At 34.4% G+C, this 72,089-nt stretch overlaps 1 protein-coding gene and 3 non-coding genes across 4 annotated transcripts; 1 reads left to right on the forward strand and 3 right to left on the reverse strand.

Moving 5' to 3' along the window:
- Positions 1–8,752: 8,752 nt before the first annotated feature.
- Positions 8,753–13,419, forward strand: LOC121227867 (LOB domain-containing protein 4). The gene is made up of 2 exons (XM_041110766.1): positions 8,753–9,220; positions 12,822–13,419. The coding sequence occupies exons 1-2, from the start codon at positions 9,044–9,046 to the stop codon at positions 13,170–13,172; spliced, it is 528 nt and encodes a 175-aa protein (XP_040966700.1). The 5' UTR covers positions 8,753–9,043; the 3' UTR covers positions 13,173–13,419.
- An 18,136-nt stretch (positions 13,420–31,555) lies between these two features.
- Positions 31,556–31,662, reverse strand: LOC121207551 (small nucleolar RNA R71). The gene has a single exon (XR_005902627.1). It is a non-coding gene; the product is annotated as a small nucleolar RNA R71 (small nucleolar RNA).
- An 8,070-nt stretch (positions 31,663–39,732) lies between these two features.
- On the reverse strand, positions 39,733–39,838 carry LOC121208317 (small nucleolar RNA R71). The gene has a single exon (XR_005903273.1). It is a non-coding gene; the product is annotated as a small nucleolar RNA R71 (small nucleolar RNA).
- Positions 39,839–55,454: 15,616 nt separating this feature from the next.
- Positions 55,455–55,561, reverse strand: LOC121206698 (small nucleolar RNA R71). The gene has a single exon (XR_005901846.1). It is a non-coding gene; the product is annotated as a small nucleolar RNA R71 (small nucleolar RNA).
- Between the last annotated feature and the right edge of the window lie 16,528 nt (positions 55,562–72,089).

A 72,089-nucleotide genomic window follows, 5' to 3' on the forward strand; every position in this document is an offset into this window, starting at 1 on the left:
TTTCTTTTACCAAAAAGAAGAAAAGAAAGAGAAAAAAGATAGGGAAAAAAATAATAATCAGATAAAGGTGAACATGAAAAAAGAAAATAGGAAAATAATAATAATAATAATAATAATAAAACTAAATAATTATTTTTAAACTTAAAGCAAATATACTATTTCACAATAGAAAATATTTCACCCAAAATGCACACATAATGACTTGAACCCAGAACCCAGAGGTACACTAACTCTCATTCAACCACCAAACTAGCAGGCTCATTCTAAAACTAAAACGCAGAAACTATCCCGAGTGCGCAACCTATTCACTAACCCTTACTAAGAATCTCAAACTTCTAACCCCAAAAACTGAGGTGTTACAGGTAGATTCAGTGTTAAAAACACTTCCGCCAGATTGGAAGAACTCAAGCCTACGAAAGACCCTCCCACTGCTACGAAGTACCCTATGTTGTTGATCGTTTGTAGGTCTACTATTAGGAGTTGGTTCTAGAACCGTTCCATTAAGTTTTTGTATCTTTCCCAAAAGTTTCTTGAATACTTCTTTACTCTAGGGTTTGAAGTCATTCATGTAACTTTCTTTAAGGAAAGTAGCATGATTTGACACCATAATAGTTTGCTCTTTCAGGTTATAAAACAAACCACCATCTATTTGCCTCAGATATCCTACAAATATACACAATTCTGTATGTGAATCCAACTTCCTCGCATCTTTGTCCAATACGTAGGTTGGGCATCCCCAAATCCTTAAATGTTTTAGACTTGGCTTCCTGCCATGCCACAATTCGTATAGAGTTTTCGATGCTGCCTTAGTTAGCACATCATTCAAAATATAGGAAGTTATTTGTATCGCATGTAAAAATTGGGTGATAAATGTGAGAAATTGTGAAATATATGGGTTGTGTTCTCGAAAATTCAGTATATCTTCACATCTTGGATTTCATTATCTCGATTTTCTTATCATTCTTATTGTTTAATTTATTAAACATGGCTCATCTATAAAGGATATTCATTGATCGAAAATAATTATATTTATTACGATTATAATCTCTAGTTTGATCATGAGAGCATGGTGATACTAATCTTAAGTTTTTCTAGTTTTCGTGAAAGGGGTTGACATCGGCAAAAGTATAGACGATGGAACCTCAAGCTCAAATTTGTATAATGGTTTTCTTTTCTCAAGTAAGCTTGATTAAGGTCAATGAGTTAAAGCGGGATATTATGTTTCATTGAGCTAATGCAGTTTGTAAAGATCTTTTACTAGCATGTTGAGGGAATTATGAAAGATTGTATGTTTGAGTTGTTCTAACAAAGAGGTTACTTTGAAATATTATTATTTGATAGTTGAGATCGACTCAATTGTTTTAATTAGAGCGGGTTATTCAGTTGAAAAGTATTTTGAGTTATATGCATTTAAGTTTATCCTCAAGTATGGAAATAATTTTGTGCATCCACGGGTAAATAGACGGACAGCCTGAAGGAAGAATTCATGTTCTAGAAAACATGATACAAAAATATATCTATTAGATTTGTTCTAATCGAAAGACGTTATTATGAGTTAAAGTTGTTTTGATTGATAAAGTTATCGCGCTTGTGAAGTTTGAATGTTCTAATACTTGTTAACAAAGTTTTAAACAGTTGAAAGCATTCTTAACCGAAGCACTAGTTCTGGTGGCTTCGAATAACTTAACATTGAACATATCATGTCTAACAATGTTCGGTTCCTTCTCTCTGCCACGTCATTCTATTATAGAGTGCCCGGTGTAGTTAGCTTGGATAGAATCTCATTCTCTATGAAGTACCCTAAGAACTCATCAGATAAATATTCCCCACCTCGATTTAACCAAAGTGTCTTTATCAGTAAACCTAGTTGTTCCATGTCGAGACGATTTTGACAACTATTCTTTAAGAATTTATCCTTCAATGCTTTTCGTTGCTTATTTGAAAAAGTCTCATTCTTAAAGGTTTACTTTTTCTCTTTCGAAAGACAAGATTGAATTGTGCCAATGCTCAACGATATATTAATGGTTTTCCACTCTTTCCCTTATATATCTTATGGTTGATCTTCCTCAATGGTGATGTTTAGTCCCTCATGAAATGATGCGTCTAACACCTCATGTTGCCACATATCAAAATGAACAGTTCTATCAAATAACTCCACTAAAAATTTTTCATTTGACATTATTATCTTCATTAGTATAGATGAAAAGGATGACACTGGTCCAGGCTTTAATGTCATTTTAACAACAAAATGATGTGTTTATCAAAATCTTCAAAAAAAAATTTAGGAAATGGCCAAACTCTAACATTGAAATTTTGAAAAGTTCAAAGTCTCTTGCTTTCTAATATTGAAAATTTGAAAAGTGTCTGAATTTTTTTTTCTAAAGTGCGTTTTATTATAAAGGAACCCTAATAGAATACATAAAAAATATCAATCCAAAAATAAAAATAAAAATAAAAATAAAAAAGAATGCCACCCACGATAGGTACCTAATAAGACACTAGCAATACAATACATGCATATCAGATCCTAAGCAACACACTACAATGATAGATGATGCATTACCAAAACTAATAGAAAACTTTTATCATCTCCATTTTTCCTTAGCACTTTAACCTTTGCTAAGTTATTTGCCTTAGTGTTCATAGCTCTTAGAATATGCCGAATCATCCACACACCGGCAGAGCCGAGACCTGCAACCTCTGTAATCTTGAATTGCGCTAAAGTCCCTAGCTCTCTAGCACTGAAGTTTTGAAAAGTGTTGAAATCTCTGCCTTTAGAACACTAAAATTTTAAAGATACTGGAGTCTCTGAATCAGTAACATTGAACTTTTGAAATGGTAGAAACCTTCGATGCCACAAATCTAAAAAAATTGGAGTCTAACATCGTAAATCCTAGGCTTTGATAACAATGTTAGGGAAATTGGGCTCCCCCCCCCCAAATGAAACTTTAATACACTGAAGTCATAATCAAGCTACTGTTCCCTCCAATGAAACTTTAATACCGAACACTAAAGTCATAATAAAACTACCAAGCACAATGAATAAATTCGACAAATAACTGTTGAACTAAAAATAAATTAAGGAAAGAACACATCAAAATTTACGAGGTTCGATAATTCACCTACTCCTCAGGCACTGCTATAGAAAGATGACTTCACTATCTCCAAAGAAGATTTAAACTACTTGAAAATCCTAATTAGATGATTTCCCAAACTTATTGGGATGAAAATAAAGGATTAGACCTCGCCTTTATAATGTGGTTAAAACCCTTTACTTTAAATAAACAAGTAATGTGAAATTAAAAATCTGCACATCTTACAAATAACTAATGTTGGATGTAAAATAAAAATTAGTATTTAATACACAATGGTAGAATTTCTAACTTCACTAACTGTGTTAAAAAATTGGTTTTCGAAATATCAATTAACAACACATAATGATTTGCTAAACTTGATTTTGAAGTTAAAAAAATATATCCCCAATTTATTAAAAAAATAATCCTAAAATAAAACCATAATTTTTTTTATACGCTGAAACTTGGAAAGAGGATGAGTTTTGGTTCATCTCAACCTTAAACTTGAAACATTTACAAATTATTTTCCTGTCATATTAAAATAGAATTTGAAAAGTCATCTAATAATTAGATTTTGGTGTAATTATTTATAGTGTAACATATTTGGACAACCACTATAATTGGTGAGTCTCACCAAATTTAGTGTAATTACACTTTTCAATTCTTAGGAGAGGGAAGAGCATAGGTAATTACACCCAAATCCTACTTTAGAAATTATTTTTATACAAGTAATAAAAATTATATTATAAGCACTGATATGTGTGACAAAAAATTTCTTACATTATAAAAATAATGTGTATTTTATAAAGTTATAATAAAAATTATATATTTAAATCCTAAAAAAAATTTAAAATTATGATGAAGAGGTTTATTATAGAAAAAATAATTTACATATTATAAAAGTGTTATAATATATTTATTTATAAAAAGTTAAGGCTAAGAAGTATAGACATAATTTATTTATGTGTTCATGTTATATATTATAAAAATAATATACTTATTCATTAAAAATTGTTATAGTTTTTTCGTATCATATCATATTTGTACAGGCCCAATTATGCCTAGCCCAAACTAAAAGACCAAACCTAATACAAACCCTAAAGCCCAAATCCTAGCCCCTTGCAGAGAAGAGAAAACAGCAGCAGCCCTCAAGCCTCAGCAGCACACTCGGCCAACCAATGGCCGCCTCGCGCACCACCACCGGCATATGCTCCCTCCATGCGTCTGACACGCCCATACCCTGCAAACACAAACAACAAAAACAGCAGTCACAACAGAGGAATAAGAGCATTTTTTATTGTTATTGTAATCGGTTATAAAACCGAATGGAGAAATTTTGAAAAAAAACGGATTGTATTTTGAAAAGGGGGGTTTTTATTTTTTTACAAAAAGAAAGATTGTAACACAGTTATTAGAAATCAAAACGCACACAAGCGAATCTAAGAACGATTGGAAACTAAAAGGTGTTCTTGGTTCTTTTTTATTTTTATTTAGTTTTTTCTTTTGTATTTTCTTTTATTTCTTTCTTTCCCTTCGTGAATCTGTTTAAGCAAAAACTAAAAGGAAGGAAAATGGCTCACCTGAATCCCTTTGAGCTCGCTCGGAGTGATTTCTCCGTCGTTGTAATCGAGTTCGGCAAAGGGACAAAGAACTCTTTTTTTCCTCGTTCTTTGGTTGCTGAAAGTTTAGCCTTCAAAAGAGGCTTTGAAGACAGAGCGTAAAAGCTCATTCTCCGCAACACCGGTCACCGGCCATGGCAGCGTGCAGGTGAGCAGGGAATGGCCTTGTCGGCTGAAAAGAAGGAGAAGAGATAGAGGAGTCTGAAACTATTAGGTTTTTAGAAAAAAAAAATAAAAAAGGAAATAAAGGCTAAGATGGTTTCAAAATAAAAGTTTGATTTAAATAATAAAACTAAAACAACACCGTTTGGGTAAAAGTAAAGGGTCCATGCGCCTAAAATGGATAATTTGTGTGGCTATTCTCTTCCACTTTTTTGCGTTTTCATTTTAATCCCATTTTCCTTTTTATTTTTCTTCAAATTCTCCTCTTTAATTTTATTTCATTTTTAATTTAACCCAGGGCCTTGCTAGCCAAAACACAACGCATAAGGACTAGGGATATTATCTCATTTAGTCCCTGCTACTTTCAGCGCACCACAATTTGGTCCTTTAATTTTATTTTATTTCTATTTTTACCCCAAAACCCCATTTGACTTTCAAATTAGTCCATTTTTGTTAGTTTACTCACTCACTCATTCATCTATTTATTTGTTTATAAATATATTTTTCCATTATTCTTCTGTTTTACTTGTTCATTTATTTATTGGTAAATATTATTCGTTTACATTATTGGAATCATTAATTCATAATTCTTTTATTTCTCTCCAATTTTATTTACTTTTGTTGTTGTTATTTTGTTATCTTTTATTATTTTATTATTTATTCATCTATCATTCATTTTTTATATATATTTTCTTTCATTAATTACTCATTTTATTTATTATCATCATCATCATTATTATTGATATTATTATTATTATTATTATTATTGTTGTTGTTACTTTTTGTCACTATTGTCATTATTATATTATTACTATTATTATTATACTTATATTCATGTTTATTCTATTTTTTCTAACATTATTACTGTTTCTCTGATCTTATTTATTTATTTATGTTCCTATTATATTTCCATTCATGATACTTCTATTTATATTTATATAGTAATATTACGTTTATTTTTCATATATACATATTTTATTCTTGCTATTATCAATTCATTTATTTATATCTTTTACATAGTTTTTTAAACTTTAGATTTTTTTACTTATATTATTTATGTCAAAACTCTTTTATGTATATTTTTATTCTAAAGTTATCTTTCCACATATGTTGTGTATTTTAAACTACCATACGTATTATTATCTTGCGATTTTTTATATATCTTTTAGTTTAAGTTATTTTATACATAACACGTATTTTAAAATTCCGTATGCATTATTTTATACTATCTTATACATCAATCGTTTTAAATTCCTTTCATTGTTACTTATTTTGAACTTTCTGTACATTGCTTACTCTAAAATATTTTATATACTCATTATCTTACATACATATCTATATACATATTTCGTGATAAAATCGTTTTAATATATATTATTGATTTCACGTTATCTTATATATACGATTTGTCCTTTTTTCTTTTAAACCAATTTACATATATGTATGTACATATATACATTTCCATTCAAATCTATTATGTATATATTTAAAAGAAATTTTTTTATATATTTTTATTATTTAAAACTTTTTCATATATCATTATCCCTTTCATATATTATTTATATTAGGCCTTTTATTGTATATATCTTCTATTTAAAGTTTCATATGCATTACTTAGTTTAAATTATTTTGTATGTTATGCACTTGAAAATTCATTTACATCATTATTTTTATAAAGGAAAACTACTTTATACATTTCTTAACTCCAAATTCCATTTTTGAAATCGGTTAAATCTCAACTCATTATGCTTGGATTTCAAATGATTATACTTTTGTTACATCTGGTCTTATTTGTCCGTTTGTCATACCCTTACATGTTTTATGTTCTAAATTCAATACTTTGCATTTTATATTCATTTATTCGTTTACCATGTTATGTTATTTATCTATTCATTATTCATGTTATTTATATATTATTTCTATTTCGAAATATACATGCTTTATACTATATACGTTTAGCCTGCTCACCTATTCATTGAGTGGTCTATATGTTTCATACATTGATTCGTAAAGCTTTGTCATTCTAATCATGTCCAAACATTTTAACATTATGACCTTTTTATGGTACATTTTTGTTTCATCATTTTAATTATTCATCGTGATTTGTTTCTAAACGTACCTCTTAAATACTTCACTAAAGTTTTTAGATACAAATTTAAAACAAAAGAAAATCTTGAAAATACGACAATGTTTCGCGTTTTGGAACACCGAAGAATTGTGCCCTAACTTACGGGGTTTCGATTCTCTCGTTGATTCTAAATAGCCAAATATCCTTTCGAGTTTTAAGAACACATGAAATTTCAATTAAAATTAAAGATAAACTTGCGCTCGGAAGTTCAAGGTATCGCGTCCTAACTTACGGGATGTGATTCTCTGATGTCTCGAGACGAGGAAATCTTTAGCAATCGTTTTGATCCAATTCAAGCACTCTTAAACTCGACATTCATAAAAAGGGATCGTATTTCGAAATTTATTTTAAAACTTTTCAATTTACGATATTAAGACATTAATTAATCAATTAGGTACCAATTTTGGGCGTTACGAGGGTGCTAATCCTTCCTCGTACGTAACCGACTCCCGAACCCGTTTTCTCAAATTTCATAGACCAAAATGTCATTTTAGTAAACTAAAATGTTTTATTAAAACAAGGGTGATCCGATCACATCCAATAAAGATCGGTAGCGACTCCCGTTTTAATTTTCACTTTCAAAATCAAAGTCGATCCCCGTTTTAAAAAAATGGTTACGACAATATTTATAAAAAATAACTTTCTAAAGTTATGATAAAAATTTATATTATTTATAAGAAATGTTATGAAAGTTTTGGAAAATTTATAAAACTTTTTTTTATAAAGGTTATATATTATGAATTTTATATTATTTTTTACTTAATTTACGTATTATAAAAAGGGATATAACCCAGCATAAGTCTTTCTTTAAATTAAGTTTATTTAAGTTATTATAATTAAAGCTAAATGTTATTTGAACTGTGAGCCGAAATATTATAAGGTCGATGCTAGTTATGCAAATAGAAAAGATTTTCTTTTACCATATTGTAGGGTATGATACCATTTGAGAGAATAATGTTAGATACAAGCACCACAAACAGCTAGCGAACTCTTTAATATGAGATATTCAATACTTTAAATGTGATTGAGAAAACATTATATTTCTCATATTAACAACATTATCTTAGTATAGCATATAAAAAGGTTAGATCGTACCAAAATGTTGTATATTTTATAACTTCAATCATAGGTGAAATTGAGATGATTCATACTTCAAAGAGTACATAGAAAAAGGAAATCTTGATAATCTTAACGATGCATATTCAAATTCAGATGGTGATAAGTAGCATATGTTAAATATTAAAGAGGAAATAATCTAACACAACAAATAGATAAATAGTATATTTATTATCAACTACTTTTTTATACTAACATAATACAAATGACAATTTGATTTTAATTTGTGTTGTTTGTTTAGATATTATTTTTGTCAAGTTAATATTTTTTTATATTTTATAAATATAAATTATGTAACTATATAATTACAATTTATACTATTAATCATAATATTAAAGTTTACGATATAATTATATTTTATCAACAAAACACATTTATATATATATATTATAATTACAAGGATGGATTTAATTGGCCTGTGTTTTCCCAATTTAGGGTAGCGTATTAGCAAACAAATTATTTACAACTTCGAACATTTTTCTAAAGAGAAAAAAAAAAGAAGACAATGTATCTCATTAAGGTGGACCTAAAGATCTTATCAAAAACGATGTTTTTGTCTAACAAAATCTAGGGCTTTGCTTTTTTGGCCCCCCACCAGATTTGCTGTCACATAAGAATCTCTCTATATAACACCCAACCCCTTCAACTTTCAAGCCCCCTCCCCTCACCTTCCCATTTCTTTTCTTAGCCTTAATATCTTTAATTTTCATAAAGAAATTATTTCTTCTCTTTTACTATAAATTAATTCTTGTTCCATCTCACTTCATTAACTTTGGGTCATCAATAATTAATCGAAACCATTACCAGAAATAATAATAACAAATAATAATAAATATCTAAACTTCTCTTATTATTGATTGAGCTAAAAAAAAACAAGCTGTCTCATTACTGTGGAAAACTTCTAGGGTTACTTTGTTGTTGGCTTGCCCGAAAGAAGAAGAGGAATGAAGGAAAATGGTAGAAAGCACGGCGCCTTATCGCCATGCGCGGCGTGCAAGTTACTTAGAAGGAGATGTGCGCCGGACTGTGTTTTTGCTCCGTATTTTCCAGCTGATGAGCCTCAAAAGTTTGCTAGTGTCCATAAGGTGTTTGGTGCTAGCAATGTTAACAAGATGTTACAGGTTCATTACTTTCTCCATGCACTCTCTCTCTCTCTCTCTCTCTCTCTCTCTCTCTCTCTCTCTCTCTCGCTCTCTCTCTTTTCTGGCAAATAATTTGGGAATTTTCTATTTATTTAAATAAATTTTGTAGTATATGTTCTTCCAATGATTTCTTGGAAAATTAAAACCTTTGGGAATTAAGATATAAAGAGTCTAACCACATTTTAACTCGATTGGTTTATGAAGTCATTCTTAAGAGGTAATATTTAATAGGTTTAAGATTCAAATCCTCACATTCCCCAACTATGACTGACCAACTTGTAAAAAGAAAAAGAAAATCATTAGGTCAAGTATATAAAGTAGAGGGAATTTTGTTCTTGAGGGCGTGTTTTAGGGTTTTTGCATAAGATTGCAAGCATGCATAAGCATCATAGTAGGGGGAAAAAAAGGGTTTATCTTTTTTCTTATTTGCCAGGCAAAGGGCTTCTCTGTTGTTATTAGTAGGCCAAAAAGATTGTGAAAAAGAACGGGAAAGCAAAGAAGAAAGCAAAAGCATCTTCATCATCTTTCCAAAAAGAAATTAATTAAGCATTATTTATGTGGTCCATGGCTTCATGCTATGCTGCAAAAAAATATATATATGCTTAATGAAGAAGGAAATTTTTTTTAATGAAGATAACAGGGTAAAGTCTTTAATTCATCTTATACTTGTTCTAATTATGTCTTGAAAAATCTATATGTTTCATACTTTCGATATCCTTTTTCATAATGAATTTTAGAAACAAAAATTCAACACTAGGCAGAACTTTTCCTTTTTCCTTTCTTGGTATCATTTAATGTTCTGTTATTCAAATTTTCAAGTACTCAATGGTATCTTTTTCCCTTTTTTTTTTCTCAATTAAACTAATCAAGAAAGAACAGTATAGAAAAGCCTGAAAACACAATGATATATTTTAAATATAAGCAATATATTTAATTAATATTGAACAAATACCCGTACAATAATAACATTAATTGAGTGATCTCTGAAAAACTACGTGTTACATTTGTTCATCAATAGCATTAAGCACAGTGTTTAGAAGAAACCATAAATCATTATAATGGAAATTCTTACACTTAGTTTATCATTATAATTTGTCTTGTGTTTTGTTGACATGATAGATGAGTGTGTTAAGTTTCCTGTCATAAACTTTTTTTTCCTTTTTCATTTTTTTGCTCATCCATTCATGTCATAACTTAGTGTCTGTAATACGACAGTGTTTAAAGAATATTTTTACATATAATCTTCAGATATCAAATAACTAAAAAAAATTAAAAAAACTTTTATGTTAACATGCTTTTTAAAGTTAAAACAGTATTTCCACCCCATGAATTGAGTATATAATTTTATTGTGTACAACATTTTTGTCATATATCATATCCTATCTAATTCTAAATAATACCCTAAAGCTCACTAGAAAAATTCATAATAAGATACAAATATAAAAGGAGAAAATTTTATGTTCCCTGTCCTTTTTTCAACTTTTATTTTTCTCTAAGGGTGGTTATTTATAGTTGATCAGCTTTTAACGGTTGACTGTTATTCTTATATTCTTCCACTAAATTAATGCTTTATCAAAGGATTCCTTGGCAAAAAATAAATAAAGGGAATAATTACTTTAATATATATAGTTATAACTTTGCCTTTAGCTTTTTAAATTTCTTGCTATTAAGAAACTTTTAAATTTATCACAAAACCTATATAAAAATATTTCAAAAAATTTTATACTAAAAATAAGGTTTTGGTTGAAATGATTGGGTTAAAAATTTAATTTTTTTAAGTTCAAATTTTATTATTCTATTATTTTATTTTTAAAAATGGAAAGATAAAAAACAAAAATCTTCATATTAATATATTTTATTTTGTATATATAATACATGTTAATAATTTTTCAATTGAGTTAATGTCTGATTGATTTGTGATATATAGATGGATAAATTAATTGAATTCTTTTTGGTAAAGAAGTTGTTATTATTATTATTAAGTCTAGATGAACGGTTTAATTACATTGATAGTGATAGGTTTGAAATTAGGTCGTAGAAGGACGTACTATTTGATGAAAGCAAATAAATTCTGAAATTTACTATTCTCCTTTTAGATCAATATTTAATTGAGCCATCATCTTATTGAACAATATGATGCGTGAAGGTGACATTTGTATTATATAATAAAAATATTATGCATTTACATATCTTTCAATCCAGATCACAATTTAATAGAAATGACACTAAGATGGTATTATGTATATGTGTATATATATATATATTCTTTTTGAATTGTCAAAAGATTAAAATTTATCACCAAAACTAGAAATCCACCACTATATTGAAATATCAGTTGACAATTGTGTTTTTCTTTTAGTTTTTAACACACATAGAATCTTTTTTTTTGGTAGATATATACAACCAATTTTAGATCATTAATTATATAGAAGGCTTATTTACTTCATTTAGAAGATAATTAATATAAATAATATCCTCTATTTTCAAGGCTTCCTCTTATATATATATTAGATTATGTTAGTGGAGGTAAGTGAAAATATTTATAAAAAATAAAATAAATTTTAATATTTGATTCACTTATAATACTAATTCAATTAATAAAAATGGAATATACACATATTAGAAGAAATAACAAAATTTACTTAAAAAATGAAAGAAGGGTTATAAATTAAGAAGACAAAGCAAGATGTGATTTGTAATTATGAAACATATTCCCGGGTCAAGGAATTTTATAATCCTATCATCTCCCTATTAAACAAAATATATGTTTGACACATTGAAAATATATAAATTTATATGTTGTATATATAGTATCATTTATTTAAAGATATAACTATTTGTATTTGTTTTTAAATTTTTAAATTAATTGAATTATAAAATAGAAGAGGGATTATAATAATTTAAATTCTGGTTGCTAGAATGATAGGATTTAGCTATTACGATATATAATCAATAAAGTCATAATTGTAATGGTAGCGTTGTTACCAAATACTGATCTTATATTTAATGTATTCACATTATATAACTTTAGCCACTTAAATAAATGGAAGTGCATTAAATACAAACTAAAAGATTATATATGTATGTTTAGCATACAAAAAAGACAGACAAATTTAATGGAAATTAATTTTCTACAAGTGTTTTCTTGTATCTTCTTTAAACCAAGTAAAAAATGAAAATAGGAAGACTCTTGCTAGATAAACAGAACTACGTAAGCATCTAATGTTAAAAAGTAGCAATTTAGAGACGGAAGCACTATAGTTACTCTATTTCTTTACAATTTTACCATAGCCAGCAAGAATTCTTGTATGCTATTATCAAATAAGTAACTTTTGGACCACCAAAAAGAAGGCAAACGTGCCACCCAATATCGTTCTCTTTATAAAGGTTCATGTATGCCGACTTAGTTTATTATTATTTCTTTTGAAAATCATGCAATGCAAATTCCATGAAAAAAGAGACTGACCCAAAGTGGGAAATCCACTCAAGATCCAATAATAGAAAGAAAAAGAGGCTGTAATGATGATTGAAAATGATAGATTTCGTTAAAAAAAAAAAGCTAAATAATTTGGTTTTATAGGAATTACCAGAGCACCAACGAAGTGATGCAGTGAGTTCAATGGTGTACGAAGCCAACGCCAGGGTTCGTGACCCTGTGTACGGATGTGTAGGAGCCATTTCATCGTTGCAACGACAGATCGATTCTCTGCAAAACCAATTGGCACTTGCTCAAGCCGAGGTGGTTCACATGAGGATGCGCCAATTCGGTTCGACCTCATCGAACCCGGGCACCAACTCGGCTGATGAGAACATTGCATCAGTTGCAGATGCCCCTTCCAAGTTCATGCCGTCTCATCATCAGTCCAAGTCCTTTTTTTGCGTGGACATGGTTGATCAGCCTAATATTGCTGAGTCTTTATGGTCATACTAGCTTTTGGATTATGCTTACTTGCACGTTATGCTGTTATGGCTGCTTTGCCTCTTTTTACTACTTTTTTCTCACATATATATACTCCTACAGTTTCTACCTGACCCAGGTGGATTTGATTAATCATTATGACCATTAAAATATTGTAAATATACAATTAGGACTTTATTTATATTATCACTAGCTAGCTTGTGTATTTCCTCGTTGTACAATTTCATTAATATATATCTTATAGTTTGCTTGTCGGTAATTATTCCACAAAATAAGTACTAATCTAGAATATATATATATAATTGTGATAAATAAAATTTTACATATTTCATCTATTATGATTATATTTTATTTATTTAATCTTTTTTTTACTAAATCTATAGCTTTATCAATTATCGGAATAAAGCCTTCCACAATCATCTCAAAAATAAAAAAAATAAACATGTAAACACCACATTTAATTTCATAGAAAATTTATTATTTGATACGGTGGAATTTTTATAAGCAAATTTAAAAAAAATCATCATATATTTTATTTATTTAGTTTTTATTTTTTAAAATATCAATTAAAAACTTTTAGCAGTTTCTTAAATCTATTTAAGGAATTAAAAAACATCATAGTCAATGTATTAAATAATAATTTTCGCAAATTATCCAAACTATATATAATTTAGAGTTCAGGAATAATAATTCATTGGATTATTATTTGATATAATTACAAATAAGTTTAAGAAACAATCATGCGTATTATTTATTTAATTTTTATTTTAAAAAAATCAATTAAAGGCGCTTATTAATTTCTTAAGTTCGCTTGTGGACCCAACTAACGTGTTTATTAAATTCAATGGGCCTAAGTCATTTAGTTAGTAGATCAGACAACATTTTATTATCTGTATAATCTTGGGCTTTTCAAGCTTTTCCGAAATCCCACTAACTAATCCATCTCACAATCCAAATGTGTGAAAAAGAGAACCACCGTAATTTTCACCAACAATGGAAAATAAAAGGCAATAGTGAGGCAGAAATTTCCAGATTGCCACCGTAATTTTGCTTTCTAATTTTATTTTATTTTTCAATAAAAGTAGGCAAAGCCTAATTTCTAAGAGTACATGATCTTGACCATGAAATGCCAATCATATCAGCTACTAAATGTTGTTGTAAACTTGTTGGAAATTGGTCCAACGCATGAAAGCCAAGAGGCATATCTGTAGTTAGGGGTGAGCAAAATCCGATTCGATTTGAGAAACTCGATAAAAAATTTAAATTTTGAATTAAATAGTTCGAGTTATTTGAATTAATCAAGTTATTCGGATTAACTCGAATAAAAAATTAAGTTTTTCTATTTAACTGGAATATGAATTACACAATTCGAATTATCCGAAAATCTGAATAAGAAAAGACAAAACTATGTCGTTTTGATAAATGTTTACTTTTTTAAAAGTTAAAATTCAAAATAATTAAGTTAAAAGGCAAAACTACATCGTTTTGATAAATGTTTACCCATTAAGTTAAAAGGCAAAATCATTATATTGTTCATGTAGTTAAATAACCTTCTACTTCGTCTACTAGTTAAATAATCGGTCCAACTAAACGTAACATTAAGTATAAATAATAGGATTCGTTAATTCGACTCGATTTGACTCAAAATTTTTTAACTCGATTCGATTGGATTAAAAAAAAATTCAAATTGAGTTTGGTTTCTAAAATAGGATTTGTCAACTTAACTAACTCAAAAAAAATTTTACTCAATTCGACTCTACTCGATAAAATACTCACCCCTATCTATAGCTAACTTTGCAAGATGATTAGCACAAAAATTGGCTTCTCTATACTTATGTTCAACAATACCAATCCAATCTCTACTAATCAGCCAACAATTTGAGTTGATTAATGGTGAGACTGATCCTAAATTTTTTTTATCCTTGATTAGTTGAACTGCAACTTGACTATCCATTCCAAAACAACATTTTGAAAGTCAGCATTCCACCCGTTCTACGTTCCCATTGTTAGGAGTTTAAGTGTATTTCAAACAATACTATAGTCCCAAATATTTAAAGAAACCCCTTCAAAAGTTGTTTACATATGTTAAGTAATGAGCTTGCTTAAACTGATGTTAACTGATAGGTTGTTAGTTGTTAGACTGTTGTAGTTAGTTGTTAGTCAAGTCTGATAGTTTGTTAATTTTGTTAATAGTTGTAACTAAGTTCTTTTCAGTTGACAATCAGTTAGTCAATTGTTAGTGTTGAAACCTTAGCTGTTTCATTAACTATTTGCGCATAAATACAAGGCTTGGTCCTTATGGATTATTAGAGTCTGTTAAATAAAATAAGTAGACTATTTTTGTTTCTTTTTTCTTTTCATTTCTGGTTTTTGTTTCACTTCTTTCGTTGGTTAGATTGCTTCTAACATGGTACCAGAGCTATTTTTTTTTTGTTATGCAATGTGTTAATTGTTGCTTGGAAGGGTTGCTATAAAGAGTAATAGTTGCAGGTTCAAGTGTTGGTCTTCATGGCTCCAGAGGAAGTCTCAAGAAATGGTGGCAGTCAATATCAGTCTTCAAATGTTGATGAGCAGGTGTATTCTCCTCATTCAAAACCACAGTCAAGTTCTTATGTAGCTGGTAAGAGAATTCAACAGTTTCTAAAGCATAACATCATTAAACTTAGTGAAAACAATTTTCTTTTATGGAAACATCATATAATGTTGATTCTTGAGAAATATAACTTGCAAGGGTATATTTTGGGGACCATTAGTGTTCCTTCTCAGTTTATGGTTTATAAAAATGGCAAGTTAGTAGATAATCCTGATTTTCTAGAGCATAGACAGTAAGATAAGCTATTGGCATCATGGCTCTTGTCGGCTGTGTGTGATGAGGTGCTTGTCTACCTACCTAGTGCCAAAACTAAATTTTATGTGTAGGTTACTATTAAAAAGTAGTTTGGCACTAAGTCTAACATTAAGCTCTCGAGCTTAAGGTATATAGTCTATTCTCATAAAAAGGGACAGTTGGCTATTAAAGAATATTTATCCAATATTAAAGGCATGTGTGATGTTCTAACTGTAGTTGGCAGTGTGGTGTCTAAACAATAGCATATCAGTATCAATCTTGTAGGGCTCTCAATCAAGTATGACTCAGTTCGAGAAGTGGCCTTAGCTACAAATGTCTCTCTTGATCTTCTTGCTGAGATGCTAGTTGATTATGAAGCCAGATAGCTAGAATTTAGGTCTAACATTCCAATGCAAGTGAATATGATCCATCAATAGAAGAATGATGGTGAAAGTCAATATAAGAATTCTTCATCCAATGCTGGATATGTTGGATCCGAAGCCCTGAGTGTAGTATATTTCATTTGTAAACTTGTAATTTTTTTCAAATAGATTGATTAATATAACAATTCATAGATTACATTAATATACTTTGTATGATTTTTCTCATGTGGTTTTTGCATACAAAGCAAAATAGAAGCAAATATTGGCTCACTAGCTATATAATGTTTGAACTAATACTAAGTGGTATTACATAGTCGGATCGTAATACAAAAAAATAGCTTATATTAGTAAATAAACCTAAACATGTCATTAGTCTAATAGAAAACGAGAAAATCGATCGAAAGACTAATATGTGATCTATCAAGTCTGATTCAAGAGATGTCTTGTCTTGGGCATTAAAGAGGATGGCACCTAGAAGATAGAGACATAGATGTGACTGACTAGAGTGACAGTACATCGAATTGGACCCAAGAAGAATAAATCTTGAATCAGTTAGTGGATTATTCACTTGTAATGTTAAAAGTATAGCATACCTTAATCCTAAGTGGAAGACGAACTATGTATGCATAACTCCTATACTTTCATATAATTAAAATTTTGAGTTCAAATAGATAAAGAACCGAAATGTAACAGCCCATGTTTAGTGAAATCAGACCAGTGATTTTGAAACCACAAATCTAACGTCAAAATATTTATTTTATTAATATTTTAAGGTCTACAGCATGTTAGTAGTATCGTATGAAAATTTCATTAAGAAATTTTATCGTTTTCATGCTTAATTTGATAAAAATGACTAAATTGCATAAGGTGTAAATTTTGAGTTCTATAAGTAAAAGGTATCAAATTACTATGAAATTGGAATATGAGTGGCCTTAAATGGTAATTAGACCATTAAGATTAATAGTGGACAAAGATAGACATCTTTTTAATGGTTTTAAATGTTATTACTTAAGGTTAATTTAGTAATTAATGAAACAACTTAAAATAAAAATGAATAAAAGAAAGATATCATCTTTCTTTCTTCTTCTCCAACTGAAAATGCTAAGGTAAGACACCATTTTTGAGCATTCAACATTCGGCCAACCTTGGTGTGTGCATGTAAGTGCATTTTTGTCATGTTTTTAATGATTTTTATGTTTTTGGAATCGTTGTAGCTTAATCTAGCTAGCCCGGGGACTAATTTGCAAAAATTTTTAAAGTCTAAGGTTTTACCATGAATGTATATTAGTTTTTTTATGTTTGATGGATAAAAATGAATGTTTGATGATAGTTAACCAACTTTTGCAAAGGAAATTTTGATAAATTTATCAATTAGGGATCAAATTGAAAAATAGAAAATATTCATGGTGAAATTGTGAAATAAATGGAATGTAGGGCTTTCTAGGGGCCTAAGTAAAATTCAGCTATAGTGGATTGGTACCAAATTGCATGAATTTCATTTTATAAGCTTAAGGACTAAATTGTAATGAATTCTAAAATTATAAGGGTAAAAGAGTAATTTTTTCCAAATATGATTTTTTTGGATTGAATTAAATAGAATAAACTTTGAATGTGTTAAATTTGATTATTTAGATCAAGAAAAGCAAAGTACGGATTTAGATCGGGGAAAGGAAAAAGTGTTAGATTAATCAACCGTATTTCTTCGTTTACGATCAAGGTAAGTTCGTACATTTAATTAAAGTTGTATTATACTCAATTTACATGTTTTTATGTTATATTATGGTATTACGTTTCTACAAAAAAATCCAATGAATTTTCGACGACTTTCGGATCCCATTTAAACCTTAGGAATATATAGGATATAAATAACATGTCATTAGGGGTTACTGTGTTTCGGGTGCTGGTCTTGTCGTCCTACCGGTGGCTGAGTTTTTGGCATGTGTTGTGATTACTTGACAACTAGTGTGAGCAACATCACGTAGCTACATCTTGACTAATAACTTGTGTGAGTAGACCCACTTATGGCTTTAGAGAGAGCATTTATATGAGCTAAGAGAAAGTAATGGCTTCGACCATATTTTAGCACATAGTGTGCGAGATTCCCGCATATTCGATATTATTCTAGTGGTTCAATAGGTATACAAAATGGAAAAATTGACAGATATTTTGATAAGTAATGCTATGAAAGAATGAAACATATATGAAATGATGATGCTTTAAATATTATTAGCCATATTCATGAAATTATGAATGCTTATAAGTTATGTGCATAAAAGCTATTATGTTTTGCAATGAGTTGCTAAGTTATGTGATTATCTAACTTGAAAGGTTGTTGTTGCTTAGGCTTGTGTCAAGCTACATTGGATTATTTCATAAATTGCTTTTAAGCTTATATATATTGAAATGGTAAGCTTTGTTTTTGAATTACGAACTTACTAAGCATTATATGCTTACTTTATGTTATTTCACTTATGTTTTTAGATAATCAGAAGCTCGTTCGATTTGAAAGCTTGTCAAAGATCTATCACACTATCCATTGGCTATATTGATAGATTTTGATGATTTTGAGTCATGGTTATAATGGCATGTATAGGTGTCTTTGTTTGATGAAATTAGCCATTATGTTTGGCTTGTATATATGTTATTTTGGTTAATGATATAGTTGATATGATATCATGTATATATTTGGTATTTAAAGTGGTTGTCATTTTTTCATCTAAGTACATAGTGATGGTAGTTGAATGGATGAACATTAAGGTATGCTATGAGATGTTGTTTTGATATGATATAGATAGTGCCTTGAAGAGTTAATGGTTAGTTTTGGTAGCCTTGAATGTATATTGGCATTTGATATACTTATTAAGATTAATGGTATATGTGGAAATGTTCATAATGGTATTTGTTGTGCTTGTATTTGGTATATGAACATTATGAAAAATGTGGCATTGAAGTGTTCAAATGGTTGTTTGTATCATGAATGAATTTGGTAGGTGTTTAGTCAAGTTTGATTGTTAAGATTGAGGTGCCATATTGGCATATTGGTTGAATGGTTAGTTTCTATAATGTTTAAACATGTATATGCATATATTAGGTCAGTTTTGAGTGTATGATTACAGGTGCAAGTGGGTTGTGCAAGTGGCTAGATTTTGGGTGAGAAAAGTGTCTTGGAAATGACCTATTTTTCATCCACACGGCCAGGCGACACGGCCATGTGTCCTCTATAACTTTAAAAGGGTTGCAAGCTAGACTGTTACACGGCCTAGCACACGGGTATGTAGTTTGGCTGTGTGACCCAAGTCAAAGAGTTACACGGGCACAGATAGGGGCTAAGACACAGCCGTGTGTCCCTACTTCGAATGTCCACACGGTCTAAGACACGGGCGTGTCTCTTAGTTGTGTAACCCCTGCAGTTTGAAAAATTTTATCTTTTTCTAAAAAATTCCATAAGTTTCTGATTCAGTCCTAATTAGTTTCTAATGTCTTTTTAGGGCCTCGAGGGCTCATAAAAGGGACTGTATGTATGATTTTGGATGATATTGTTATGATTTATGTTGTGATTTGTTTGTGGTAATAAAATGTTCGTTGTATGGTGTTGTCTTCTGATAATACTCTGTAGCCCTAATTCGACTACGGATACGGGCTACGGGTGCTACACGAAAGCTGGTGCATTAGGTATACAACTTCTGCAATATGTAGCATCATTCACAATAGTGGAATTGATAGATCAAGATATCGATAAATGATATCCTTTCATTGGCATTACATGGTTGATGAAAGTAAACATGGCCATGGGTCGTTTGTCTTTGTGATGAATGACTTGATTATTATTTGATAGTAATTGGCTCTTCGTGAAGAAAGATGTAATGGTTACCATGGGATAAAGTATGATCATATTAAGAGAACGAATTTATCCTAAAAAGATTAAGGATATCCTATTAAGGTAACACACTTATGACAAGGTCATTGGACGAGTACTGACCAAGTTGCTTTCGTAACGGCATGTTGTTGAGGAATAACTTCATGACTAAATGAGTTTATAATTAATATGTGAAAAGCTAGAACTTAATTATAAATCATTTGATCTCTAATTGCATATGTCCAATCGGTCCCTTTACTAGCTCGTTGAAATAAGAAATAAATTGCATGTTGAATCAAATAAACAGAAATGGTAAAAATGGAGAAATGAGAAACATTTGGAAATGAATGTGGTTTTCTCCAAAATGAAAATTACCTGAAAATGAATTTATGGTTTTCGAATTAAATGAAGTTCAAAAATGGAAATAAATCATTTGGTCATAGTGAATCCGTTGAATGTAGAAATATTAAATATATTCTCATAGATTCTTTTACAGTAAAGTCGTCATGATTTTAACGGAATTAGAATTGAGTTGAGAAAATTATTTAATGGAGAAATTAATTAACTTAAATTTATTTAAAGATGTTTCTTTTGGAAAAGAGAAAAAAAAATATTAGGTTAGATCGAATTATTAAAGTACTGGGTTAAAATTCTAAGAAGTATTTATAGTTGGAACAAATATGGGAAAGGCCCAAAAACCCCTCATGTTTAAAGAGAGAGACGGTAAACCCTAGTATAATTAAGTAGGGTTGTCGCTTCTTATACTCCTAGTTAGACTAAGAGTTTATTTTTCTATTTGAAATAGAGTACTATAATTCAACTAGGGTTTCACATCTTCTTCCTATATATAGATGGCACTGGTAGAGCTAAAGGAAAGACTTTTGAGATATTGTTGTTCTACCCCCCAAAATAGTGAGTTTTATTTTTTAAATATAAATTTTATTTTCCAGAAAACTATTTCCGGTTTTGTGTTTAATTTGAATCATTCAAACCCACACTCAAAGTAGTTTGTGGTACAAGAATAGCGAACAAGGTTGTTCGATTGAAAGCCAGGAACGACAAGGATTCGTCTAGCTAAAAACACAAGTGCAATTTCGGTAAAGGGTTTATTGATATAAATATTACAAACCGACTCGATTTTCAAAATTTTTATTTTTTTTTGTGCACGAAAATCATTTTCAAACTGAATTATTTCTAACAGATTATAGTAGAAGTTATAATCAAGGGCATAAACAACAGTTTAGAGGAGGTTTTCAAGATGGAAAGGGTTCCTATCATGGTAGATGTCATGGGGGTTGTTTCTCTCACAATCGATTTCAATGCCAATTATGTGGCAGAATTGGCCATGTTGTCCAAAAATGTTATTATCAGTTTGATCAATCTTTTTCTGGAGTGGCTGATATGGACCAAAGGCAGCAAATGACTGTGAACTATCATCAGTTTACTGATCAAGGTCAGCCAAGACAATTTCCTCACCATCAATGTTGTGCTCAAAGTCTGCAAGGCAATGGTCCTTTTCTAGTAAATGATGGTCTTTTTCCTATTGAAGTTGATAAATGTGTATATACAAAGTTTGCAAATAGTGGTTGTGTGATTGTAAGTTAATATGTTGATGATATATTGATTTTTAGTACTAATTATGAGTTAGTACTCAAGACAAAGAGATATCTTGCTTCTAAATTTGACATGAAAGTTATGGGGGAAGCAAATGTTATATTGAGTGTTATGATCACAAGGAAAGGTAATAGCTTGATATCTTAAGAGCATTATGTTGTGGAACTTCTAAAGAAGTTTGCACATTTTGTTGTCAAACCAGTGAGTATTCCTTACAATGATAGCACTCAATTGAAGAAAAATAGAGGTGAGTCCATTGCTTAGATAGAGTATGCATAGTTTATTGAGAGACTAATACATTTAATGAATTTTAAATAACCAGATATAACGTATGTTATATGTCTACTAAGAAGTAACATTCATAACCCAAGTCATGAACATTGGGTTGCAATAATCAGATTTATGAAATATTTGAAAGGTATCATTAATTATGATATTTTATTTAATAGATTTCTTATTGTATTAAAAGGATATACTAGTGCTAATTGGATCTCAAATTCCGATGAGACAAAATCCACTAGTGGTTACATATTCACCCTTAATGGTTGTGCTATATCATGGAGATAAACAAAACAAACTATTTATAGCAAAATCTACCATGAAGTTAGAGTTTATTGATCTGAAGTTAGCTGGTAATGAGGCTAAGTGGTTGAAAAACTTCTTAGCATATATTCCATTAGGCATAAAGCCAACAGCTTTGATAACAAGATAAATTCGTATTTTTAATATTATTTTTTGCTAATTATCAAATAAAATGCTATTAAATTTGGATTTTTCTTATCAGGAATGAAGTTGGTGTGCTAAATTCAATCTCTTACAAAAAAGGGGCTAAATTGGAACAAAAAGCAAAGAGAAGAGCTTAATTGAAAGATTGAATATTCAAAGATGATTGAAAAAGATTGAAGGGTTGAAGATTTTTTTTAAAAATTGGCTGGATAAAGATTGAAGGATTTTTTTATATTGTTACAACTCTGTAATTAGTTTAAATTCTAGTTTAAATTTGATTTTTAAATTTAGAATTATTTAGTGATAGTATTTAGAATTATTTAGTGATAATATTTAAGAAAAATATTGTTAAAATTTAGCACTAAAAGTGTGTAGATACCTAGTAGCTACAACTAATAGAACACACTTTTTTACCTTGGCATTTAATTTTTTTTTCTCCCCTTCCCTGCGCGATCTTCATCTTGCTATTACTATTCTGTTTCATTTTATTTTTACTTTCAATCTTTTGGTTTATTTTCCTTCGAAGGCCCTTCCCTTTTCCATCACCCACAATTCCACAAATCTATTTCCAAAGTATGATTTTTTCCATGATTAACTAAACCCTTTTAGCTTTAGCCTGAAAATTACTCCAACAAAACAATTGTGAGATTCGAACCTGCTCAAAAGACCTCTCAACGCAGTATTTTCTATCTCTCTGATATATGAGATAGTACAAATTCGTCCCTTAAAATTGATTCAGCTTCAATTCAAAAAGTGCACGTTGGGTTGGAGTTGTTTGGCATACAGTTGGGAAGACGAATCGGCCGTGCTGTGTTCGAATTCCCACGAATAAATTTGTCTAAGTGGGAAAAGCCAGTTAGATTTCGTTAAAGGAGATAGAGATCCGATTTAAACGACCCACATGGTTGAGGCCGTTGATTCAAGTTTGGCTTTTCAGATTGCAAGGCTGTTGAAATCTTAAATTGCGAAAACGTGTATCACAATTAGAAATTTGGCAAGAATCGGTTTGCAGGTCGTACCAGGATTGACTACATAAGCAAAAGTTGGTGATCAGGACGTTCTTGGTCGCTATAAGTGATAAATCGTAATTTGTACATATTTTTATCCCATGCTTAGCATATTTTTGGATGAATTATCCTTGGAATTGGTGAATTCGGTGCTCCTAATCCTTTAATTTCATGTTTTATACTTAGGAGAGCATAGGAGAGTAAAAAAGAGCGAGAAACGGGCCAAAAATGGAGAAAATGGGTCAACGTGGGAAATCAACATGGCCTGGACTTCCTCACACTGGTAGTTCACATGCCCGTGTCCATTCAACAGACTCGAACACAGTTTGAAGCAATCGCAAACGGGTGTGTCACACGGTCGTGTCCCTGTTGAGCCCAAGTTTAGTCCTATTCGGAAAAGGCCACTCTTGAGGGTTTTGAAACATTCTAAAGCCTATATAAACACCCCAGGAGATGCCTGAAAGACACACAGGGAGTAGGAGGCAAGGAATTACTCGAAGAAAGCCGATTGAGCTATCTCAGAAGTCAGATTCACCTTCAAGACTGAAGATCTCCCTTCAATTCCTTTCAAGAGTTCTTGGGTTTTCTTTATGTTTTGTCATCATTATTCTTTTGAGATGTTTTCTTTCATAAATATGAACTAAACCCCCTGAATACCTAAGAGGAATAAAACCTAAGACGGATCTTGTTATTATTATTTGAATTATATGATAAATAATTGACTTGTTCTTAATTATGAGTTCTTAATTCTTGCTTTATTATTTCAGGATATTGATTCAAGTATTGATGTGCTTATTCAGAGGAGTAAAAGTCCTTGTCTAAGAGTAGATCTAACATAATTAAGCGGAGTTGATTGCACACCTAGAGATAAGGTGACATAATTTTGTCGGATTAGGGTGAAACCTAATAAGGGAATCCATCGATATAGTTAATGCAACACTAGGGGTTTTAATTAGGAAGAGATTTCAATTAATCAACCTAGGGTTAGATGTTGTTAGTCTCGAGAGAGATAATAATATAACTTAGGGATTTCTACGGATCAAGTCAAGTGAATAAATCGTCTAATTTAGAGTCAATAACAGGTGAAGTCTAGGTGGATTTTTCCCTTAGGTATTGTCCAAATCATTCAGTTTTCCCAAAAGTTATTTCCCTAATTTACTTTCTGTACAATATTAGTTTAGTAATTAGTTTAGATAAAACAAACTCCTTTATTTTTAGGCTAGATAATAAAAAGAAAGTAAATACTAGTACTTTTAGTTCCTTTGGGTTCGACATCCCGCTCTTGCCATAAGCTATACTACTGTTCGATAAGGTGCGCTTGCCTTTGTCGTGATAATAGTTAGTTTCCAAGAACAAACATTCATAAATTATAAAACTTATCACGATTCACATCACATCAATAAGAAACTTATTGCTTGGAAGGGAAAATCTATTTCAAAGATCGATTCAAGATTGGAGTACACCGAGACTAAGGCTAAGCTTAAAAAATATTTAATTTATCCATTTATTTTATTTTTTTAAATTTATTTTTACATTTTTGAATCTGTTTTTATTTTATTTTATTTTTTGTATTTCCTTATTTTATTTTCTTAATCAATTTAACCCCCCACTTTTATTTTTATTTTCAGTATTTCCACGCACAAGTCGTGGGCACGACTGTGACCGCGATAGTGATTCTGGTCACGGGAAAAGGCAAAATTAGATAGCCAATCCCTTTAGATTTGATCCTACTACTGTATACTACCATTTACTGTTATTTTTTTATAGGAAATTATATTTGGTGGTTTCGACACCTATCAAAATTTGGCGCCGTTGTCGGGGATTTGTGAAAATTTTTAATTTTAGTTTGTTTTCTTTATGACCAGGTTAGATTAGGGACTCTAGCATTTGAATCGGATATAGAAAAGTTGGCTTGTACACTTTGAGGAGAAGCTATTTGGTGCAGTAAACAACCACAACCCGATTTTGAATAAGGATCTTACACGGAAGATATCTACTCATCCGAAGATTCAGACGAAATGAGAATCCACAGACTCATCTGAAAGAGTTTTACATGGTTTGTCTGAGCATAAAACCAAAAGGAGTAACTAAGGATCAAATAAAACAACGAGCTTTTCCTTTTTCATTAGCTGACTTTGCTAGAGAATGGTTGTTTTATTTACCTCCAGAATCTGTTAATATTTGGACTGATATGTCTCGATTGTTTCTTAACAAGTTTTTCCCAGTAGCTCGAGCAGCCGAATTAAGGAGGAGTATAGTCGGAATACAACAAAAAGAAGCATAATCACTCTATGAATATTGGGAGCGATACAAGAAGTTGTGCATAAGTTGCCCATAATATGGTCTGTCTGAACAGTCGCTTCTACAGTATTTCTACAAGGGTTACTCCCAATGGAAATGAAGATGATTGATGTTGCTAGTGGAGGGGCTCTTGTGAACATAACTCCCCAAAGAGCTAGGGAATTAATTTTGACCATGGCTGCAAATTCTCAGCAGTATCGATCACCTATGGAACCTACGAGAAGGGTTCATGAGCTATGTACTCCTTCCATAGTAAATAAGATTGATGAACTTAATAATGTAGTTAAAAATATCTTTGTAGGATAGACGAACCTAGCTTGGTTGTGTGGGATTTGTGCTAAGCCTAATCATCCTACCGACTCGTGCCCGATTTTACTTGAGGACAAAGCTGCACAAGTAGATGTCGTTGGGAACTTTCCAAGGCCACATCAAAGGTGCTATGATCCATATTCGAACACGTACAATGCAGGGTGGAGGGATCACCCAAATCTAAGCTATGGATCTAACCATCGATACAATCAACCATATCAACCAAGGCCACCACCGCCTCAACAATATTAACCTCCAAAGTTATCTCTCAAAACCATAGTAGAAAGGCTAGCTGTTAGCACTGAAAAGTTCTAACAAAAGACTGAAGCGCATCTCTAGGAAATGGATCAACAAATAAGTAAGTTAGCTTTTATGGTTAGCCGTTTGGAGAACCAAGGAAAATTACCATCTCTAACTGAGCCAAATCCATGCCCAAATACATGTGTTGTGACCGTAAAGAATGGGAAAGAGTCAGAACTAGTGTCTGGCACGAGTCGTGACCACAATGTTGAACAGGAAGCCAAACCAGCAACTCCTACTGAACCGGCACCTCATAGACCATTTGTTGTACCTCTTCCATACCCTGTAAGGCTAGCCCAAGTTAAAAAGGAATGAGAGGAAAAAGAAGTCTTGAGATATTTCAAAAGGTAGAAATTAATATTCTTTTACTTGATGCTATTAAACAGGTTCCACGCTATGCAAAATTTTTAAAAGAACCGTGTACCGGAAAAAAGAAGCTTCAAGGAAATAAATGGGTGAATGTGGGAGAAAATGTTATTGCAGTGCTACAAAAGAAAATCCTACTGAAGTATAACGACCAAGGTATGTTTTCTATATCCTACAAAATAGGTAATATTGCCATAAATAAAACCATGTGTGATTTAGGAGCATCTATTAATGTAATGCCTTTATCTATTTTTAAATTGCTAAACACAGGTCCTTTGAAAGAAACAGGGGTGATTATTCAATTTCCAGACAGGTTATGTATATATCTAGAAGGGGTACTAGAAGATGTCCTCGTAAAGGTAAATGAACTAATTTTTCCTGTAGACTTTTACATCATCGATATGGAGGACGACTACTCAAAAAATGCTTCTAATATTTTACTCGAGAGACCATTCTTAAGTACCGCCCATACAAAGATTGATGTTCATAGTGGAACCCTCTCTATGGAATTCGGCAATGAGGTAGTAAAATTTAATGCTATGAGGCAATGGGCCAACCCAACATAATGCCGAATATTTCTAGTGTTGATATTATTAAACCACTAACGAAATTTCATTTTAAGTATCATGAAAGGGATGAATTACAAGCTGTACTTTCCAAAAGTTTAAACTTCAATACGATGGATAAATTGGAGGAGATAATGACGTTCAAAGAACCAATTTGGGAAACCCTTGTTCTATTGGAGACTCATCAATTCCTTAGAAGCCAAGGAAAGTATTTTGATTTTTCTCTTTCTAAAACTAAACTGTTGCCTTCTATTTTGTAGGTCCCTGAGATAGAGTTTAAACCATTGCCGGAACACTTAAAGTATGCCTATCTAGGTAATGGAAACACTTTACTAGTAATAGTTTCCAATAAACTTGCGGGATTGATCAAATGTTAGAACGTTTAGCGGGAAAAACTCACTATTGTTGTCTTGATGGTTATTTAGGTTTTCTCCAAATTCTAGTGGCACCGAAGGACCAAGAGAAAACAACATTTACATGTCCCTTTGGCATATTCACTTACAGACGAATGTCATTTGGACTTTGCAATACACCAACCACATTCCAGAGGTGTATCGTAAGTATATTTTTTGACTATGTCAAGAAAATAATTGAGGTATTTATGGATGATTTTATAGCTTATGGTAATTCTTTCAATGAATGTCTGTCAAACCTCGTTAAAATTTTGGAGATATGCCTAGAATTTAATTTAATTATTAATTATGAAAAATGTCATTTTATGGTAAATAAGGGATTGATTTTAGGGCATATTATTTGGGCTGAAGGGATCATGGTTGATAAGGCCAAAGCTGATGTTATCTACTCACTTCCATACCTCACAACTATAAGGGAAATTCGTTCTTTTCTTGGTCATATAGGTTTTTACAGGAGCTTTATTATGGACTTTTCTAGGATTTCACGACCACTCTGCAATCTCTTGCAAAAAGATAAAGAGTTCAAATTTGATCAAGTGTGCAAAGATACGTTTAACACTCTCAAACAAAAGCTTGTTTTAGCTCCTATAGTACAACCGCCAAATTGGGACTACCGTTTCTAGCTCATGTGCGATGCAAGCGACTAAAGTGTAGAAGCTGTCCTTGGGCAAAGAATTGGAAAGAGACCTCATGTTATATCCTACGCCTCTAAAACACTAGATGTTGCCCAGAGTAATTACTCAACTATTGAAAAAGAATTATTTGCTATTGTTTTTGCTTTGGAAAAATTTTGCTCGTATTTATTAGGCACTAAATTTATTGTTTTTTTTTACCATTTAGCGTTGAAACATTTGATCGGGAAAAAAGAGGGAAAACCTAGGTTAATTTGATGGATTCTTCTCTTACAAGAATTCAATCTCGAGATGAAGGACAAGAAAGGAAGTGAGAACTTAGTAGCTGATCATTTGAGTAGGATTCCCTTTTCAAACAATGACACACTTCTTAAAGGTGACTTCCCAGATGAAAATCTTCTGTCAGCTCAAACAGTTTACCCATGGTTTGCAGATATGGTAAATTACCTCCTCATAGGTATTGTATCTTCCAACTTATCACGTTTTGAAAAGGAAGAGCTCAAAAAAGACTCACGATATTGTATTTAGGATGACTCATACCTATGGAAACACTGTTCTGATCAGGTAATTGGACGATGTGTCGTAGAAACTGAGGTACAACCTATCCTTTCTTTTTTTCATTATTATGCTTGTGGAGGGCATTTCGATCCTAAACGCACTGCACATAAGGTACTTGAGTGTGGATTGTTTTTCCCACACCTATTTCGTGACGCTTATTTATTTTGCAAAACTTGCGAGAGTTGTCAAAAAGTGGGGAATTTTAGCCGAAATAGTGAAATGCCCCAAACACCTATACATGTATGTGAAATTTTTGATGTGTGGGGCATCGATTTTATGGGACCGTTTGTTTCATCATTTAATAATGTTAAAATTATTCTTTTTGTAGATTACATATCTAAATGGGTAGAAGCTAAAGCTACCTGACATGCCGATGCTAAAACTATAATGGATTTTCTAATGAACTCTATCCTTTCCAAGTTTGGCACACCGAGAGCATTAATTAGCAATCAAGGAACTCATTTCTGCAACAAGTTAATTGATACTCTACTGAAAAAGTATGGGGTGACATATCGTGTGGCCACGACTTATCACCCACAAACAAACGGTCTAGCGGAAGTTCTAAACCGCGAAATAAAGTCGATGATAAACCATAATTTATACATATTTTTACCCCATGCTTGGCATATTTATGAATGATTTTTCCTTGGTTTTAGTGAATTTGAAGCTTTTAATCCTTTAATTTCATGTTTTACACTCAGGAGAGCTTAGAATAGTGAAAAGAGCAAGAAACAAGCCAAAAAGGGACAAATTGGGCTTAAAACAGTGTTTTACATGACCTAGGCACTTCCACACGGGTAAACCACACGCCCGTGTGAGGAACACGAGTAGACCACACGCCCGTGTGTCATGGCCGTGTCGACTAGTAACCAACTCAAAATTACACAAGCCTTGAGCACTTGCATAAGGGCGTGGCACAAGGTCGTGTCCTTGTCGAGCCCAAGTTTATTTCTACTCGGAAAAGGCCACTTTTAAGGGTTTGGAAGCATTCTAAAGCCTATATGAATACCCTAGAAAAGGATTGGGGGACACATAGAGAGTTGGAGGCAGAAAATATTCGAGAATAGCCATCGGAATCACTTCGGAGCCAGGATTTACATCAAGATTGAAGATTTCCGTCCAATTTCCTAGAAGTTCTTTAGGTTTCTTTATGTTTTGTTGTTCTCCAAAATTTGAGATGTTTTCCATTATTATTATGAACTAAACTCCCTAAATACCTAAAGAAGATGAAACCTAAGACAAATCTTATTACTCTTTGATTTATATGATAAATATTTGTTCTTATTCTTAATTGTGAGTTTTAATCCTTGTTTTAATATTCTAGGATATTAATTTAGGCTTTTAATGTGCTTATTCAATGGAGGAAAAGTCTCTGTTCAAAGAGTAGATCATTCATAATTAAGCGAAGTTGCATGCAATCCTAGAGATAGGACGACATAAATCTGCCAGATTAGAGTCAAATTTAATAAGGGAATCTTTCTACGGAATAAGTCAAGTGAATAAATCGTCTAAGTCAAAGGTAATAAGTGAAGTCTAGGTGGATTCTTTCTTGGGTATTGTCTTCCCTATTGGTTTTCCTAAAGTATTTTCCAACTTTCATCTATGTCGTAATCTTAGTTAATTAGATAATTAGTTTAGTTTAAAAACATTCTCTTAAAATTTAGGCTAGATAATAAAAAGATAGTAATTACTAGTACTTTTAGTCCTCATGGATATGATATTTCCGGTCTCACCATAACTATACTACTGTTCGATAAGTGCAGTTGCCTTAAGTCGAATTTTTAGGTAGTTTCACGACCATCAAGTTTTTGACGCCGTTGTCGGGGACTAAGATATTAGGAACGCTTAATTTTTATTACTTTAGCCATTTTTTATTATTTTTCTTGTAATTTAATTTTATTTTGCTTAAATTATTAAATTTTCTTTTATTTACTTCTAACAGGTTTTTATAGTTTATGACTAGAAGAAACCCGTCAGGACCTCTACTTTTTGATAGTGAGATCGAATGCACAGCTCGTAGAAACAGAAGAGAAATAAGGCGAAGCCTACGATACATAGAGGAAGGGCAAGAGGATGATATTCAAACCACAACTGGGGAGATGGCTGATAATCAAAATAATCTACTACCTCCTATGGTTGCTGCAAACCCAGTAAATTAGGATCCTGCTCCTCGTATTATGTATGATTATGCTAAACCTACTTTAACAGGAACTGAATCAAGTATATTTTGGCCTACTGTTGCTGCAAATAATTTTGAACTGAAACCTAAAACAATTCAAATGATACAACAGTTTGTTCAGTTTGATGGTTTGCAGGATGAGGATCTAAACACTCATTTAGTAAATTTTCTAGAATTCTGCGACACTTTTAAGATCAATGGAATTTCTGACGATGCCATTCGCCTTCAGCTGTTCCCATTCTCATTGAGGAACAAAGCTAAAGAGTGGTTAAACTCGTTACCACGAGGGTCAATCACTACTTGGGAACAAATGACTGAAAAATTTTTACTTAAATATTTTTCGCCGGCTAAAACGGCTAAATTAAGGAATGATATCTCTTCTTTTGTGCAGATGGATTTAGAAACTCTTTATGATACATGGGAGAGATACAAGGACCTATTGAGAAGGTGCCCTCACCATGGGTTACCTTTATGGTTATAGGTTTAAACTTTTTACAATGGTGTGAACCCCTCAACAAGGCAACTTATCGACGCAGCCGCCGATGGAACTTTAAACAATAAAACACCTGAAGAGGCTTATGAATTTATTGAAGAGATGTCACTAAATAACTATCAGTGGCAAGTCATGAGAACGAAGATGACGAAAGCTGTTGGTGTTTTCAACCTCGATATGGTTACTATGCTATCTAACCAGGTAGAACTTTTAAATAAAAAGATTGATGGTTTGTATGGTTCTACTCAGGTACATCCAGTGATGAGGTGTGATTCAAATGGAGGAGGAGTACATAACACAGAATATCATTCCTTCAATCCTATCACCAAGGAGGAACAAGTCCATATATGGGTAATAATAATTCTAGACCTCAAAATAACCCGTATAATAACACTTATAATGTAGGTTGGAGGAACCATCCCAATTTCTCTTGGGGAGGTTAAGGAAAACAAAGACCACAACACCCTCCAGGTTTTCAGCAACCACCTTACCAACAGGAGAAGAAGCCGAACCTTGAGGAGATGCTAACAAAATTCATCGCGGTATCTGAAACACGTTTCCAAAACACCGAGATAGCTCTGAAAAATCAGCAAGCTTCGATTCAAGGGCTCGAAACTCAAATAGGATAGCTTGCTAAGTTGATTTTCGAATGACCACAAGTTAGGTTGCTGAGTAATACTGAAACTAACCCAAGGGAATAGATTAATGCGATTACTGTTTGAGATGAAGAAGGGTTAGTTGAACCTAAACCAGAACTGAGGGAAGGACTTGTGGTAAGTAAAGGTAAGGATGAAGTGGACCACTGTGAGTAAAAACTGGTAAGTAGAGAATATAAACCTCTTATGCCATACCCCAGTGTGACAAGGAAAGACCACTCGGACGAACAGTTTGGTAAATTCCTTAAACTATTAAAAGAATTACATATTAACTTACCGTTTATTGAAGCTCTTTTGCAGATGCCAAATGCAGTCAAATTTTTAAAAGAGCTTTTAAGCAGAAGTTGGATGATGCGTCACATATGGAGTTGAACGTAATCTACTCAGCTTTTCTACAGAATAGACTACCCAACAAGTTGAAGGATCCAAGGAGTTTTACGATTCCTTGCTTAATTGGTAGTTTAAACGTTAACAATGCTTTGGCTAATTTAGGGGCAAGTATTAATGTCATGCCCTATAAAATGTTTAAACAACTTGGTATTGGGAAACCCAAAAAAACTAGGATGAGCATTCAATTAGCAGATAAAACAATTAGATTTTCTAGAGGTATTATTGAAGACGTACTTGTCAAAATTGATAAATTTATATGCGCAATTGGTTGTTCTAGACATGGAAGAGGATAGTGACGTGCCTTTGATTTTAGGACGACCCTTTTTAGCGATGCTAGGACTATCATTAATGTTGGCACAGGTGAACTAATACTTCGTGTAGGGGATGACATGATTACTCTCTAAGCTCGTGATTCTGCTAAAATATCTAGTAATTGAGACGACTCAATTAATTTAAATAATGTTACAACTCAAACTTCTTTACAGGAGTCCCCTAGGAAGAACGTGATGGAGCCTCATTCTAATCCATGCCACAAAAATGGAGCGACTCACGAAGAACGAAGGCTTCAGATCGATGAACTAGATGAATGGCGAACACATGTCAAGGAGAAACCAAAAGCAAACGATGAATCAAAGTGACACCTCGATAAGCGTAGGAATGAAACAACGCAATTTAAGGTTAGGGATAAAGTATTGTTAGATGAAAAGGATCCAAATTTCTACTTCAAAGCTTAATACAAATGGAGCGACTCCGTTCACGGTACTGAACGTTTTCCCATACAGTACAGTCAAGGTAAATCATTCTCAATTCGACACTTTTAAGGTAAATATTACTCGACTTAAACTTTATGAGGATAATAGAATTCATATTGAGAAAGAGGAGTCTCAACTCCGTGATCCACCGTAATCATGCAAATGAGAGGTAAGACGAGCTTAGACTCTAAATAAGCACTTCTCGGGAGGCAACTCGAGCACTAACACCACTAACTGTTTATTTTAGCTATTTTTACTATTTTTGTGCAGGGACAGTGACCTACACGACCTGGACACATGGGCGTGTCCTTGGCCGTGTGAAAACAGGGCTAAAAATTCCCTAAGTATTGAGCCACATGGTCATGAATTCAATCCACACGGCCATGCGACACAGCCGTGTAAACTGGCGTGTCTGAGGCCGTGTGAAAATCGGAGCCAAATTTTTAAATTTTAAATAAGTCAGGGAGCCACATGGACAAGGTACACGGCCTTGTGTTCAGACACATGGGCGTGTGGGGTACCACATGAGCGTGGGAGAAGTGTAGGACATAGAACACGGCCGTGCAACACGGTCGTGTGCGCCACACAGGACCACCACATGGGCGTGTCCTCAGGCTGTGTGACCATTGGGCATTCAATTTTCGCGACAAACACGGGCTAAACTCTTGTCACACGGGTGTGTGACACGGCCGTGTGGCCCAACACAGGCCTTACACAACCGTGTCCCCTTTTAAACCGTCAACCCTAATTTTTTTTATTTTGTCCATTTCCTCCTATCTTCTTCTTCCTCAAACTCTCTGAACTGTCGCCCCAGTCTTCTTCTTCCCCTTACCATCAGCCACCAGCCGCTTCGCTCATCGTCGACTCCCTTTCCCTTATACATCTCCCTTTATTTTCGTCTTTTGTCCCCTTCCTTTCCCTTTTCCCCCTCTCCTTTTCTCCCTCCTTCAAAGACCACCAACCACCTCCCCTCACCTCCCTTCGAACTGACCATCGGCGTCATTCCCTCCGACCGACCATCACCACTTTCAGTTCCCCCTTTCACTCCTAACATTTATTAATAACAGTATTTGATGTTAGTTATTTCTTATGCTTATTCTATTTCTTTATTATTTTATTTTCTTTTAATTAGTATGCTACCCACTATTTGATTTCTATTTAACCTTTGCATTGAATTTCCTCTTTTATCTATATATTTGTGATTCTTACTTTTCTTTGTAATATGATTGTTTTCTACTCATTTTTCTTTTCATTCTTCATTACTATTGTCAGTACTTTTTTAAGTCTAGCCTACTTTGTCTTTTAGTTTTGATTCATGTTTAGTTTGGATTTAGTTATTTATATAATTATTATTGACCTTCTACGTAGAGACACTTTATGAAGTTTGCTTACTTTGCTATCGAATATTCTGTTTTAGGAGTAAAATTTTATTTTAGGATTATTTGCTTTTATTTGGCAATACATTCATTATTGATACGCTCTTTTATTATTACAGATCTATTATGACAAACACTCAAGGAAAATCTAAAGTTGTCGTCCTCGCTTCGAAAAAGTGGAAAGGTCCTGGCGCAACCTCCTCGAGCGCATCGAACGAAGCTCGCCACCCTTTACTTCGATTCTCGTCAAGCCCACAAGACAACTTGTTTCAGCTTTTGCACGTGTGACCCTGGGTGTGGGCAGATGTATTGACTGGGCCGCATTGGAGCAGGTCCATCTTGCTCACCTTGTTCATTTCCATCTCGATACTACCTCATGGGATCGATTATTTTCAATTATCAGCCTACCTATGCAGAGCTGACATTGGAATTCTGCACTACTTTCCACCTACAGCATGTGATGAATACACATAAGGTGGCTGGTACTATCGTTTTTAGACTTGGTGGACTTGTCAGGCATAGGAGTGTACCCGAGTTTGGAGCTACTTTGGGCCTCTACACGGAGGAGTTCATGGCTTCAGAGAATTTTCTACAACTTCACCGCCACATACACTATTCGCCATCTTGCTGTTGGACCGACCTTACGCACGGTTCCTTATGATGCAAGTCACTCGAAGGCGACTTCTCTCCCTCCAGCATTACGCTATATCCATGCCATACTGGCTCATACTTTAACTGGGAGGATAGAGAGCACAGAAGTAGTTAGCACCACCGACGCGTACTTCCTATGGAGTATGGCGACTGACCATGTATTTGACTTACCATATTTTATCGCCCCCGTCTTTTGCCACCAGACAGATCGCCATAGGAGGGGCCCCATCTACCTTGGCCCTTACGTGACTCACCTCGCTCGACACTTCAGCCTCTTTGACACTCTAAAGATGTCATCGACACTCACATTAGTCGGTCAGATGTCTCCGCAGGGAATTTCCGGCATGATCCGCATGTGGATCATAGAGCGATGCCGTGGAGTCGACCCTCCTCAGTACAAACTCGTCCACTCTGCTGATCAGGATGAGCTAGAGGACATTACTGATGATGTCCCTCCCCCTTACGAGGACCCACCCCCACCACCACCACCGAGTCACCGACCTCCTGCTGCCACTTTGACAGATTTATCCGAGCGATTCACTCACTTTGAACAGCAGTGTTTCGAGCGATTCGACAGCATCGATGCCACTCTCCGACAGATTTGCCACCACCTCTAATCTTCTTTCCACCGCCACCAGCTCACGACTCTGATGATGAGTACTTTTGAATCCCTTTTATTTTTATTTTTATTTTTATTTTTATTTTTATTTTCCCTTATTTATTTTTGAATACTTATGTTTTATGTTTTAAAATCTGCTTATCATTATGATTATTATCGAATTATCCCTTAATTCTCTTCCACAGTTGTGTTTATTTTCTTATTAGTACCTCAAAATCACGTCTTTTATTCGACTTTATCTACAATTCTCGCTTTCGCTACTCCAAGGATCTCATCCAAATATTTCAGGGTAGTTTCGCTTCTCTCCCTCTCTTTTGATATTATACTTATATTCTTATTATTTATCTTTGTACATTGAGGACAATGTACATCTTAAGTGTGGGGAGGTTATTTATGTGATTATCAGAAATCCCTGAATTTTTATCTTGTTCTCAAATAATTTTCTCATATTTTTTTTGGAGTAAATTTTGATTGATCTATGATTTTTATTGATATGTTTTGAATTAAATCATAGGTAACTGTGCATTAATTGTTTAAACTTTAAGACATTAGAGAATCAAGTATGATAAGTTGAAACTTTTGAAAAGTAAAATTTCTAGGTTGTTTCCCTGAATTGAGGTATTATCTTGAGGTTTTGAATTTACAGGATTGACATCAAAAACCTATAATTTTAGGAGATTTTGAGCCTTTTAGAGCATATATTTTTCTTGCTCATTGATTTTATTGATTATGAGTGTGTCAACATTGATTTGTCATTCTAGAACTTGCATCGATTATACATGTCAAGACCACACCTTTGATTTGATATACGAAAATGATAAAGGCACTTAGGTTTTTAACCTATTTTCCCATAAAAAGACTACCCACACAATTGACCCTTAGTGAACCCATTTTGAGCTTAACAAACTATTTTTTGTTTCTTATTTACCCTTACACAATTGACACTTTTTGATTCATTGAGAATTTTTCCCATTTTATTGATTCCCTTTTTGTTGAGATTTGATTTGGTTAATTTCCTAACTATATTCTTTCATTCGAATCATATAATTCTCTCTTATACTTCTACTTGTTCTTATTCTAAATATATATATCTACATATATACACACATATTGGTAGTAATTCTTTATTTTTGAGCTTAAGTATTTAACTCCATACTCTGAGAAGAAGCTCATGTTTATTTAATTGATGTTAGTTATTTTTCCAGTTAGGTAATTTATCAATTTAATCTCGATTCTAACTGTCTTTTTTAGCCTGTATCCACATCTTTAACCCAAAGCCCCGTTACAACCCTTCAAAGACCTTTTCATTTGTGTATCAGCTCATTGATAGTGGTGGAGATTTGATTTTTCATGCAAGCCTATGGTAATAAAATTTCATGTTTGACTAATGAGTTCTTAATCATTGAACCTTAAACACATTGAGTGATTTGAGTGAACCTTTAGTGAGGATTTCAACCATTTTCAATTTGGAATTAAAGATAATTACTTAGATAAAGGGGGATGTGATAAACCTCAATTTATACATATTTTTACCCCAAGCTTAACACAATTTATGGATGATTTTTCCTTAGAATTGGTGAATTCGATGCTCCTAATGCCTTAATTTCATGTTTTATACTTAAGAGAGCATAGGAGAGCGAAAGGAACGATAAACAGGCCAAAAATAGAGAAAATGGGCCAAAGTACGAAATCAACATGCTGGACTTCCTCACACGGGCAGACCACACAGCCGTATCAATTTGGCAGAATCGAAGCACGACTCACACAGGTAGAACACATGCCCGTGCCATTCTAATAGGTTCAAGCACAGCCTGAAATAATTGCACACAGGCGTGTCACACGTGTGTGTCCCTGCCGAGCTCAAGTTGAGTCCAATTCGAAAAAGGCCAATTTCGAGGGTTCTTAGGCATTCCAAAGCCTATAAATACACCCTAGAGGAGGAAGAAAAGGGAGACGGAGAAAAAGAGGTAGGGAACTGCTCAAGGGATGCCGATTGATCCATCTCAGAAGCTGAATTCACCATCAAGACTGAAGATCTCCCCTTAATTTCCCTTCAGGAGTTTTGGGTTTTGTTTATGTTTTGTATTCATTATTCTTCTAAGATGTTTTCCCTTTTAGTTATGAACTAAATCCCCTAAATACCTAAGGGTAATGAAACCTAAGATGAATCTTGTTATTATTTTTTGAATTGTATGATAAATATTTAACTTGTTCTTAATTATGTGTTCTTAATTCTTTTGTTGATATCCTAGGATACTGATTCAAGATAAGCTCTTATTCAGAGGAGGAATAGACCCTGTCTAAGAGTACATTTATCATAATTAAGTGGAGTTAATTGCGCACCTAGAGATAGGGTGACAAGATTTTGCCGGATTAGGGTGAAACCTAATAAGGGGATCCATAGATCGAGTTAATGTAACCCTAGGGTGTTAATTAGAGAAAAGACCCAATTATTCAATCTAAGGATTAGACGTTATTAGTCTTGAATAGGGATAATAACATAACTTAAGGATCTCTACGAAACAAGTTAAATAAATAAATAGTTCGATTCGGAGTCAGAATAACAAGTGAAGTCTTGGTGGATTCTTCCTTAGGCATTGTCTTAATTCAATCATTTTTCCAAAAGTAATTCCCCAATTCTATTTTCTGTGAATTCTTAGTTTAGATAATTAGTTAGTTAAAACAAAACTCCCTTATTCTTAGGCTAGATAATAAAAAGACAGTCATTACTAGTACTTTTAGCTCCTTTGTGCTCGACAATACGGTCTTGCTAAAACTATACTACTGTTCGATAGGTACACTTGCCTACATCGTGATAATAGTTAGTTTCAAGAAGGATTAATTATAAATATATAAAACTTACCTGTCACGAAAATCGTGATCAAGTTTTTGGTGCCATTTCTGGGGAACTAAGATATTATGAACACTTAATTTTTATTACTTTAGCCATTTATTTTTCTTGCAAGTTAATTCTATTTTATTTTTATTATTATTTATTAATTTACTTTTTCTTTATCTTGGTAGATTTTTATAGTTTATGACTAAAAGAAACCCATCAGGACTACTACTTTTTGACGAAGAAATCGATCGCACAATTCACAGAAACCAAAGAGAAATAAGGCGAAGCTTAAGATACAAAGAGAACGAGCAAAATGATGATACTTCAACCACAACCGAGGAGATGGCTGAAAACCAAGAAAATCTGCTACCTCCTGCGATTGTTGTTAATCAAAATCCTGCTCCTAGTACTATGTATGATTATGGTAAACCTACTTTAACAGGAACTTAGTCAAGTATAGTTAGGCCTGCTATTGCTGCAAATAATTTTGAACTAAAACCTAACACTATTCAAATGATTTGCATAAACATACATAGTACGAGAATCCAAACACTCACTTGGAAAATTTCCTGGAATTCTGCGATACATTTAAAATTAATAGTGTTTCTGACGATGCCATTCGTCTTCGGTTATTCCCTTTTTCATTGAGGAACAAAGCTAAACAGTGGTTGAACTCGTTACCACGAGGGTCAATTACTACTTGGGAACAAATGGCCGAAAATTTTCTATTAAAATATTTCCCGTAGGCTAAAACAGCCAAATTACATAATGATATCTCTTCGTTTGTGCAGATGGACTTAGAAACTCTTTACGATACATGGGAGAGATACAAGGACCTAGTGCAAAGGTGTCCTCATCATGGATTACCTCTATGGTTGCAAGTTCAAATATTCTGCAATGGTGTGAACCCCTCGACAAGGCAAATGATTGATGCAGCAGCCGGGGGAACCATCAACAACAAAACACCTGAAGAGGCTTACAAATTTATTGAAGAGATGTCACTGAATAACTATCAGTGGCAAGTCATGAGGACTAAGCCAACTAAAACAGCAGGCGTTTATAACGTCGATTCCGTTACTATGCTGTCAAACCAGGTAGAACTTCTAAATAAAAAGATTGACGGTTTACTTGGTTCTACTCAAGTACTTCCAATAATGAGGTGCGAGACGGATAAAGGAGGAGCATGGAGTATCAACCCTTCAACCCTAGCATCGAGGATGGACAAGTCCAATATATGGGTAACAATAACTCTAGATCCTAAAATAACCCATATAGTAACACTTATAATGCTGGTTGGAGGAGCCATCCCAAATTCTCGTGGGGAGGTTAAGGAAATCAAAAGCCACAACATCCTCTGGGTTTTCAACAACCACCCTATCAATAAGAAAAGAAACTAAACCTTGAAGAGATGCTATCTAAATTTATTTTGGTGTCAGAAACCCGTTTCCAGAACACCGAGATAGCACTTAAAAATCAACAAGCGTCGATCCAAGGGCTCGAAACTCAGATAAGCCAGCTATCTAAACTAATCTCTGAATGACCACAAGGCTGCTTGCCAAGTAATACTGAACCCAACCCAAGGGAACAGCTCAACGCAATCAATGCTCAAGATGAAGAAGGATTCATTGAGCCTGAGCAAGAACCGAGGCAAGAAACTGTGGTAAGCAGAGGTCAAGGTGAGGTAGGTCATAATAAAAATAAATCAATGAATGTCGAATATAAACCTCGTGTGCCATACCCCAACACGACAAGGAAAGACCGCTCAGATGAACAATTTGGTAAATTCCTTAAACTCTTAAAAAATTACATATTAACTTATCGTTTATTGAAGCTCTATCGCAGATGCCAAACGTAATGAAATTCTTAAAGGAGCTTTTAGCAAATAAGCGGAAGTTGGACGAGGCGTCACATGTGGAGCTAAACGCAGTTTGCTCAGCTATTCTACAGAATAAACTACCCAAAAAACTAAAAGATCCAGGGAGTTTTACGATTCCTTGCTTAATTGGTAGTTTAGATGTTAATAATGCATTAGCTGATTTAGGGGCTAGTATTAACGTCATGCCCTACAAAATGTTCAAACAATTAGCTCTTGGGAAGCCCAAATAGACTAGGATGAGCATTCAACTAGCAGATAATACCAAAAGATTTCCTAGGGGTATTATTAAAGATGTGCTAGTTAAAATCGATAAATTTATATTTCCCGTTGACTTCATTGTTCTAGACATAGAGGAGGATAGCAACACTCCTTTGATTTTAGGACGGCCCTTTTTAGCAACTGCTAAAACGATTATTGATGTTGGCACAGGTGATCTCACACTCCATGTGGGAGACGAAACAATCACCATTCAAGCTCGCAATTCTAGCAACACATCGGAAATTGATGGTGATCGTCTAAACCATTCTACTAAAACTCACAATATGTTGCAACCTACTTTGCAGGAAATGAGTCTGAAAGAAGTACAAGAGCCATTCTCAAGCAGTAGCAGAGGACCTATTCATGAATATTGAAGGCTACAAATCGAGGAGCTAGATGAATGGCGGACGCATAAACTGAGAGCACATGATAAACCAAAACTACGCCAGAACGAGCTCAATATCATCGTAAATCAACTTAAGGTTGGAGATAAAGTATTATTAGATGCCGCAGATCCTCACATTGTCACTACCAAACTGAATTAAGAAATCCCTCTTACGGTACTTAGCATTTTCCCATTCGGTATAGTCAAGGTAAGTCATCCCAAATTTGGCACTTTTAAGGTAAACAACACCCGTCTAAAACCTTATTTTAATGAGAATGGTAGCAGGAGTGAGAAGTATAAACTCCTCGAACCACCCTGACCATTCAATGGAGAGGTAAGTCGAACTTAGACTATAAATAAGCGCTTCTCAGGAGGCAACCTGAGCACTAACTGTATTAACTTCTTTCAATTTTAGTGGTTAACACCTAACTTACAAATAGAGCTCTTAAATACAAGTTTACCACACAGACACGGCCAAGCACACGGGCGTGCTTATGACCGTGGGAAAATAGGACAAAGATGTCCCCAACACGGGCTACAAAAAATCACCACGGCCGTGCAACATGGCCTTGGGCGAACCTGCCAAAACAGCACGGGCGTGCGACACACCCGTGCCAAGCAACCGTGAACGAACCTGTTAAATTAACACAGGCGTGGGAGAAGCAAACGAAGCCAGACACAGTCGTGTGCACCCACACGCCCAAGGGACACGGGCGTGGACAAAATGTTAGACACGCCCAAATTCAAAATTCGCAAGTCACACGGGAAAAAATTGGGGAACACGGGAGTGTTCCCTAGCCGTGTGCCCCAAAATCTATAAATAGGTTGAACAATTCATTGTCTTCTTTACCAAAAAACCCTAACCCTAGCCGCTGCAAGTCCGCACGCCCTCTCTGCCACGCCCGTACGCCGCTTCCCACTCTATTTTTGACGCTTAATCGCTCTCCCTTAGCTTTTGTTTACTCCTTTCTCTTTTATTTCACTGATTTATAATGCTATTTATCATAGTAATCTATATTTTTCATGTTATTTTCATCTATCTATCACTCAAATTTCATTTATAGAACAAGTTATCATCTTTTTCATGTTCAAATTCTTACTCATTACATGATTTCTCTACTCCATTTGATTAGTTAGAAGTGAATATTCATGGTTAGGATAGTTGAAATATTCATGCCTCTTGTGTTGACATTTCTGTTCTTCCATATAATATGTTGCATTCCATTCTTTGCCATTTTTTATATCACCATGCTAATGCCACAAAAGTATGCCATTGAACTTATTGTTTTAGTTAAAATTAGTAGTTGTGGCTGAACATATTTATGGATTTTCCTCCTCGAATTTAGTCGCATTTTACCCTGTCTACTCATCAAGATGAATTGATGATTGCAATTGCAGGTACCATGTCATCTTCATGTGTTAAAAAGGCCGATGTCCCTGCTTCAAAGAAAAAGAAGGGAGCATCATCTTCCTCAGGTCCTACCGCGAAAATTCGTCACCCTTTCTTGATGTTCCCCATCGGGCCCCAAGAAGAACTTTTCCAAATACTCTGGGCCCAACCTTTAATTACGAGCTGTTGCATCGACTGGGCTGCAGTAGAACAAGTTCAGTTGGCTAATACGATTCAGGCCCTCCTAACCACCGACTATTGGGAGATTTTCTTTGGGGTCATCGAGGCAACATATCTTGAGCTCACGATGGAACTATACTCAATATTTCATCTTCAGACCGTAATAACGAACTACGATGATCCCGACATGGTGCAATTTTGCCTAGGTGGATTAGTCTACCAGCTAAGCGTCCCAGAATTCGGTACTGCACTAGGCTTATATATGGAGGAGTTCAAGGACGAGAATGGATTACATGCTCTCAATCGCCACATCCATCATTCTCCTTCACGGTGATGGGACGCACTAGTACCAGGTGCGGCCACCTACAATCCTAGCCGCTCCAAGGCATCGGCTCTCCCTCCATCCCTGAGGTACCTACACGCCATTTTGGCTCACATGATAACGGGAAGGCGAGAGAGCACTGGCGTCGTCAACACTCACGACGCCTGCTTTCCATGGTGTATGTCAGACGGGCACATCATCAACCTTGCCTATTTCATTGCCCTCGCCATTCAACACCAGACGGAGCGGCATAGAAAGGGGGTCATGTAATGCCCCGTACCCGAGACCGTCGTCGGAGCCGAACACGAGGTGTTAACAGACTTAATTCATTACTTAAACAGCTCAAACAATTTATTTTTAAAATTTTCAGTCAAGCAAGCAATCTGCATCACAGTCACTTAAAAATTCATATCTCGAGTTCCAAAACTCTAAATCCAATTCCATAAATTTTCCATGAAACTAGACTCATATATCTATTTACTAATTTTTTTCTAGAATTTTTTGTCGATCAAATTAGTATAGTTTATTAGTTAAAGTCTCCCCTATTTCAGGGTTTGACTTCTCTGACCTCTATGTATTTCGAATCAGATATCTCCCTGTACAGAGTTTCAATGACTATGCCATTTGTTTCTAATAAAACTAGACTCAATAAGGAATCTGTACATATAAATAATGACTTCTAATTATCTTTGAAAAATTTATGGTGAATTTCCAAAGTCAGAATAGGGGATCCAGAAATCGCTCTGGCCCTGTTTCACAAAAATTTAAACATCTCATAAAATATAACTCATATACCTGTTTTGTTCCATCCATATGAAAATAGACTCATAATTATTCAATTCCATATTTATTCATCATCTAATTGTATCTCTACTATTTTTAATGATTTTTCAAACTCACGTCACTGCTGCTGTCTGAATCTATTTTATGGTAAATTTTACCTATTTCATGGTTTCCATGAATTAGATAGCAATTTAGCATACATAACACCAAATATGATCATGATTAGCCATTCCAATGGCTAATCATTACCAAGCATTTCCATACCACTCAATAACCATATCATAAGACTATATATACAAAATGATTATAATGCTATACATGCCATACTCAAAATATGCAAGCCATTATGCCAAAATGGTATACGGATAGTGTGAGCATGCCTCCGATCGTTCCCGATTTCTGAGCTGGTTTGTCAACACTACAAGGAATGAAAAGGAGAAAGTAAGCATAAATGCTTAGTAATCTCACATGCAAATAGCAAGTAACACAACTATATAAGCAAACATAAAATATCATTTGCATAATCATCACCGAGACATTCATATCACATTTTCATTTATCATCTTACCATATTGTTGTTATATCGAGTTTTCAACCCGAGGGTTAAGTACATACCTATTCAAAGTATTCATTTCACAACACTTACCAATACGTCCCTTTCATCTTGAGTAATCCTCCATTTGAGTAGAATTTTACCCGTTGAACACATCGGAATATAATTCGGATACATGGAAAGTTTGCACATAAGTGCCACATATGTAGCCAAGCTACCATGTAACCCGCCCATAAGTGAGCTCGGACTCAACTCAACGAGCTCGGGCATTTGCATCCATAAGTGAACTCGGACTCAACTCAACGAGCTCGGATGCCTAGTTACATCTCTCGAACTCGGACTCAACTCAACGAGTTCGGACATTCGCATCCATAAGTGAACTCGAACTCAACTCAACGAGTTCGGATGCCCAAGCATCTTAGTGACATGTCACTTGTATCCTAATCTATTCCTAAGGTTCAAACGGGCATTTTCCTCGATCACATATCTTTGCCATCTTCCACGGAATATCAAAATTGATACTTCGGTGATAGTTCATACTCATCAAGTAATTCACATAATTACATACTATTCAACAATAACCAGAAAGCATAATATTTCATGATAATAATCAGCATCATATCATATAAACAACATTAAATTGCTTAAAATGACAATTATGTTACTACATTTACACATGAACTTACCTCGTATGCGAAAGTGGCTACTTTTACCATTTCGTCCACAACTTGGTATTTTCCCCATTTTAGCCCTAATTTTAGTTTTCCTTGCTCTATAATTTAAAATATAGTCTAATTAGGACTCACATTATTCAAATTGACCCACAATCATATTTTGGCAAAATTACAATTTTGCCCCTAAACTTTTGCATATTTACACTTTTGCCCCAAAGCTCGTAAATTAAACTTCAGCCTATTTTCTTATGTTTTATGACATGCTGATCATTTTTCCCTTCTATGGAAACATCAAATTCTCACTCTAACATGTACTTATGACTATTAGGTATTTTTACCGATTAAGCCCTTTTGCTCGTTTTCGCTTAAAACCGAGTAGTACAAGTTGTCTAACATAATTTAAAACCTCATATTCTATCATAAAACACCAAAATACACAAATTTCACCTATGGGTATTTTTCCAAATATGAACCCTAGGTTGAATTATTGCTAGCATAAGCTTAATCGAGCTACTGGACTCCAAAAACGTAAAAATCATTAAAAACGAGGCTAGAACGGACTTACAATCGAGCTTGGAAGCTTGAAAAACCCTAGCCATGGTTTCTCCTTGCTATATTCGGCCATGGGGTTGAAGATGAGCAAAATTGGCTTTTAATTTTGTATTTTAATTCATTTTACCCCTAAATTACCAAAATGCCCTTACTACTAAACTTTCCAAAAATTCCATCCATGTCCAATTTTTGTCCATAGACTTAGAAATTGGTAAAATTTCTATTTAAGACCTCCTAATTAATATTTCAAAACAATTTCATACTAGAAACTTCTAGAATGCAAGTTTTACAAATTATTCGATTTAGTCCCTAATTTCAATTTAAGCACTTTATGCATAAAATTTCTTCACGAAATTTTCACACAATCATGCAATCATATCATAGACCTCAAAATAATCATAAAATCATTATTTCTATCTCGGATTTTGTGGTCACGAAACCACTATTCCGACTAGGCCCAAAATCAGGATATTACAGGTCATCTCCATTGGCCCCTATGTTACTCGGTTGGCTCGACACTTCGGGCTCCTCAACACCGCGGCCCAGGAATCATCCTTGACCCTCATTAGCTAGATGTCTCCACAAGGCATCTCAAGTATACTAAGCATGAGGATAATCGAAAAGCGTCGAGGAACCTACCCTCAATATCGTCTAGCCCAATCTACCGAGGAGGAGGCCCTCGAGGACATTACTGATGGTGTCCCCCACAGCACAAGGACCCCTCGTCTTAGCCACTACCACCCTCTCGTCCAGTTCATGCGGCAGCTTCATATGCTGACATTTCTGAGAGCCTCACTCGATTCGAGCAGCAGTATTTTCAACAATTTGACAACATTTATGCTACTCTACAGCAGATCTGTTAGCACCTCCACATCTCATCGCCACCCACACCTCGTGAACCATCTAGCGATGAAGATGTTTAAAAACTTTTATTTATTATTTTATGTTTTTACTTTTCTTTTATTTTAAGACTACTTTTTATTTTTCTTTCATCTTATTTTTATTAGGATTTATAATTTTTAATTAAAAATTTTGAATTCCTACTATTTCCTACCGAGTAATCATTCTTCCTTATATGCATTCTAAAAGAGTTCCTGATGCTATCATAGTTATAAAAAGCTCCAAAGCTCACTAGTACTCAGGGACTCGAAACTCTACTGAGAAAGGTTCTCCACGACTTCCATGTTCTGCTCGACCACGACCATAACCAATTTCAGATATAATATTCTTTTGACGCAAGACTTATGGACTAATGAACCTCTACCACCGCCGGAGTATCCTCCTCCACCCTCACGCCGATTATTCTCCAAAACTCCAGTTCAAGGAAATTCATTCATCACTCAAGAAGTTTCACTTCTCTCCCTATCTTATTTTCACATTCTTTTCTATATATCTATCTTTGTACATTGAGGACAATGTACATCTTAAGTGTGGGGGGTATTCATTTCATTATCAGAAAAATCTCTGAATGACTGCCTTGTTCTCTTGAAAAGCTCTCATATCATATTTAGGATAAATTTTGATTGATTTATTATTTTGATTGATATATATTGAATTAAAACATAGGCATTTATGCATTGATTGTTTAAATTTTAAGACATTAGAGAATCAAGCATGATAAGCTGATTTTTAAGAATTTAAAATTTTAGGTTCTTTCCCCAAAGTTTAGGTATTACTTTGAGTTGGAATTCACAAGTTTTAAACATCAAAAAGCCATAATTCTTGTGAGATTTTTGAGCCTTTTGAGCATCTATTAATTCTTTCATGCTCACTTTTATTATTGCTTTGAGTGCGTCAGTATTGAACTGTTATTCTAGAACTTGCTTGATTATGCATGTCAAGACCACACTATTTGATTTGATATGTCAAAATGAAAAAGGCACTTAGGATTAACCCACTCATGCCATGAAAAAATCCTACCTCCATGATTAACCCTTAGTAAACCCCGTTGAACTAACAAGCCATTTCTTGTATTACCCTTAATATTAACCCTTAACCCATTATTGTTGAAAACTCCTAAATTAATTTGATCCCTATTTTTGTCTAGATTTGAATTGAAATGATTGCTTAACTATGTTTTATTTTATTTTTTAAGTTGACTTGTTCTTAAAAAAAACATGTATACATTTTAATAGTAGTGATCTTCTGAGATAAAGAAGTTAAATTCTATATTATGAGAAAAAGCTCTGTTGTATACAATTGATGACTAGTCATTTTTGCTAGTTAGACAATTTTTTTTAGATAATTTTTTTCAATTCGATCTCGATTCTAACCTTTTTGTTTTAGCTTGTGATCACACCCCCTAACCAAGCCTCATTACAACCCTCTAAAGACCTTTTGATTGATGTATCATCTCAATTTATAGTGGTGGAGATTTTCATGCAAGCCTATGGTAATAATTTTTCATTATTGACTATTGAGTGCTTCATTTATTGTCCTTAAACACCTCGAGTGATTTGAGTGAATCTTTAGTGAGGATGTGAAACTCTGTGATATTCTGAATCAAAGGTAATTACTTAGATGAGGGGAAACACCTATGTTTTCAAGATAAAATTCTCAACTTGGAATGTTTGAAACTTTGATGTTCTTTTAGTTGAATTTTCAAAGTATGATTACCTATGGATTATTTTGAGATATTATCAATAGGAATTATAAGTTGATAAGAATTTATTTTGATTATGAGTTGAGAATTTTGCTTAAGGACAAGCAAATGCTTAAGTGTGGGGGTATTTGATAAACCGTAATTTATACATATTTTTACCCCATGCTTAACACATTTTATGGATGATTTTTCCTTAGAATTGGTGAATTCGATGCTCCTAATGCCTTAATTTCATGTTTTATACTTAGGAGAGCGAAAGGAACGAGAAATGAGCCAAAAACGGAGAAAATGGGCCGAAGTATGAAATCAACACGACCTAGACTTCCTCACACTGGTAGACCACACGGCCGTGTCAATTTAGCAGAATAGAAGCACGACCCACATGGGTAGAACGTACGCCCATGCCAGTCTAATAGGTTCGAGCACAGCCTAAAATAATCGCACACGGGCGTGTCACACGGGCGTGTCACACGGGCGTGTCCCTCCCGAGCCCAAGTTGTGTCCAATTCGGAAAAGGCCAATTTTGAGGGTTCTTAGGCATTCCAAAGCCTATAAATACACCCTAGAGGAGGAAGAAAAGGGAGACGGAGAAAAAGAGGTAGGGAACTGCTCAAGGAAAGCCGAATTCACCATCAAGACTGAAGATTTCCCCTCAATTTCCCTTCAGGAGTTTTGGGTTTTCTTTATGTTTTGTATTCATTATTCTTCTGAGATGTTTTCCTTTTTAGTTATGGACTAAAGCCCCTAAATACCTAAGGGGAATGAAACCTAAGACGAATCTTGTTATTATTTTCTGAATTGTATGATAAATATTTAACTTGTTCTTAATTATGTGTTCTTAATTCTTGTGTTGATATCCCAGGATACTGATTCAAGATAAGCTCTTATTCAGAGGAGGAATAGACTATGTCTAAGAGCACATTTGTCATAATTAAGCGGAGTTGATTGCGCGCCTAGAGATAAGGTGACAAGATTTTGCCGGATTAGGGAGACACCTACTAAGGGGATCCATAGATCGAGTTAATGCAACCCTAGGGTGTTAATTAGAGAAAACTCTCAATTATTCAATATAGGGATTAGACGTTATTAGTCTTGAATAGGGATAATAACATAATTTAGGGATCTATACGGAAGAAGTTAAATGAATAAATCGTCCAATTCGGAGTTAGAATAACAAGTGAAGTCTCGGTGGATTCTTCCTTAGGTATTGTCTTAATTCAATCATTTTTACAAAAGTAATTCCCCAATTCTATTTTCTGTGAATTCTTAGTTTAGATAATTAGTTAGTTAAAACAAAACTCTCTTATTCTTAAGCTAGATAATAAAAAGACAGTAATTACTATTACTTTTAGTTCCTTTGGGTTTGACAATCCGGTCTTACTAAAACTATACTACTGGTCGATAGGTACACTTGCCTACATCGTGATAATAGTTAGTTTCAAGAACGATTAATTATAAATATATAAAACTTACCTGTCACGAAAATCGCGATCAGGATGCCTATAATTTTATGATTAAAATGCTCAACTTTGACTATTTGAAACTTTAATGTTCTTTTATTTAATTTTTTAATGTATGATTACTTGTGTATTATTTAGAACATTATTGATGAGAATTATAAGTTGTGAAGAATTTATTTTAATTGTGAGTTGAGGATTTTGCTTGAGGACAGACAATTGCTTAAGTGTGAGGATATTTGATAAACCGTAATTTATACATATTTTTACCCTATGCTTGGCATATTTATGAATGATTTTTCCTTGGTTTTAGTGAATTTGATGCTCCTAATCGTTTAATTTCATATTTTACACTCAGGAGAGCTTAGAATAGCAAAAAGAGCAAGAAACGGGCTAAAAATGGACAAATTGGGCTTAAAACAGCGTTTCACACGGCCTAGGCACTTCTACACAGGTACACCACACGTCCATGTGAGGAACATGGCAGACCACACACCCGTGTGTTGATAAACCGTAATTTATACATATTTTTACCCCATGCTAAACGCATTTTATGGATGATTTTTCCTTAGAATTAGTGAATTCGATGCTCCTAATGCCTTAATTTCATGATTTATACTTAGGTGAGCATAGAAGAGCGAAAGGAACGAGAAACAGGCCAAAAACAGAGAAAATGGGCCAAAGTACAAAATCAACACCGCCTGGAATTCCTCACATGGGCTGCCCACATGGCCGTGTCAATCTGGAAAAATCGAAGCACGAATCACACGGGTAGAACACACGCCCCTACCACTCTAACAGGCTCGAACACGGCCTGAAGTAATCGCACACAGGCGTGTCCCTGCCGAGCCCAAGTTGAGTCCAATTCGAAAAAGGCCACTTTTGAGGGCTCATAGGCATTCCAAAGCCTATAAATACACCCTAGAAGAGGAGAAAAAGGACAGAGAGAATAGGGAGTAAGGACTAACTCCAAGGAAGCCGATTGATCCATCTCAGAAGCCGGATTCATCATCAAGACTGAAGATCTCTCCTCAATTCCCCTTCAGGAGTTTTGGGTTTTCTTTATGTTTTGTATTCTTTATTATTCTGAGATGTTCTCTTATTTAGTTATGAACTAAATTCCCTAAATACCTAAGGGGAATGAAACTTAAGACAAATCTTGTTATTATTTTCTGAATTGTATGATAAATATTTAACTTGTTCTTAATTATGTGTTCTTAATTCTTATTTTGATATCCCAAGATACTGATTCAAGATAAGCTCTTATTCAGAGGAGGAATAGACCCTGTCTAAGAGTACATTTGTCATAATTAAGCGGAGTTGATTGCGTGCCTAAACATAGGGTGACAAGTGTAACGCCCCTGTACCTGAGACCATCGCCGGAGTCGAGCACGAGGTGTTAACGGACTTAATTCATTAATTAAACAGCTCAAACAATTTATTTTTAAAATTTCCAGACAAGCTGGCTAACTGCATCACAGTTGCTTAAAAATTCATATCTCGATTTACGAAACTCGAAATTAAGATCCATAAATTTTTCCTGAAAATAAACTCATATATATACTTACTAAATTTTTTCTAGAATTTTTAGTTGGGTCAATTAGTACAGTTTATTAGTTAAAGTCTACCCTCTTTTAGGGTTCGGCTACTCTGACTCCTGTGCACTACGAATAAAATTTATTTCTGTACAGAAATCCAATGACTATGCCATTTGTTTCACTTAAAAATAGACTCAATAAGGAATCCATACATATAAATTTTGAGTCCTAATTATTTTTACACAAATTATGGTGAATTTATAAAATCAAAACAGGGAATCCAGAAATTGTTCTGACCTTGTTTCACCAAAACGTAAATATCTCATAAAATACAACTCTTTTACCTATTTAATTTCTTCCACATGAAAATAGATTCATTAATATTCAATTCCATATTTTATTCATAATATAATTCTATCTCTACTATATTTAGTGATTTTTCAAACTCACATCACTGCTGCTGTGTGATTCTGTTTTATAGCCAATTTCACCATTTTATGGATTTCCATAGATTAGTTAGCACATAAAGCATACGTGTTATCAAATATAATCTCGATTAGCCACTCCAATAACTAATCATTCTCAAACATTTTGATGCCATCCATGAGCTATATCATAAGATTATATACACAAAAGGATTATAATGCTATACATGCCATATTCCCAAAATATGCAAGCCACCATACTGAGATGGTCCGTTGATAGTGTGAGCGTGCCTCCGACCGTCCTGATCTCCAAACCGGCCTGTCAAAACTACAAGGAATGGAAGGGAGGGAGTAAGCATAAATGCTTAGTAAGTTCACATGCAAATAACAAATAACTTAACAAAGCAATTATACCAACCAACATTAGCATAATATCACCAAAACATATATCACATTTCTATTCATCATTCATCGTCTTACTACATTATTTTTGTCGTATCAAGTCTCAACCCGAGGGTTAAATACATACCTGTCCAAAGTGCTCATTCCACAACACTTACCAATACGTCACTTGTATCTTGAGTATTCTTCCATTTCACTAGAATTTTACCCGTTGAACACATCGGAATATAACTTGGATACATGGAAAGTTTGCACATAAGTGCCACATATGTAGCCAAGCTACCATGTAACCTGCCCATAAGCGAACTCGGACTCAACTCAACGAGCTTGGGCGTTCGCATCCATAAGTGAACTCGGACTCAACTTAACGAGCTCGGATGCCTAGTTACATCTCACAAACTCAGACTCAACTCAATGAGTTCAGACGTTCGCATCCATAAGTGAACTCAGACTCAACTCAACGAGCTCGGATGCCTAGTTACATCGTACGAACTCAGACTCAACTCAACGAGTTCAGACGTTCGCATCCATAAGTGAACTCAGACTCAACTCAACAAGTTCGGATGCCCAAATATCCTAATCTATTCCTAAGGTTCAATGGGACTTCCCTCGTTCGCACTCCTTTACCATTCTCCTTGGAATACCAATGACGATACTTCAATCGTCTTTCACATTTTTCACATAATTCATAAAATTTTTGCATGCTGTCCAACAATGACCACAAAGCATAGAATTGCATGATAACAATCATAATGTCGTATAAATAGCATTAAATCATTTAAAATAACGATTATATTACAATATTTACATATGAACTTACCTCGATACAAAATGAGAATAGTCGAGCCTATTCTTCGTAAACTTTATTTTTCCCCCGATCTCGACTTGAATCTCTTTTCTCTTGATCTATAATACCAAATTAATTTATTTAATACACACATTCATCAAAACAGCACCTAGTACGAACTTTGGCAAAATTACTATTTTGCCCCTAAACTTTCATATATTTACACTTTTGCCCCAAGGCTCGTAAATTAAACCTCATCCTATTTTCTTATGTTTTATGACATGCTAATCATTTTTCCCTCCTATAGCAACATCAAATTCACACTCTAACATGTATTTATGAATATTAGGTATTTTTACCGATTATGTCATTTTACTCGTTTTTACAAAAAATCACTTAGCAAAAGTTGTTTAACACAATCTCAAACTTCACATTCTACCATAAAACATAAAAATTCATACATATCATCCATGGGTAAAATTTTAAATATAAAGCCTAGCTCAAAATATTGGTAGAAATAGGCAAACCGAGCTACGAGAATTTCAAAAATGTAAAGAACATTAAAAACGGGCATAGAAATCACTTACAATCAAGGCTTAAAAGTGTTGAAACCCTAGCTATGGTGGAGAGAAAAATTTGGCAGCAACTTATGGAGAAGATGATCATTTTTGTGTTATTTTTCCCATTTTATTTCATTTAATATTCAAATGACCAAAATGCCCTTCCGTACTAAACTTTCAAAAATTCCATCCATGTCCAATTTTTGTCCATAAACTTAGAAATTGGTCAAATTTCTATTTAAGACCTCCTAATTAATATTTCAAAGAAAGTTCATACTAGAAACTTCTAGAATGCAAGTTTTGTAACTTATTCAATTTAGTCCCTAACTTCAAATTAAGCACTTTATGCATAAAATTTCTTCACGAAATTTTCACACAAAAATACAATCATATCATAAACCTCAAAATAATCATAAAATAATTATTTTTATCTCGAATTTGTGGTCCCAAAACCACTATTCTGATTAGGCCCTAATTCGGGATATCACAACAAGATTTTTCCAGATTAGGGTGAAACCTAATAAGGGGATCCATAGATCTAATGCAACCCTAGGGTGTTAATTAGAGAAAGGTCTAAATTATTCAATCTAGGGATTAGACGTTATTAGTCTTGAATAGGGATAATAACATAACTTAGGGATCTCTACGGAACAAGTTAAATGAATAAATCGTCCGATTTGGAGCCAGAATAACAAGTACAATCTAGGTGAATTTTTCCTTAGGTATTGTCTTAATTCATCGATTTTTCCCAAAAGCAATTCCCCAATTCTATTCTTTGTGAGTTCTTAGTTTAGATAATTAGTTAGTTAAAACAAAACCCCATTATTCTTAGGCTAGATAATAAAAAGACAATCATTACTAGTACTTTTCATTCCTTTGGGTTCGACAATCCGATCTTGCTAAAACTATACTACTGTTTGATAAGTACGCTTGCCTACATTGCAATAATAGTTAGTTTCAAGAACGATTAATTATAAATATTTAAAACCTATCACGAAATCACGCGATCAAGTTTTTGGCGCAGTTGCCAGAGAACTAAAATATTAGGAACACTCAATTTTTATTACTTTAGCCATTTATTTTTCTTGCAATCTAATTTTATTTTTAATTTTATTCTAAATTACTAATTTTCTTTTTCTTTTTTCTGGCAGGTTTTTATAGTTTATAACTAGAAGAAACCCGTCAGGACCACTACTTTTTGACGAAGAAATTGATCGCACAGTTCGCAGAAACCAAAGAGAAATAAGGCGAAGCTTAAGATACATAGAGAACGAGCAAGAGAACGATACTCAACCCCCAACTGAAGAGATGGCTAAAAACCAAGGCAATCAACTACCTCCTGCAATTGCAGTTAATCAACATCCTGTTCCACGCACTATGTATGATTATGCTAAACCTTCTTTAACAGGAACTGAGTCGAGCATAGTTAGACCTGCTATTGCTGCAAATAACTTTGAACTAAAACCTAACATTATTCAAATGATATAGCAATTTGTTCAGTTTGATGGTTTGCAGGATGAGGATCCAAACACTCACTTGGCCAATTTCCTGGAATTCTGCAATACATTTAAAATTAATGGCATTTTTGACAATGTCATTCGTCTTCGGTTATTCCCTTTTTCATTGAGAAATAAGGTTAAACAATGGTTGAACTCGTTACCCCGAGGGTCAATTACTAATTGGGAACAAATGACAGAAAAATTTTTATTAAAATATTTTTCGTCGGCTAAAACGGCTAAATTACGTAACGATATCTCTTCTTTTGTGTAGATGGATTTAGAAACACTCTACGATGCATGAGAGAAATACAAGGACCTTTTGAGAAGGTGCCCTCACCATGGGTTACCGCTTTGGCTTTAGGTTCAAACATTCCATAATAGCCTGAATCCTTCGACTCGGCAAGTGTTTGACACAGCTGCTGGCAGAACCATCAATAATAAAACACCTGAAGATGCTTATGAGTTCATAGAGGAGATGTCACTAAATAACTATTAGTGGCAAGTCATGAGGACAAAGCCAATGAAAATAGCCAGTGTTTATAACGTCGATTCGGTTACCATACTCTCTAATCAGGTAGAACTCTTGAATAAGAAAATTGATGGTTTTCTTAGTTCCTTACAAGTTCACCCAGTAATGCAGTGCGAAGCAAGTGGAGGTGGAACAAGCCATTCGGAATACCAACCTTATGGCCACAACATGGATAACAAGCAATTAAATTTCATGGGTAATAATCCTCGACCTCAAAATAATCCATATAGTAACACTTATAATGCAGGTTGGAGCAACCACCCAAATTTCTAATGGAGAGGCCGAGGAAATTAGCGACCACCTCCAAACACCAACAGCCACCCTATCAACAGGAAAGGAAGCTGAACCTTGAAGAGATGCTCTCAAATTTTATATCGGTGTCAGAACCCCATTTTCAAAACACTGAGACAACACTTAAAAATCAACAAGCGTCGATCCAAGGGCTCGAAACTCAGATAGGCCAGCTGTCCAAACTGATTTCGGAAAGACCACCAGGAAGTTTACTTTGTAACACCAAATCAAAAGAGCATGTAAAAGCAGTTACACTAAGGAGTGGGAAAGTGTTAGCGGAATCTAAAAAGAAGCTAGCACAAGAAGCCATGGTAAGCGAAATGGGGGAAGAAAAACCCAAAAATAGTGACCAACCAGTGCTGAAGGAATATGAACCACCAGTTCCATACCCAGCAAAATTGAAAGAAAATCGCATTGATGCACAATTCGGTAAGTTTCTTGAACTTTTTAAGCAATTACATATCAACTTACCTTTTGTTGAAGCCATCTCACAGATGCCTACATACGCAAAACTTTTTAAGGAGCTTCTAACAAATAAAAGGAAGTTCGATGACTTATCTACAGTAGAACTCAACGAGGAGTGCTCAGCCATACTCCAAAATAAGCTGCCAACCAAACTGAAAGATCCAGGAAGTTTTACTACCCCTTGCTTAATTGGTAGTCTGAATGTTGAAAAAGCACTAGCTGATTTAGGCGCTAGCATTAATTTGATGCCATATAAAATGTTCAAACAACTTGGTCTTGGGGAACCTAAACCTACTAGGATGAGTATTCAATTAGCTGATAGATCTGTTAAATACCCTAGGGGTATTATAGAAGACGTACTTGTAAAAGTAGATAAATTCATATTTCTTGTTATTTTGTTGTGCCTAACATGGATGAAGACTTGGAAGTACCCTTAATTTTAGGGCGCCCATTTTTAGCCACTGCTAGGGCTGTAATCGATGTGGGTGACGGTAAATTGGTACTTAGAGTAGGTGACGAGGAGATTATCTTTAAAATTTATGATGCTATAAGGTTCTCTAAGGAACAGGATGATTCATGTTATTTTATTGACTCTATTGATTATATTATTCAAGACTCTTTTCAGGAAATTGTACAGAAGGAGACGACGGAACTGTATACAGCTCAAGAAGAGGAGACAGATGAGGAACCTAATGACCATTTGTTAAGACAAGTAGAATATGAGGGCATTAAGATAAACGATGAACTTAAGCAAAAACCCTCTATTGAGTAGCCTCCCAAACTGGAACTTAAACAATTATCAAACCACTTGGAATACGCATTCATTGGAAATAATTCTACATTACCAGTTATTATTGATTCTGACTTGCAACCCAAGGAGAAAGAGGAATTAATCCAAGTATTAAAAGAACATAAAAAGGCCATAGCTTGGAAAATTTCTGATATTAAAGGAATCAGCCCTTCTTTTTGCACCCACAAAATTTTGATGGAAGATGAATACAAACCGTGTGTGCAAGTTCAAAGGCGACAGAACCCAAACATGAAGGAAGTTGTTAAAGACGAGGTAATTAAACTTCTAGATGCTGGCATTATTTATCCTATTTCTGACAATTCTTGGGTAAGTCCAGTGCAGGTTGTCCCTAAGAAATGAGGCATGACTGTTGTGACCAACGAGAAGAATGAATTAATCCCAAAAAGGACAGTCACAGGATTGAGAGTTTGCATTGACTACAGGAAACTAAATGATGCCACAAGAAAAGATCACTTCCCCTTCCCATTCATTGACCAAATGTTGGAAAGATTATCCTGGCATATGTACTACTACTTTCTAGACAGACTCTCTGGTTACTTCTAGATCCCAATAGCCCCTAAAGATCAAGAAAAAACGACATTCACATGCCCATAAGGTACGTTTGCTTATCATAGAATGCCTTTTGGATTATGTAATGCTCCTGCCACTTTTCAGCGTTGTATGATGGCCATCTTTGACCAACTCGTGGAAGATATCATGGAAGTATTTATGGATGATTTCTCGATATTCGATAACTTTTTTCATCTCTGTCTTAAAATTTTAAAACGAGTTTTAGTAAGATGTTAGGAAACAAACCTTGTCCTTAACTAGGAGAAATGTCACTTCATGGTTCAAGAAGGTATTGTATTAGGGCATAAAATTTCCAGTAAAGGGATTGAAGTGGACAAATCTAAAATAGAAACAATCGAAAAATTACCCCTCCTAGTTCGATTAAGGCTATTAGAAGCTTTTTAGGACATGCTGGTTTTTATAGAAGATTTATTAAGGATTTTTCTAAAATAGCTAAGCCTTTGACTAAATTGCTAGAAAAAGATATACCTTTTAATTTCAATCAGGAATGTTTAGAAGCAGTTAATACTTTAAAGGATAAATTAATTAATGCTCCAATCATAATTGCACCTGACTGCAACTTACCATTTGAATTAATGTGTGATGCGAGTGATTTTGCGGTAGCTGCAGTATTGGGACAGCGAAGAGACAAACATTTTCAACCTATCTATTATGCTAGCAAAACTTTGACAGCTGCACAAGAGAATTATACTACTACGGAAAAAGAATTGCTAGCTGTGGTTTTTGCATTTGATAAATTTCGATCATATCTCATTTTGTATAAAGTTGTTGTTTACACTGATCATTCCACCCTTCGCTACCTTTTAACTAAAAACTGATGCAAAACCTTAACTCATTCGATGGATTCACCTATTGCAAGAATTTGACTTGGAAATTCAAGATAAGAAAGAAGCTAAAAATCTTGCGGCTGATCATCTGTCCAGACTTGAGAACTCCAATACCAAAGAACTAGATGAAGTTGAAATAAATGATTCGTTTCCTGAAGAACAATTTTTCACTATAACTAACTCCGAGGTACCTTGGTTTGCAGACATCGTGAATTTTTTAGCTGCTAACATTATCCCAAAAAGGCTAACACACCAACAAAAGAAGCAATTCTTTAATGATGTGAAAAGCTACTTTTGGGACGACCTCTTTCTTTTTCGCAGATGTGCAAATCAAGTCATTAGAAGATGCGTTACAAGATCAGAAACATCAAAAATACTGGAACATTGCCACTCAGGGCCAACTGGAGGACACTATAGTGGAACTAAGACCGCATATAAAATCCTTGAATCAGGTTTTTAATGGCCCTCATTATTCAAAGACGCTAACAGGTACGTTACTTCCTGTGACAAGTGCCAACGGACAGGTAACATATCTAAACGTGATAAAATGGCTCAAAACTATATGCTTTCATGTGAAATATTTGATGTTTGGGGTATCGATTTCATGGGCCCATTCCCCATATCATTTGGTAATAAATACATCTTAGTAGCAGTTGATTATATGTCCAAATGGGTGGAAGCCCAAGCTCTACCTACTAATGATGCTAGAGTGGTAGTACGTTTCCTTAAAAAACTCTTCTCGAGATTCGAAATGCCTAGAGCAATTATCAGTGACAGGGGCACTCATTTTTGTAATACCCAATTTGAAAAAACTCTTAAGAAATACGGAGTTCATCATAGAACAACCACCCCATACAATCCTCAAACTAATGGACAAGTTGAAATGGCAAACTGAGAAATCAAACAGATCCTTGAAAAAATAGTAGAATCAAACAGAAAAGATTGGGCAATGAAAGTAGATGATGCCTTATGGGCTTACAGAACTACTTTTAATACCCCTATAGGGACATCACCGTACAGACTTGTTTATGGAAAAAGTTTTCATCTACAATTTGAACTAGAGCATAAAGCTTTTTGGGCTATTAAATTTTTAAACCTTGATCCCAAACTTGCAGAAAAAACAGGTTGATGTAGCTGAACGAACTTGATGAGTGACGAGCCAATGCATACGAAAACTCACGCCTATACAAGGAAGAAATAAAGCGACGCCATGACAATCGTTTAAAGTAACGAAAACAATTTGATGTTGGAGATCTTGTCCTCCTACATAACTCAAGACTCAAATTGTTTCCTGGGAAACTTAAATCACGATGGTCAGGACCTTTCGTAATTCAATCTGTTCTGCAATATGACACAATAGAGGTAAGTCACCCATCGCACGATACTTTCAAAGTAAATGGACATCGTCTCAAACTTTATAACGATGAGAATTTTAAAGACGATGGAGAGGAGCTACGACTCTATACACCGCTCTGAATAAACCAACAAGGTAACAGTCGAGCTTAGACTATAAACAAGCGCTTCTCGTGAGGCAACCCGAGTACTAACAGTTTTAAATTATTTAAATTTCAATTTTTAATCATCTAGGTCACTAAAAGTTATCTTTCCCAACACGAGATACGATAAGTGGCCACGGGCGTGACTTGGCCGTGGCCAAATCTTCCAAATGCACACGGGTGTTCGACACGCCCGTGTCTACCACCTGTGGACAACACTGACAAAAGAACACGGGCATGCGCAGAGCTACACGACCGTGGGAGAAGCGAACCACATAACACACGGTCGTGTAACATGATCATATAGCCACATGGCCTAGACACACGAGCGTACCCGAAGGCCGTGTGACGATATCTCACTTCACAAAAAACACGGGCTGGACACGATCCATACGGGCGTGTGAACTAGCCGTGCCACTTGGAAAAAAATTAGATTATCTATCTTCTTTTATTTTTCTTTCATTAATTTTTGAAGATTCTTTTGTTTTTTTTAAACACGGCTTATCTTTATGATTACTACCAAATTATTCCCCTAATTCTCCTTTTGTTCTTCAAAATCATGTTTGTCCTCCAGCTTTATTTCCAACAACTCGCTCTCGCTAATCCAGGAATTTCATCCATTTTTTACTTAAGAAGTTTCACTTCTCCCCCTATCTTATTTCTATATTCTAATATTTACCTTTGTACATTGAGGGCAATGTACATCTTAAGTGTGGGGGGGGCATCCATTTCATTATCAGAAAAATCTCTGAACGACTGCCTTGTGCTCTTGAAAAGCTTTCATATCATATTTAGGATAAATTTTAATTGATTTATGATTTTGATTTGATATATCTTGAATTAAAACATAGGCATTTACGCATTAATTTTTTAAACTTTAAGACATGAGAGAATCAAGCATGATAAGTTGATTTTTAAGAATTTAAAATTATAGGTTGTTTCCCCAAGTCTAGGTATTACTTTGAATTGGAATTCACGAGTCTAATCATCAAAAAGCCATAATTTTTGTGAGATTTTTGAGCCTTTTTAGCATCTATTAATTCTTTCATGCTCACTTTTATTATTACTTTGAGTGCGTCAATATCGAATTGTTATTCTAGAACTTACCCGATTATGCATGTCAAGACCACATTATTTGATTTGATATGTCAAGATGATAGGGGCACTTAGGATTAACCCACTCATGCCATGAAAAGCCTACATCCATGATTAACCCTTAGTAAACCCCCCCTTAATCCTAACAACCCATTTCTTGTATTACCTTTAATATTAACCCTTAACCCATTATTGTTGAAATCCCTTAATTTAAATTTGATCCCTATTTTTGTCGAGATTTGAATTGAAATAGTTGCTCAGCTATGTCTTATTCTTAATAGTTAGTCTATGTTATTTAACTTGTTCTTTAAAAAAAGAACTATGTATACACATTAGTAATTCCATATTCTGAGAAAAAGCTCTGTTGTATGCAAGTAATGATTAACTCTTTTTCTATTTAGGCAATTTTTCAATTCAATCTCGATTCCAACTCTTTCTTTCAGCTTGTGACCACACCCCTTAACCAAGCCTCGTAACAACCTTCTAAGACCTTTTGATTAATGTTTCATCTTAATTTATAGTGGTGGATATTTGATTTTCATGTAAGCCTATGGTAATGACTTTTCATTATTGACTATTGAGTGCTTCATTCATTATCCTTAAAACACCTCGAGTGATTTGAGTGAATCTTTAGTGAGGATGTGAAACTCTGTGATATTCTAAATCAAGGTAATTACTTGATGAGGGGAGACACCTATGTTTGCATGATTAAATACTCAACGTGAAATGTTTGAAACTTTTATGTTCTTTTAGTTGAATTCTCAATGTATGATTACCTGTGGATTATTTTGAGATATTATCAATAGAAATTGTAAGTTGAGAAGAATTTATTTTGATTATGAGTTGAGGATTTTGCTTGAGGACAAGCAAATGCCTAAGTGTGGGGGTATTTGATAAAACGTAATTTATACATATTTTTACCCCATGCTTAATGCATTTTATGGATGATTTTTCCTTAAAATTAGTGAATTCGATGCTCCTAATGCCTTAATTTTATGATTTATACTTAGGTGAGCATAGGAGAGCGAAAGGAACGAGAAACGGGCCAAAAATAGAGAAAAGGAGCCAAAGTACGAAATCAACACGGCCTAAACTTCCTCATACGGGAAACCCACACGGCCGTGTCAATCTGGCAGAATCGAAGCACGACTCACATGGGTAGAACACAAGCCCGTGCCATTCTAACAGGCTCGAACACAGCCTAAAGTAATCGCACACAGGCGTGTCCTTGCCGAGCCCAAGTAGAGTCCAATTAGGAAAAGGCCAATTTTGAGGGCTCATAAGCATTCCAAAGCCTATAAATACACCCTAGAAAAGGAGAAAAAGGACAGAGAAAATAGGGAGTAAAGAATTTGTGACAGCCCTAATTTGACCCTAGTCAGAAAGTGGTTTCGGGACCACAAAATCGAGTCACGAACATAATTAAATGTTATGTTCTATGCTTATTATATGTGAGAGTGCATGTGTGAAAGTATCGTGTCTTAATTTTTTTCATTTTAATGTGGAATTAGCTAAAAAGGACTTGTTTGAGAAACTTTGATAATGTAGTAAGTGAATGTCCAAGTGATTATTTTGTAAATTACTAAAGTAGAGGATTTGCATGTCTATTTTACCATTTTATTTAAGTGTACGGTAGTGGGGTGGGTTTAATGCATCATGTGTTTAATAATATTAATAAATTATAAACTTAAATTATGGTATAAAATAATATATGTTATTTTATAACATAAAATAGGTGATAAAAACAAAGTGAACTTTATTTTATTCTTTCTACCACTTAGCTGAAACTTAAGAAAACAAAAAGGAAGAAGAGAAGCTCTTGAATATTCGGTCACTTAGGGGAGATAAATTCAAGCTCAAGAGCATAGAGAACCAAGGTTGGACAGGGGAAAAGAGAAAGTAGTTGAATAGACAATTCGAGACTGTTCGAAAATATTCGAGGTAAGTTTTAAGTAGTTAAATATAAATAATATTCGATAATGACATGACAGATTATGAGAATTAAGTATTACTTGTCATATATGTATATGGCCGAATGGCAATTGTAATGGAAGTAAAATGTGATATGCTTTTATGATCAAATGATAGTGTTAGATGAATATTAGTAAGATATTATGTGTAATCTATCAAATGATAAACATGAGTGATGAAATGAAATAAAAGTGAATAAAAATGTAGGATGATATATTCGAATGATGCTTGTACCTAATTTTGTGTGATTGTGTTATATGAAACTTGTTGATTTGAATATCGTACAATACTATTCGGGCCTTTGAGCCTAGTAGGCTATAATGCCAGTGAGATACTATTCGGGCCTTTGAGCCTAGCAGGCTATAATGCCGGTGAGATACTATTCGGGCCTTCAAGCCTAGCAGGCTATAATAACGGTGAGATACTATTCGGGCCTTTGAGCCTAGCAGGCTATAATGCCGATGAAATGATATCGGGCTTCGAGCCTAGCAGGCGAAATGTCGGTGAATGAATTCGGGTTTACAACCTAGCGGGCCGAATGCCGGTGATTTGATAAAAGTCTAAGACTAATATACCTCGTGTTAGAATGATAAATGAATACATTTAATACGTTAAGTTGGCCAGGTACGTATTATGTACTTATATGTGAGTATGATTTGAATTGAATCATAAGTGTATAATGTGATACATATGTGAATAAATGTTATATCTATATCTATGATCATGATACATTCGGTTAAGGTGTGAAAGTATGCGAAAGTATTTGATTTATTTATGCCATATGAATTTAGATTAAGTGAAATAAGAATGCTAAATGTGCATTATGTGCTTGTGTATATTCGGCCAAATGTCAATATATTTAGAAAATGGCCGCTTGAAAAATTGAATAAACTGATGTATAATTGAGTTTATTTCTTTGCATTGCTTAAAACTTACTAAGCTTATGAAAGCTTACTCCGTTTGTTACGTTTCTCTGTTTTATAGATCGTTAACTTCTGTCACCTGCTCGGGGAGGGATCGTCAGCAACTCGTCACACTATCTATCATTTTGGTACTACTATATTTTGGAGCTAGTATGGCATGTATAGAATAGACTTAAGGGAATGATATTTTGAGATGTCTTTGTATATAAGCCATGTGAATATGGCAACTTTTGAATGTCGGTATAAGTTTGAATTTCGATCTTTGATTGTGTTTGGCTATGCATATAATTTCTAATGAACTTATGTAAATGTGAATGTACAAATGTTGAGTTTTGGATTAGTAACTCTTCATAACCCACTCCGGCGACGGATACGGGTTATAAGGGTGTTACAGATTTACTCCAAGGAAGCCGATTGATCCATCTCAGAAGCCGAATTCATCATCAAGACTGAAGATCTCTCCTCAATTCCCCTTTAGGAGTTTTAGGTTTTCTTTATGTTTTGTATTCTTTATTATTCTAAGATGTTCTCTTATTTACTTATGAACTAAATTCCCTAAATACCTAAGGGGAATGAAACCTGAGATGAATCTTGTTATTATTTTCTGAATTGTATAATAAATATTTAACTTGTTCTTAATTATGTGTTCTTAATTCTTGTTTTGATTTCCCAGGACACTGATTCAAGATAAACTCTTATTCAGAGGAGGAATAGACCCTATCTAATAGTACATTTGTCATAATTAATCAGAGTTGATTGCGTGCCTAGACATAGGGTGACAAGATTTTGCCAGATTAGGGTGAAACCTAATAAGGGGATCCATAGATCGAGTTAATGCAACCCTAGGATGTTAATTAAAGAAAGGTCTCAATTATTCAATCTAAGGATTAGACGTTATTAGTCTTGAATAGGGATAATAACATAACTTAGAGATCTCTATGGAACAAGTTAAATGAATAAATCGTCCGATTCGGAGCCAGAATAACAAGTACAGTCTAGGTGAATTTTTCCTTAGGTATGGTCTAAATTCGATCAATTTTCCCAAAAGCAATTCCCCAATTCTATTCTCTGTGAGTTCTCAGTTTAGATAATTAGTTAGTTCAAACAAAACCCCATTATTCTTAGGCTAGATAATAAAAAGGCAGTCATTACTAGTAATTTTAGTTCCTTTGGGTTCGACAACCCGATCTTGCTAAAACTATACTACTGTTCGATAGGTAAACTTGCCTACATCGCGACAATATTTAGTTTCAAGAACGATTAATTATAAAGATTTAAAACCTGTCACGAAATCACGCGATCATGTGTCATGGTTGTGTCGACAAGAAACTAACTCAGAATTACACACGGCTTGAGCACTTGCACACGGGCGTGGCACACGGCCGTGTCCCTGTCGAGCCCAAGTCTAGTTCTACTCGGAAAAGGCCACTTTTGAGGGTTTGCAAGCATTCTAAAGCCTATATAAACACCCTAGAAGAGGATTAGGGGGACACGTAGAGAGTTGGAGGTAGAAAATATTCGAGAATAGCCATCGGAATCACCTCGGAGCCAGAATCTATAGAAGACTGAAGATTTCCATCCCATTACCTAGAAGTTCTTTGGGTTTCTTTATGTTTTGTTGTTCTCCAAACTTTGAGATTTTTCAATTATTATTAACTAAATTCCCTAAATACCTAAGGGAGATGAAACCTAAGACGAATCTTATTACTCTTTGATTTATATGATAAATATTTGTTCTTATTCTTAATTGTGAGTATTAATCTGATCGCGATTTTCATGACAGGTAAGGTTTAAATATTTATTTTTAATCGTTCTTGAAACTAACTATTATCACGATGCAGTCAAGTGTACCTATCGAACAGTAGTATAGTTTTAGCAAGATCGGATTGTCGAACCCAAAAGAACTAAAAGTACTAGTAATGACTGTCCTTTTATTATCTAGCCTAAGAATAAGGGGGTTTTGTTTTAACTAACTAACTAGCTAATCTAAGAATTCACAGTGAATGGAATTGGGGGATTACTTTTGGAAAACGATTGAATTAAGACAATACCTAAGGAAAAATCCACCTAGACTGTACTTGTTATTCTGGCTCCGAATCAGACGATTTATTCGTTTAACTTGTTCCGTGGATATCCCTAAGTTATGTTATTATCCCTATTCAAGACTAATAATGTCTAATCCCTAGATTGAATAATTGAGAATTTTCTCTAATTAACACCCTAGGGTTGCATTAACTCGATCTATGGATCCCCTTATTAGGTTTCACCCTAATCTGGAAAAATCTTGTCACCCTATGTCTAGGCGCGTAAACAACTCCGCTTAATTATGAAAAATGTACTCTTAGATAAGGTCTATTCCTCCTCTGAATAAGAGCTTATCTTAAATCAGTAGCCTGGGATATCAAAACAAGAATTAAGAACACATAATTAAGAACAAGTTAAATATTTATCCTACAATTCAGGAAATAATAACAAGATTCGTCCTAGGTTTCATTCCCCTTAGGTATTTAGGGGATTTAGTTCATAACTGAAAAGGAAAACATCTCAGAAGAATAACGAATACAAAACATAAAGAAAACCCAAAACTCCTGAAGGGAAATTGAGAGGAGATCTTCAGTCTTAATGGTGACTCCGGCTTCTGAGATGGATCAATCGGCTTTCTTTGAGTAATTCCTTCCTTCCTCTCTCCGCCTTTCTCCTTTCCTCTTCCTTTAGTGCGTATTTATAGGCTTTAGAATGCCTAAAAACCCTCAAAATTAGCCTTTTCTGAATTGGACTCAACTTGGGCTCGGCAAGGACACGCCCATGTGAATCATACTTCGAATCTAGCAAATTGACACGGCCATGGGGTCTGCCCGTGTGAGGAAGCCCAAGCCCTGTTGATTTCGTACTTTGGCCCATTTTCTTCGTTTCTGGCCCCTTTCTCGTTCCTTTCGCTCTCCTATGCTCTCCTAAGTATAAAACATGAAATTAAAGCATTAGGAGCGTCGAATTCACCAATTCTAAGGAAAAATCTTCAATAAAATACGTTAAGCATGAGGTAAAAATATTTATAAATTACGGTTTATCAAATACCCCCACACTTAAGCATTTGCTTGTCCTCAAACAAAATTTCAATCCTAATCAAAATAAATTCTTCTCAATTTATAATTTCTATTGATAATATCTCAAAATAATCCATAAGTAATCATACATTGAGAATTCAACTAAAAGAACATAAAAGTTTCAAACATTCCAAGTTAAGTATTTAATCTTGTAAACATAGGTGCCTCCCCTCATCTAAGTAATTACCTTTGATTCAGAATATCATAGAGTTTCACATCCTCACTAAAGATTCACTCAAATCACTCGAGGTGTTTAAGGATAATAATTGAAGCACTCAATAGTCAATAATGAAAAATTATTACCATAGGCTTGCATAAAAATCAAATCTCCACCACTATAAATTGAGATGATACATCAATCAAAAGGTCTTTAGAGGGCTGTAATGAAGCTTGGTTAGGGGGTGTGGTCACAGGCTGAAAGCAAAAGTTAGAATCGAGATTGAATTGAAAAATCACTTAACTAGAAAATGATTTAATATCACTTGCGTACAACAGAGCTTCTTCTCAGAGTATGGAATTAAATACTTAAGCTCAAAAACAAAAGATTACTACTACTAATATGTATACAATTTTTTTCAGAACAAGTTAAATTACAAAATATAATAAACCATAGTTAAACAAATATTTCAATTCAAATCTCGACAAAAATGGGGATCAAATTAATTTAGGGGATTTCAACAATAATGGGTTAAGGGTTAATATTAAGGGTAATACAAGAAATGGTTTGTTAGGCTCAATGGGGTTTACTAGAGGTTAATCGTGGAGGGAGGCTTTTCATGGCATGAGTGGGTTAATCCTAAGTGCCTGAATCATTTTGACATATCAAATCAAATGGTGTGGTCGTGACATGCATAATCAAGCAAGTTCTAGAATAACAGTTCAATATTGACGCACTCAAAGCAATAATAAAAGTAAGCATGAAAGAATTAATAGATACTCAAAAGGCTCAAAAATCTCACAAAAATTATGGCTTTTTGATGTTTAAAACTAGTGAGTTCCAACTCAAAGTAATACCTAAACTTTGGGGAAACAACCTAAGATTTTAAATTATTAAAAATCAACTTATCATGCTTGATTCTCTAATGTCTTAAAGTTTAAACAAAAAATGCATAAATACCTATGTTTTAATTCAAGATATATCAATCAAAATCATAAATCAATTAAAATTTATCCTAAATATGATATGAGAGCTTTTCAAGAGAACAAGGCAGTCATTCAGGGATTTTTCTGATAGGGAAATAAAGTAAATATCCCCCACACTTAAGATGTACATTGCCCTCAATGTACAAAGATAGATATAAGAATATAGAAATAAGATAGGGAGAGAACTGAAATTTCCTATATGATGAATTCCTCGAACTGGAGTTTTGGAGAGTAATCGGTACGAGAGTAGGGGAGGATACTCCGGCGGTGGTAAAGGTTCATTAGTCCATAAGTCCTATGCCAAAAGTGTGACAGCCCTATAGTGACCCTAGTCGGAAAGTGGTTTCGGGACCGCTAAACTGAGTCACCAAATTATTTGAATGTGATATTTATGGTCTAAAATATGTGAATATGAATGTGCGAAAATTTTAAGCTTCGATTTAGTTAATTGCATGTGAATGTAGTACATAGGACTTGTGTGACACTTTTGAAATGTGATAGGCTAATCTATAAGGATCTAATAATGCATGTAATCAAAAGGGAGGACTTGCATGTCAAATTTCCCCCCCTAATTAGTAGTGGCCGGCCATGAGCATGAGGGTGGACAAAATGTTATGGCTAAAACATGTCATAAACATATTGGGTTGATGCTTTATGTTAGGAATAATAAAATAAAGAGCATGGGCAATAAAATATTAGTGTTAGTAGGAGGAGAAACAAAAAAAAAGAATGTGTGTGGTTGTTTCCCCCCCCCCATTGCCGTGAGTTGAAGAAAAGAAAACAAAGAAAAAAAATGTGTCCATCCTTTTTCATTTCTTTTGGCCGAAAGTTCTAAGGAAGAAGGAATGAGCTCTTGCTTCATGATCGGCTTGGAAGAGGATTAGGAAGAGGTTCGGCCATACTTGTATCTAGGTTAAGCTCAAGAGCTTAGAGGACCAAAGTTGGATAAGGGAAAGGAAAAAGTGATCGAATAGCCGCCGAAATCGTTCGACAACATCTGAGGTAAGTTTTCGAGTAATGGAGCTTAGATTATGATTCGATTAGATTATGTCTTAAGTAAATCAAAATCATGCTCTTTGTATGTGGCTATTGAGCCGAAATTTGTAAGTGTGATAAGTGTTTTGTGTTTGAGCTTTGGTAATGAAAATGAAATATGGATGTGTCATGATTTATTGATATATGTGCATGGTTATTCGAATGATATCCGGGCTAAGTCCCGAAGGCTTTTGTGCTAGGTGACTATAACCGGACTAAGATCCGAAGGCATTCGTGCGAGTTGCTATATCTGGGCTAAGACCCGAAGGCATTTGTGCTAGCGATTATATCCGGGCTAAAACCCGAAGGCATTTGTGCTAGCGACTATATCCGGGCTAAGTCCCGAAGGCATTTATGCTAGTGACCACATCCGGGCTAAAACCAGAAGGCCTTGTGCAAGTAGTTATATCCGGCTAAATCCCGAAGATTACTTGAGTTTGGGAATGAGCGATCTGCTGTAGTAATTTCAATTAATGCGCTCGTAAAATCTCAACAACGAGGTATGTGTTGTACATGCATTGGATTAATTGATTCCTCTTAAATAGCATTCGCTCAGTCGATTAAGGAGCTTCCGGTTTTTGGGTAAGTTGATCCCTTATGTATGAATATAAGGGTTGGAAATGTGAAGTAGGACTGATTTTTGAGAATATATGTGTATATGAAATTATCCGTTTAGTTATATGAATGCTATACTTCAGTTGAGCCTAATTCCATTGCTCAAAACTTACTAAGCATTAAATGCTTACTCCGTTCTTTGAATCTCTGTTTTATAGATTTTGGTTCGTCAGCTATCGGACTCGGGAGTGTCGAAGTCGAAGTCGCCCACACTATCAAAGCCCTTTTGGTACACTTTTGGTTGAACTTTGAAATGGCATGTATAGGACTACCCTTTTTGTTGTTGGTCATGGACCCTTTGGTTTTGTATAAATTTGGATAGCCATGCGAAAGTGGCTTATATACACTTTGAGCTTAATATTATAATCGTCTTGTATGATGTTCATTAAGAGGTATGGAAATGTTTGGGAACGATTAGCCATTGGAAAGGTTAATCATGATCATATTTTGTGCTATTTATGCAAAAGGGCTAGTTGAATCATGGAAACTATGTAATAGGTAAAGTCTACCTTAAAAATAGATGCTGATAGCAGCAGTGATGTGAATGTGAAAAATCACTAAAAATAGTAGGAATGGAATTAAATAGTGAATAAATTATTTAATCGAACCTTGATGAATCTATTTTCATAGGAAAGTAACGAAACGATCATATGAACAGTATATTATGAGATATTTAAGTTTTTGTGAGATAGGGCTAGAACGGTTTCTGGATTCCCTGTTCCGACTTTGGAAATTCATTATAAATTAACCAGAGATAATTAGAAGTCATGCCATATATGTATAGATTCCTTTTCGAGTATAGTTTCTATAGAAACAAACGTCATCAGTATTGAAACCCTGTACAGGGAGATATCCAAGTCGTAATGCACAAAGGTCAGTGTAGTCAAACCCTGAAATATTTGTAGATGAACATATGAGTCTAGTTTCAGGAAAAATTTACGGAGCTGGTTTTCTAGTTTTGGAACTCGAGATATGATTTTTAAGGTGACAGTGACGCAGTTAGCCAGCTCGTCTGGAAATTTAAAATGGACTGTGCAAATAAGTGATTTAAGTCTGCGAACCCCTCGTGTCTGACTCCGGCAACGGTCTCGGGTACGGGGTATTACAATTTTATTGGTATCAGAGCTACGGTTTAGTCGATTCTAGGACTATCGTAATACGTTTGGGTCTAGCTATACATGCCATTTTGTGATTATTTGATAGTGTGGTGATTTCTGACATTGCAAATGTGTTTATTTATAGTAATGGATCCCGATCCCAACCGAGCGGTAGCTGATGATCTTGAGAGTGTAGCGCCTGCTCCCGCACAAGAGACGGCGCCGGCGGACTCTCAACCTATTGCTAGTAATCCGAATGATGAGGCTAGGCAAGCTTTTTATAGCGTGATGAATGATTGGTTCAACCAATACATTCGAACTAATACGGCTGTTCCACAACCTCCATTCCCGACTAATGCCACCCCCGCACCTACAATACCTCCGGCAACTGACCAAATAAGGTCAAATAAGCCCCCAGTTGACAGAATCCAAAAACACGGGGCTACTGAATTTAAAGCTACGGACAGCGATGATGCCGACCAAGCGGAATTTTGGTTGGACAACACTATCCAGGTACTCGATGAGCTATCTTGCACACCCGATGAGTGCCTAAAGTGTACTATCTCCTTGCTACGTGTTTCTGCCTACAATTGGTGGAATACGTTGACTTCTGTTGTGCCCAGAGAGCAAGTAACTTGGGAGTTTTTCCAAACCGAGTTTCGAAAGAAGTATATCAGTCAGAGATTCATTGATCAAAAACGGAAGGAATTTCTTGAACTTAAACAAGGTTCCATGTCGGTTACCGACTATGAACGAAAATTTGTAAGGCTTAGCCGGTACGCGCGGGAATGCATTTCTTCAGAAGCCGTGATGTGTAAACGTTTCGAGGATGGGCTGAATGATGATATAAAGTTGTATGTTGGCATTTTGGAAATCCGAGAATTTGTGGCACTTGTCGAGC

Source organism: Gossypium hirsutum, chromosome A01 (assembly GCF_007990345.1).
Source record: "Gossypium hirsutum isolate 1008001.06 chromosome A01, Gossypium_hirsutum_v2.1, whole genome shotgun sequence".
NCBI lineage: Eukaryota > Viridiplantae > Streptophyta > Magnoliopsida > Malvales > Malvaceae > Gossypium > Gossypium hirsutum.

Excerpts from the sequence above, each read along its gene's own strand:
- LOC121227867 (XM_041110766.1), top strand. The coding sequence starts at position 9,044 with ATGAAGGAAAATGGTAGAAAGCACGGCGCCTTATCGCCATGCGCGGCG. Across the intron at positions 9,221-12,821 it reads ATGTTAACAAGATGTTACAG|GAATTACCAGAGCACCAACG; the intron begins GTTCATTACTTT and ends TTGGTTTTATAG.